The sequence below is a fragment of the Leptidea sinapis genome, chromosome 2, assembly GCF_905404315.1.
Source record: "Leptidea sinapis chromosome 2, ilLepSina1.1, whole genome shotgun sequence".
Lineage (NCBI taxonomy): Eukaryota > Metazoa > Arthropoda > Insecta > Lepidoptera > Pieridae > Leptidea > Leptidea sinapis.
In genome coordinates this window covers 24,348,551-24,418,788 of record NC_066266.1, presented here as the reverse complement: position 1 = coordinate 24,418,788, position 70,238 = coordinate 24,348,551, and the positions used below count along the sequence as shown (strand labels likewise).

Sequence of the window (70,238 nt, the reverse complement as noted above, 5' to 3'; positions counted from 1 at the left end):
AAAAAAAAAGCCCGCTGAGTTTGTTGCGCCCATTCTTCTCAGGTCTGAGGCAATAATTTTGGAATGGGTGGTAGTTTTTGACTTTCAATAAGTGATGTCACATCCTATTTTGAATATTTGAATTTGAATAATGCAATGCCAATGTAATAACTAATTCAAACTGATGATACATCTCAGTTTTTTTTTGACAATAAGGGACTCGACGAGCAGGACGTTTAGCTGATGGTACTTAATACGGGCTTGCCCATAACAATGAAATGCCACTCAGGATTCAGGATTCTTGAAAAACCCAAAAATTCTGAGCGGCTTGCACTTGCACTTGTACTTGTACTTGCACTTGCACTTGCACTTGAACTTACACTTGTACTTGCACTTGTACTTGTACTTGTACTTGCACTTGCACTTGCACTTGTCCTCGCACTTGCACTTGTACTTGCACTTGCACTTGCACTTACACTTGCACTTGCACTTGCACTTGCACTTGCACTTGAACTTGTCCTTGCACTTGCACTTGTACTTGCACTTGCACTTGCACTTACACTTGCACTTGCACTTGCACTTACACTTGTACTTACATATTACCTAGACTGATTAATAAACTGCCACGTGACTTGAACGACTCGTTGACTGAGACAAATTTAAAACAGAATTTAAAAAAATACTTTTTATGACTTGACTGACCACCGATCAACTTATCATGCTTAACTATTAATTGTATCAAGTACTTTTACTTGTATTTGTAAAATTATAATGTGTAGCTAAGTTTCTAACGATTGTGAACTATTTTTTCTTTTATTAATTGTACAAACCTCAGTGGTTTTTATTGCTTTGAAACCGCAATGTAAAATTTGTTTTTTATTAATAAACATATATAAAAAAACTTGCACTTGCACTTGCACTTGCACTTGCACTTGTACTTGTACTTTTTTTTTAATGAAAAGTACTCGGCAAAGTACTTGGCGAAGTACTGGGCAAAAAAACTCGGCATGGCATTGGCATAATAATCATACATTCTGCAAGTTTCCAATATAAATATTAAATTACCGAGATATAAATCACTGTAACGTGTTTATAAATAGATTATTTGTTGATAAATCAAGTGTTTTGAGTGAAATGTGAATATCAAAATAGTAAAATTTTGTATATTAATATAAAAGTACCACGAGTATTGTCAACGTGATAAAAATAATTAAATTTGATTAATAATTGGTGCACTACTTTTTGAGTTTATCGTGAATAGACAGACAGACAGACGCGACGGAGGAATTTGTTTTATAATATGTAGTAACATACACGTCTTATCCTTTATTATATATATATAAATAAAAAGGCGTTTCTTTAATATAAATATTTACTATTTTTGTTCTAGGCAGAAGAATTTATTATTTTATATTATATATTTCAGATGCTTAGACATGCTAAACTTAATTTACTATGAATTACACAAATTAAATTCAACAACAAAATTTATGAACGACGCGGGACTCGAACCCGCAACCTCTCGCGTTCCGTGCGAGTGCTCTTCCACTGATTGGTTGTGTTCAAACTAAAAAATAATGTACACACGTCGGAAGTGAAACTTCTTTTGAAAACTAATTTTTAATCTCGTTTATATTAATTATCCTAATCTGTTCTCTAAACCAAATGGTTTTTGTCAATATTAGTAATTATCAGATGTTCTACTTACTCGCGGTAACGCGCTAAACCTGCAGGATACAACGCTAGTAGACAAGATGTTCTACTTTTTCGCGGCCGCGTGCTGAGAACCTCGGATACAATTTCCATATTGTTGAAATCATAATTATGCGCGGCGGCCATCTTGGATTTAAAAAAATAATCCCGGATTCGTTCTATGCACCCTCGAGAATCTAGGATTCGATATCCATATTGTTAAAATCATAATTTTGCGCTGGGCCGCAGCTTGGATTTAAGAAATGATCCCAAATTCGTTCACCGCACCCTCGAGAACTTCGGATACGATATTCATATTGTTGAAATCATGAATTTGCCCGGCGGCCATCTTGGATTTCGAAAGTGATCCCAAATTAGTTCTCTGCACCCTCGAGAACCTCGCATACGATATCTATATTGTTGAATTTATAAACTTGCGCGGCGGCTCTCATGGATTTCAAAAATGATTCCAACTTCATTCCCTGCACCCTCAATAATCTCGGATTCGATATCAATATTGTTGAAATCAAAAATTTGCGCGGCGGATATCATGGATTTAGAAAATGATGTCAAATTCGTTCTCTGCACCCTCTATAACCTCGGATTCGATATCAATATTGTTGAAATCATAATTTTGAGCGGCGGCCATCTTGGATTTCAAAAATGATCCCAAACTCGTTCTCTGCAACCTCGAGAACCTCGAATACTATATCCATAATGTTGAAATAATAATTATGCGCGGCGGCCATCTTGGATTAAAATAAAACAAAATGGCGCTTAACCGAAAATCGTGACGATTTGCTATAAAACTTCTCACATACGTCCATAAAGAAGTTTCACTTCAAAAAACTCTTACGGATGGAAATATTTTGTAAATTAAAATATTTGTAAATTTTGTTTTCTTGTCACACGTAATTATTCCGCGTGCGGTTCAGCCGCATCCTATTATTTTATACATGACGTGTTTCCTGTCACATGTGTTGCACGCGCGCTTAACATGGATTGGTTGCAGGTGGGTCTTGCGTGTTGCCAGGCGCGTGCGGTGTCAACGCATGCGGCCTAGCTCCTTAGATGACCTCTACTCGGCGTAAGGAATATTCCAAGAAGAAAATCTTTTATTAAACGCAGACATCGAACGCTTATTACAGTATTGAAGATTACGCAAATGATATTCAAATATGGAATTGTATAGTGTTATAGTTCTTTTTATGGATTTTATGGTTTAGCTATTATGTTTTAATGGATTGCATTATTTTAAAAATATGGATATGTTTAAGCTTTTGTGTAATTAACATGTACCTGAATTGTATTTTAAGTGATTGAAGTTGACGAGCAATCTTTTGATTTTATGTCAATAGAATATTTTTGACTTTGAAGTTATTACCTTAATATTTTTACGTGTCATGAATAAATACTCTCTGGACCTCGCTGGAAAGTGAAGCGTCAGTACGGTTTACGTCAGGTACATGACTAGTAAAAAAATAAGGACTCCGTGTCACCTTACATAACAGTGTAGCACTAAAACAAGCAGATTAACGTGTAAATACTATATATATATATACTATGTATAGCCCCGAGCACACACTTACACTACTACAGGCCGATAGGCGGCCATTATGAGAATTATCATCGTCTGTGACAGATCAGCTTGCGTCTCAAAAAAATATTTTAAAAATGCTGTCGTGCGTTGTGTAAAAGTGTAAAAATGATACTTTATAAGTATTTTTGGCCATATATGATTATTTATGGGAGAAAAATTGTGTAACTAGTGTCCCCCGTAACCGCACACACACTAGCATAACAATGCTTCACTTGCTAATATCACGGCGCGGGGTCCTTCTTTTTTTAATCGTCCGTGGGTACATGTAGTGATAATTTCGTGCTAACACTGCTTTGTTTTGAAGGTTACGTTTTGATGTTAATACTTCTGTAGTTTCTGTTGTTGCGTGTCGCTATAGTTGTACCAGAAAATATTTTTTTTTTTTTACTTAAACCAAGTTCTTTTCTTAATTTTACATAATAATAATGAGCATAAGAACACAACACCAAAAGCGCGTACACCTTCCTAAAAGGCCGGCAACGCTCTTGTGATTCCTCTGGTGTTGCAAGAGATTTTTTTTTATATGAGAGGGGCAAACGGGCAAGAGGCTCACGGGATGGGGAGAGGTGAGGCAACCGCCCATGGACATCCGCAACAACAGTTGTGTCAGTGGGCGGCGGTGATCACTTAACAACAGGTGACCCGTACGCTCGTTTGTCCTCCTATTCCATAAAAAAAAACATCTTTACATCAATATATAATAGTCAAAAATAAATCGTAGCTTATTTGTTAATAATAATATCCTTGTGATGCTTGTTTTACGCACCGTAACAAAGCGACGATGTGACGTAATCGACGTCTGGCCCAGTTTTAATGTAACCAGGTAGTTCTTAATTTTTTTTTCTATTTCTAACCTAGGTCCTAACCATAATGTTAACACTAGGAACAGACATAAACTTATATTCAAAATTCAAATTCGAATATTTTTATTCAAAATAGGATTTAAAATCACTTATTGAACGCCAAAATCTACCACCCATTCAAAAGAGACTGCCTCAGACCTGAGAAGAATGGGCGCGAGAAACTCAGCGGGCTTTTTTTTTAAATATAATTAAAGAGCCTGAGGGTGTTCGCTTTATTCCCAGTCCGTGGTGTCATTAAGAAAATCGTTTATGCTATAATAAGCTTTCCCACACGTTTTTTAACAATTCTTTTAAATTTCGTAACACATTTGTTTTGTACATTTTCTGGGATCATATTGTAGAAGCATATACATCGCCCAACAAAAGACTTACTAACTCGACCCAACCGAGTAGTAGGCATAACAAGTTTATGTTTGTTCCTCGTGTTAACATTATGAATGTCACAGTTTCTAGAAAATTCCTCATTGTGCTTATGAACATACAAAACATTATCAAAAATGTATTGAGAAGCAACAGTCAAAATGTTTATTTCTTTAAATTTTTCTCTTAATGATTCTTTAGGACCTAGGTTATAAATCGCGCGAATAGCCCTCTTCTGCAACACAAAGATAGTATTAATATCGGCCGCACTGCCCCATAACAATATACCGTAGGACATAATACTATGAAAATAACTAAAGTATACTAATCTCGCCGTATCTTTGTCAGTTAACCGTCTTATTTTCTTAACCGCATATGCTGCAGAACTAAGCCTATTCGCCAATCCCTCAATATGGGGGCCCCACTGCAATTTGGAATCAAGAGTAATGCCAAGAAATATAGCAGAATCCACTGGTTTTACCACCTCATCATTTAATAAAATATTCGCATCTACATTTTTGACATTTGGCGCGATGAATTTAATATATTTGGTTTTATGATTATTTAAGAATAAGTTTTTGGCGCTAAACCAGTACACGATGTCAAATAGAGCATTGTTTACTTCGTCATACAAAACTTGGCTTCGTTTCACTTTGAATATAAGTGAAGTGTCATCCGCAAACAATACCACCTTGTGTTTTTTTCTACAAGGTTAGGTAGATCATTTATATAAATTAGGAAGAGGAAGGGTCCAAGAATAGACCCGTGTGGTACCCCCATACCGAGAGGAGTCCCAAGAGATCTCCTGCCATTCACCTCGACCCTCTGAGTCCTGTTATTTAAATATGAGATCAGAAGATCGAGTGCAGATCCTCTTATACCATAGTGGCATAGCTTCCTGACCAGCGTTGAATGTTGAACACAATCAAAAGCCTTAGATAAATCACAGAAGATACCAAGTGCATTCTGTGATTCCTCCCAGGCCTCAAAAATATTCCTGATGAGTTCAACACCTGCATCTCTAGTTGAACATCTGACTGTCTTTGAAGTAATTATAGAAGCAAACTCTGTTTTAATTATTTTAAATAACTTACCATACATCTCATTTGGAGTACTGTTATAATTCAAATACAAGTTTGAGAGTTTTTCTGAAACATTGCCTCTATATTTCTCCATTCGCCTATTGTTTACCGGAACAAACATAAACTTTTTAGTTGAAGTACATTTGTTTCCTTCAATATTAAAAGAGGCTAATTGACCAAAGTGGTCTGAGCTCAGTTTACTAATTATTGATTGAGAAATAGGTTTATAATTAGTAAAAATATTATCAATACAGCTTTTAGAGGTGCTGGTTACTCTAGTAGGTTCTGAGAAAATATTTGATAAATTATATGATTTAAATAAAGATTTGAATCGAATACTTGTGGTGGATTTTTCTAATAAGTTAATATTAAAGTCACCACAAATCATAATATATTTCTTAGATTCTGATAATTTTGATAGAACCTCCTCCAATACACTCTCAAATAACTCATATAATGCATCGGGGGGTCTGTATATGCTTACAACAATGGCACACTCAAGCTCTGCACAGGTTATTTCAATGGTACGTTCAACAGAGAGGCCCACAATATCTTTACGGTCTTTGAATTTAAATGATTTACTTATAAGTATAAGAGAGCCGCCACGTGTTACCTTTTCTCTGCTAAACACACTTGCCACCTGATGACCACTGGAGTTAAAAATGAGCTCATATTTTCTAAGCCAGTGTTCAGTAAGACATAAGATATCAATATTTTCATGGCTCATTAGTAATTCCAGTTCCAGTTCTTTACCTAACAATCCTTGCATATTTTGGTGCATCAGGTTTATAACTTTACAATTACTATGTTTCTTAGTACTTGTACATTGTGTATTTATATTGCTAGAGGAGTCCCCTATTGTCTTATTGAATAATTTAAATAATTTGGAACATATTCCAAGCCAGAAACTAAACTATAAGACTGCTCAATAGAAGCAGTGTTTATCAAATAATTACTTTGTTCAATAGGAGCAGAGTCCAACAAGCTATTACACTGCTCAATAGAAGCAGTGCTAATCGACTTACTAACCTGCTCAATAGAAGCAAGGGACCGGGTTGCCAAATAATTGGCCGAGTTATAAAATAAATAAAAAGATAGCGATTTAGCTATCTGTCTTTTATAAAAATTTGATAGGTGTAACCTTTCAAATGTCAACATTTTACATTTATGATTAATTATATTATTAATGTCAATTATGTGTATGTTACTACATAATAAATTACCATTATATGTCACATAATCTGCAAGTAATACCTACGACTCGGCTAAGTCGAGTTAGTAAGTCTATTATGAGACGATGGATATACTTTTACAACAACATCCCAGAAAATGTACAAAACAAAATTCAAATGAATTGTTAAAAAAATGTGTGTTTAGAAAGGTTACTTTAACATAAATGACTTTCTTAATAACCACAGATTGGGAAAGGAGCGACCTCAGACTATTAAATAATAAGTTTAATTGTACGATATTACTCATGAACAAATAAGAAGACCGTTAAGTTTCTTGCGACCGCTCTTCGCTGGTAGTTTTTGACTTTCAATAAGTGATATCATATCCCATTTTGAATTAAAATATTTGAATTTGTATTTGAATTTGTAGTTTATGATTTCAATGCTGTATTTCTTAGTCGTTATTAATTCATAAACGTGACACTTGATGTATTGCAACTGACGCATATTTGAAACAGTAGGTACGTTGTGGTAGGTCGGGGACTCATGTATAATTCAACCCAAAAATTATAATCAAGACAACTGGCCGGAAACATGTGCACAGCTATTTGAATAATGACTGATATTTGTGGAGTCAAGGTGGTTTTTTATGCATTACAAGCGCAAATTTGCCTGCTGCCAAGGGCGTTGCGCGTGACGTCTAAATTAAAAAAAAACGAGAGTTAAGACCATAATATTATGACAGAAATTATACCTATATCAAGGCAAGGTTATACGAAATACAACTTGATCAACTGCGGATATGTTTACTCTATGTGATCATAGATGGCGCTATACACTATTGTGGATTCATTGAAACACGCTGTTAACGATTATTGTTAAGTTATTTGGATTATTTTTAACAATTAGTTATCGGCCTCGTTATCGTGTTATCAAAACCCGGGAAGGACACGCTTCGAGCCGAAAGCTATCGGCCCATCGTGTTGCTTCCCACAGTCTCCAAGGTGTTTGATTAACTCTTGCTGTCTCTCCTCTCGCCTCACGTTCAACTGCGAGAAGAGCAGTATGGGTTCCGCGCTGAACATAGTACAACACTACAGCTATCCAGATTACTGCACTACCTCACGGCAGCCCGCAATAAGTGGGAGAGTGCCGTCGCAGTATTTCTAGATATGGAGAAGGCGTTCGAGCGTGTTTCGCACTACGGACTGACCTATAAACTCTCCCAGACTTCAGCCCCGAGACGGTTTGTCAAGACAGTCGCCTTTTTTTTTTTTTTGAGAGGAGGAAATTGTATTTACGCCCCGTTCCGGGGCGTAAATACGTCCCATACCGACTAAAACCTCCTCTGTGCTGTTAGCAGCCCTGGCTTTCACAGCGAAGTAGGACGTGGGCCGTGGAGTCCGCAAAGACTACGCAATAACAGTCGCGGGGCGGAGAGAATGAAAATGAAAATGAAAAGATGAGTGTGGTGATGTTTAGTGTAATGTATGTGAGTGTGTGTGTATGTGTTTATGATTGTATGTATGTATGTTTGTATGTGTGTAAGTAGTGTAAATGTTAGTGTGCATGTATGTTTGTGTTTGTGTCTGTTTGTGAAGTGTGTTTGCGGTTGTGTAAGTGGTGTATGTCAGTCCGTCAGTCAGTCCGTGTGTGAGTGTAGTGTAGTGAAGCGATTACAGGACGAGGACTAACGTCTCGTCGGGTATCAAAACAATGTGTGGTGTATCTAGGGTGCGGGCCGCTGGCCATCGTCAGAGCGACGAGTGCCAGTGGTTTGCGGTGGTTGACCGCGCCTACGCCTGCGAAGGCGGTGTGTGCGTGTCTGTGTCGGTGTTTGTGTGGGTGTCGCGTTCGCGATGGTGATGTCATCATCCGGGTCTACCGTGACGTGTCTGGGACGTCTTATTGGGTTGAGACTATGGTGAAGGGGGGTGTACCCGCATGCCTTCCTAACCAAGATGTTGGGATGGTTGTTAAAGAAGCGTCGCGAGATCTCTTTAAAGTGTTGAGCTATCGTCGGAAACTCTAGGTCGCGGTGAAGGTCTACGTTTCGGATGAACCACGGGGCTCCGGTTGCCATGCGCGTGAATTTATTTTGAATTTATTTGTAAGTAGCTCGGTCGGGTGTGCGCGAAAACGACGCTTGCGTATGACAGTATGGGCCGTCCGATGGTTTTGTACAGCGTCACTTTGTGTTTGAGCGGAAGTTTGCTTCGCCCACACACAAGTGGATAAAGGCGACTGAGGACAAATCGGGCTCTATTGCATACCGTATCAATATGTTTCTTGAAGTTCATATTGCTGTTGAACGTGACTCCTAAGTATTTGTAATCCTTCACCCACGGTATGGGTGTTTCATACAATTTAATGACGTCGGTCGTTTTTTAGCGCGGATGCTATTCGCGTTACCGAAGAGTACCGCTGCACTCTTGGTGGGGTTCACTTCAATCCGCCATTTTCTGAACCAGTTGCCTAGTTCATCGACGGCGGCTTGAAGTACTTTAATGTTCCTGCTCAAGGTTGAGCGGTTCAACAGAGCGGAGCCAAAGTAGAGTGCCGTATCGTCAGCGTACTGAGCGAGCTGGACACTCGAAAACTTGAGAATGTCGCTCGTGAAGAGCGAGAAAAGAGTGGGAGAGAGGACTGAACCCTGTGGCACGCCAGACCTGATGGGTCTGGGTGAGGATAGGGTGCCCTCTACTCGATATCGGAAGGAGCGATCAGTAAGGTAGGCTCGTATGATGCGCACGAGCCTGTCTGGCACTCCCAATTGATACAGCTTGAATACTAAGCCGTTGTGCCATACCTTGTCGAATGCCTTCGCGACATCGAAAAACACGGCTGCCGTGGTAGCGTGAAGTTGACGCCGTACGAGAATGTACTCGGTGAGTCGGTGAGCCTGCTGGGGACACGAGTGAGCGGTTCTGAATCCGAACTGTATGTCGGGTATCAGGTTGAGCTCCGCGATGTAATGATTAAGACGCGCGAGAATTAATCTTTCGTAAAGTTTCCCGATCGAGTTAATTAAGCTAATAGGCCTATAGCTACTCGGATTAGCTTTAGGTTTATTGGGTTTTTGGGATACCGATAACAATGGAATCTTTCCATTGTTCAGGAAACGCGCTATTAGACAATAGAATATTAAAAATGGTAACCAATAAAGTAATAAGAGTCGAGGGTAGGATTTTAAGAACCCTATTGTTTATAGTGTCGGGCCCCGGGGCCTTGTTGGAGTGAAGCTCCTTAATGATTAGCTTCACCTCTTCGTAAGAGGTGGGTTTTATTACATCGCCTGAAGGGCTCAGAGCGGAGCGACGTTCAACTTCACGATCAACTTCGTCAACGTGTGTCGGGTCGGCTGCTGCATTTGGAGAGCACTGACTCTCGAGACTATCGGCGAGGCATTCAGCCTTCTCATCGTCATCGAGCGCCGGCTGCAGTCCCGGTCTGTCCAAAGGAGGCATGACAGTGGGCGGCTCCTGTTTGAACGCGCGAGGCAGCTTCCAGAAAGCCACATGTGATGGCTTAAGGTTGCCGAGCAAGCGGTCCCAACGTTCGCCGCGGAGTTCCGCGATACGTTCCCGTACCACCCGCTGTAGGTAGCGGAGATGGCGCCTATTCTCGACCGACGGATACCTGTCGTATAGTCTAGTGGCTCTGTGCTTCTGTGTGAGTAAGTTCCTGACCTCTGGAGGCAGGTTTAGGCGATGCGGTTGCATCGTCGGAACCTGCCTGGAGCAGGCCTTGATCCTATTCTGTATATGTGACGTCACATGGGAGATAGCACTGTGAGCCGTGTCGACCGAGTCGATGACGTCCGGTATAAGGTCAAGGTCGTCGGACTTGATAGACTCGAGATCCTTTTCCAGCCGTTGCCAGTCGATCACTGTTTTCGTCGGTGGTTGAAAGTTAACCGGTGGGCCTAGATTTAGGACGACGGGCCGGTGGTCTGACTCTAATTCGTGAAAAACCTCGATTGAATTTACATTGAGCGTTACGTTCTTAAGTAACGCAACGTCTAGAATGTCGGGTAGGTGCGCGACGTTATCCGGATAATGTGTTGGTTCGTCGGGTGCTATTACTGAAAATTTCAGCGTGTCTGTCAGCGAATCTAATAAGATTCCGTTTCTATTTGTGGCTCTACTGTTCCAGCTGGAGTGTTTGGCATTAAGATCGCCACCCACTATGACTACAGTCAAATTGAAGTCAGTTTTTTTAAACGTAGCTTTTTTTATTTTTTACTTTTAAGTGTCACTAATAATTATAATATATAGTCAACCTGAATAAAAACTCCTAAAAAGCCGTGCACATAAAACTATTATATCATCGGGGTAAACAAAAATTTTCATCGAACTAAAGAATAATTACGTAAATATTTTTTATTTGGTGAAATATATACCTACAACAATCATAATTAACACACTTCCATCGTCTAGATTAACATGTGAAGCACACATATCGCCAAGGGATTGTCGAGAGATATGAAATTCGGTAGCATTTTGAACTTATAGATCCATGTTGAATTATCGCTATCAGACATATTTTTATTTTATTTTTATTTGATTGTTAAAAAATATTTTTTTACTTAAAACTCAGGTTAGTATAACATTGTTAAAATAATTATATAAGTTCTGTTTTACCACAATAAACAGAACTTTTGAATTCGAAGTTACCACAAGAGAAAGTACTACGTAATACGTATAGATGGCGGTAACAACAATGTGTAATTTACATTTCTACTTTCTACAAAAACAACTCATGTGAGTTAATTTTGTAGAAAGTACAAAATATGTACTAAGATAAAATAATGAATGTTTGTATTTATACATGGTTATAAGAGCAATAACGTGATTTTTATATTTTTTGCAAGTCCCCTCCATTATTACGAAATGGTTCCAAAAGCAGTATAACCGGGTACACCCGGTCCTTTCAAACAATGTCTTGAAAAGGTTCCAAAAGCAGTATTACTGGGTACACCCGGTCCTTTCAAACAATGTCTTGAAAAGGTTCTAAAAGTAGTAAAACTGGATACACTCGGTCCTTTCAAATAATGTGTAGAAATCGTTCCAAAGTTATAGAAAACAGGTACAACCGGTTCTTTCAAACAATGTGTAGAAATGGTTCCAAAAGTTGTAAAACCGGGTACAACCGGTTCTTTCAAACAATGTGTAGAAATGGTTCCAAAAGTACTAAAACCGGGTACAATCGGTCCTTTCAAACAATGTGTAGAAATGGTTCCAAAAGTAGTAAAACCGGGTACAATCGGTCCTTTCAAACAATGTGTAGAAATGGTTCCAAAAGTAGTAAAAAACAGGTACAACCGGTTCTTTCAAACAATGTGTAGGAATGGTTCCAAAAATAGTAAAAAACAGGTACAATCGGTTCTTTTAAACAATGTGTTGAAATGGTTCCAAATGCAGTAAAACCGGATACACTCGGTCCTTTCAAACAATGTGTAGGAATAGTTCTAAATGCAGTCAAAAGCTATATAGATAGCCTGAAAGAACCTGTAGAGGGACGGTCTCGACATCGAATGGGACAAAATCATATTCGGAGCCTAGACCTAGTATTTGCATGCTTATTATTATATATATAAATCCAGTGTCCTGATGTTTGTAACCAGTGAACGCCTAAACTAATGAACGGATTTTAATGGGGATTACTTCATGGAGTGTAGTTTAGTCCAACTTGAGAGATAGGATAGTTTATATTTCGATTTGGGACCCATAATTATTTTTATTTCTAATATTTGTTTTGTATGGTAATACTTTCTACGAGATAATTTAATGACGCACGCACGGGTTCTGCTGTGATACAGTTTCATTATAACAAAAGGGAGCATAGTTTACGAAATAATTCTTGATTTATTGACAAATCCATAAAGTAACCGTATTTTATTTATTATGTACGTCTGTCGGATCAGCGAATATGGTTATATTATAGGCTTTATAAGCGATACCACCCTTTTTGGATATGAAGTTCACCACTAGGTACTATTCACGGTATTTCATCAAATAAAATTACTTTACGTAATGAAATAACATCCGCTCAGTTTCTGACTCTGACGTATATCATTTCGTATAAGTATTCTAAATTTAAATAAGTGATTCAAATATTAAACATTGAAAAATAAGTGGATTTAAATTTAAATTTGAATGGCAAAACAACTTGAGACGTAACTTGGGTTCCGCGATACGAATATTAGCAGCTACCTAAATTTTAGTACTTTTTTCTCGTAATGTTTTATTTAATCTCTTTGATTCCGAGTCAGGGATGTTTATTTTTATTGAAGTAAGACTTCTTTAGGCGCGACTTGGAAGTGACTCAGAAATTTTCTGTCGGAAGTAACAGTCAGTTAAAAAAGTCAATTGAAACAATTGTTTAAACAGTTACAATTTTATGGTTTTAAAAAAAAACCTTTCAATATGCTCAATAAAACTTTTATTAAGTCTCCAAGTGTATAATTGGTTTATTTATTACTACTTTTGTAATATATAAGTTTTCAGTCTGACATTTGCGACATTGCTTTTGGTTTCTTCGCCCATTATTGGGACAGGCAAAGGGTTCGAGCCCATACAGCCACATTTATTAATATTTAATAACAACATCATATTGATATGTGCCAATAATAATATAACCTTTAATTTCTTAATATAAATTCTTTTATTTAATGAGTGAAATTTAAAAATGTGTGAATAGTATTAATTAATTATAAATAGAATATAAAATGAAAATGATAATCAGTCAAATAAAATGGCGGAATCCCAGGAACATTTTACTTTTCATCAATAAATAAGAATATAAGAGAAAATCTAGAACCTGATAGTGACCTCACCTGTAAAAAGTGTATGTGTTTATTTTCTGATGAATAATAATATCAAAATATAACATTTTATCATTCTTTGTAAAATATATAAAATCACACGAATAAAGGCATTTTTTTATCTTAGGTAGAGAAAATTCTATGAAAAGCATTGCTCAAAAGATAAAGTTATGTCGTCAGCGTTTCCGAGAATAAAAAAAGCAAAATATCTAACAATGCTCCTCAATTTTAATATCCACGTTAGTGCTTAGTTGGTAAAACGGCTTTATTTAATGTAAATTTAATGTAATATATATTATGTATCTGTTAATTATTCCTAAAGTTAATTATTACTAAGATTTACTTCAAAACTTTTTATTTTTGTTTGTTTAAGTATATATATGGGATCTAATTTATTATTCAAACAAAACAAATCTTATAACTATATTTACAATACTACGACTACATAAAATTAAAACTATCATTACGTGGAAGCGTACCAAGAGTACTGGCAGCATTACCGCGTTGGATAGCAAGGCTGACCGTTGACCGAAATAGCTGCCAGCGCTTGGGTTTCCAGTAGCCTTATTGAGGCGCGAAGATAGTATGTATATTGTATTAAATATATAACTTGCAACTCATAGTATTGATAACTAACGGTATGATAGACAGCCCTTTTTTTCTGCCCAGTTTCATCTCCCCGCGCCTCATACACCCAAAACCGTTGCTATAAACCCAGCTCACATCTCCTCTCCGCTCTGGTGGAAATTACCTGACAGCCTCGCGGCTTATCTCCTCTCCTCTCCGCTTTTGTGGATACCGGGCCTTAGACACTGGATTTTTTGTAACTTTTGATTGCTAATGCATGGCTTGATTCAGTCTAAAATTCTGAGCAATTTCGTTCGTTACTTTGAGACATAAGTCGATATTAAGTCTTATTACATGACATAATATCATTGCTTTTATATTAAGAGATAAACGGAAATAGCTCGTGTGTCTTTTTGGTATTCAAAGATTTGCCAATTAAAAAAAAATCTTTATTGCCATACAAAACATAATTAGGCTACCCGATGAAACAATAGGTATAAGGGAAAAGCTCAGCTTCTTCTGACACACGGACGAGTAAAAATATAAGGAGTCCGTGTCACAAACATAAGAGTGAAGCATCAAAGCATACCAGTTAACGTGTAAGTACATAGTCCACTTCCCCACGCACACACTTACACTATTACAAGCCGATCAGCCGTCATTTTGACATCTGCCATCGTCTGTGACGGACAGTGACATCCAGTGTGGCCGGTAAATAAACAGGGACATTACCCGAAAAATTGGGTAATCCATGTAATGGTGTTCTAAGTAGATAAATCATTATCTGTTTCAAGATGCAGTGATTTATGATAATAGATATGTCCTAACCAATATTTTTTTAAAGTAGTGTTGAACGCTGCTTCAATACGAGTGTCGTTCTCATCATTGATCTGGTGCATCTCAGTATCAGTATTGAATCGCGTGCAACGCAGAGCTTCTCGAATTGTTTGGGATTCAGTACTCTGTCAAAATAAAAATTCCATTACTTGTGTATTTACCTAGCAACCTAATCACTATAAAGCACATAGTTAATTGTTCTCTAAAAATGTACTTATTTGATACCACGTCAGTGGCAAACAAATGAATTTAAGAATGAATTTTGTGTAGGTATTCTTTAAAATAAGAAATGTATGTACGTCATTTTTATATCAGTTAGAACAAAGACGTAGAAATAAAACCCGCAATCCTTACTCTCAAGGTGTACCTGACTTTTTATGTAATTTTTTTATTTACTCACACTATGCCTGCGATATTTATTTTTATTTTAGGAAACAATTTGAGTATTAGAAATTAGAAAATCGGAGTTAAAAGTAATGTGGCTATCTATGACTAATAACGGGACATAATTTGTGTTATCTGGTATCCCCCGTAACTGCACACACTGAGAGTGAAATTTTAAGATGCACGCATCACTGTAACACAAAAGTAACAGGTTGAATTGGGTTGAAGTTGGTTCCTAAAAGTTTCTGACGTTTGCGTCATTCGTTATTTTTTTTTTGGTTTCTTCGTCTATTATTATGTTCATTAGGACAGGCAAAGGGTTCAAGCCCATACAGCCGTATTCATTATTTAATAACTAGCTGACCCGGCAGACTTCGTACTGCCTCAATAGATAAATAAACGACCTATACTTTTGTATAAAATAAACTTAAAACAAACAAACAGAATTATTTTTGAGAAATCCTCCTTAGAAAGTTAGAAAGATATAAAATTTCTAATTAGTTATTTATTTTAAACTATTATTTTTATTTGATTTCTGAACGACGGGGGACACGTCAAAGGAAAATCAAAATTGTTAATTTTATTTAAATCCGATGATTTTCATATTTATTCAAACCTTTTAAACCTTCCCTGGACTTCCACAAATAATTTAAGACTTTAAAATTAGCCAAATCGGTCCAGCCGTTCTCGAGTTTTAGCGAGACTAACGAACAGCAATTCATTTATTTTTTATATTTAGATTAATTGTCAAAGCCATCGTTGGAAGATTTTTACAAAATTAGTCTTTCTGAAAACGTTGAATAGCACGAGGAATAAATCACTTTAATGATTTTTGCTTCGTTAGGCCAAAGAAGTATAACTTCTTGCGTGCATACATAAGTACACTCACACTTTTTTTATAAAATGTAAAATTAATAAAAAGTGTTCTTATTATATTATTAATATCGGTTACAGTTACAATAAATTGTTTTTCTATCACCGTTATCATGGTATTAACGGCACACTTATTGTTCATTAATTAATCCCAGAAGTGAACACCATCTACGTTATCAAACCTATTCTATTAAGTAAGTGTAGTAAGTAAGATCTAGTAAGTAAGTGTTTAGGTTATTTTCGTTACGGAATTTCTGGATTCGGTCTCCACGCTCAAGGCCCGCGATAGAAGCTACAATAGCTTAATAATTATTATGCATATTTACGTTCGATCTCGCTCATCGATGCTTTTCATAGTACGCCCAAACATTGCACTCAAATTTAAATTCTGCCCAGTAACCTCAGTAGACGTAGAACGTTCTTTTCCGCTTACAAAAATTTATGAAGCGAATGTACACCCAATTTGTCTACAGAACATTTAGAACAGTACTAATTAGTAGTAAGTACATATTTTTAAAGGTAAATCTTAAATTTCATTGTTACCTAAGTAGGTTAATCTTGTAATAGTTTTTTTCACAAATACGATTGTCAGTACAAAATAAAATAAATATATTTAAAAATATGACTTTTTATTTTTTCCTGTTTAATTGTATGCATATTTTGGCCCTTTTTATGGATTTTCGTGCATATTTTAGTTAATTTACTTGCATATTTCCATGCATATTTTGGGCATTGCTGGTAGCATATAAATCTCTAGTTACCACTTTAAAAAATAACAAATTGCTAATATTAATTGTTATTGCTAAAGTTAGTTGATGCAACCCACTAACTTTAGCAATTTGCCTAAAGCTTGACGGCTCATGTGAACTTTGCTCCTAGATTCTAAACAGGCGTTGAATTCAATTCGGCGAGATTTTTGGTAATTTATTCTATTACATTGTCATTACAGTAACACGTAAGAAAGAAATATGCCATCAAAACATAACTTGTAAAAAAAGCCAAGTCTCGCAACTCGAAACAGCATTTGAGTCACCGCCGTTGAACTTATCTAACATTTGGCGACACCAGTCCATGCGAAGGTGTTTCTGGTCGTTGGTTAAAGTATGGGGTATCCATTTGGTACAAAGCTTTCTGACGCCTAAATGTTCGTGTAGTACTATTTTTTGAACTTGACTCATACCAATGCATAGGCTTGCCCGTATCTGCTGATAGGTCACTCTTATCTTCCTCTATCATGCGTCGCACAGCACTGATGTTATCTTCAGTAGCCGCTGTTAAAGGACGTCCCTCACGCGGATCATCATTTAGATTGCTACGTCCACGCTTAAACTCGTCAAACCAATTGTAAATAGTGACACGAGATGGGGCTTCATTAAGAAATGCTAATCGCAGCTTATCATAGCTTTCTTGTTGAGTTAGCCAACAACGAAAGTTATAATAAATCATTGACAGAAAATTTTCTCGCGTTAGGTTCATTTTCACGTGTAACAACAGTTTTAGATTTGCCGCCAATTCACAAAAACAGTTGACAAATGAAAGCAATATACTACATTAGGTTACCAAAGAGTTCTAAAATTGAAATTACGTCATGAAACGTACGTGCGTTTTCGCGCGTAATTTAAATACAGAATTAAAATATCGTATGCGTCATCTGCACCTGCAATTTTTGTGTATGGTTACGAAAACAATTTTATTTAAATTATTTAATATGATTATTTTGGTTCAGTGTTTACATATTAATTAATAAAAGCCGTTAATAAATATATTCAAATTAACTATAACACACTAGCTTAAAGGCACGGACGAGTAAAAAAATAAGGACTCCGTGTCACTTTTCATAACAGTGAGGCACCAAAACAAGCCGGTAAACGTGTAAATACGTAGCCCACACTTACACTAATACAAAACGATCGGCCGCCATTATGAGATTTGCGATCGTCTGTGACAGATCAGTTTACGTCGCAATATTTAATACATTGCCTGGACAACCCAGGTATTAATTATAAACATTGCCTAGGTATACCTACATGACTTTAGGTTTGATGTTTGAAAGTACGCTCACCATAGACTAAAATATAGACGTTTCCTAAAGATATTGGAGAATGAGCGATTGACGCAGTCGTGTCAACTAACGGCCATTCCCAATATTCAGTTTATCTCTTTCTTGAGATAAAAATCGTAACTATCATTGACTTTTCGGTCCCAAACTTATCGACGGTAACCCACATTATCCGTATACGCTGTCTGTCAATGGGACGACGTATAGCTTACCAGCGATAGAAGTTTGTATAGAAATTGCAATTCACGCGTCCCAATATAAGGCGATAAGAATGCCTTATCGGGTATATTGGGACAGCTTCAGATTATTGACAGCTAATTACTGACAGTAGCGGGAAGTAATTTATCTCTATCCGTAGATAGTATATTGGGAACCACCGTTAGTTAGTTTGCTACCAAGTTAGCGTTTTCTACAATCGCTTACGCCGAATCGTTGACGTTTGTAAAAAGTCAATCGATACAAAGCATTTGACACTTGGCTAGGCCTGCAGATAGTATTAAAATAAAATATGAGGTGCCTTTTATTTCCTCATGGTGGTTGATGAAGAGTAGAGTGTATCACTCGGGGGCAAAATATAATTTTGGTTCGGGCGACGAAGTTACATTGAATCCTTTGCTGCCCTCAGGATTCTACTTAAGAATCCATCACTTTGGTCTGGATTCAAAAAAGCGCCCTTGCCGTTAAAATTTCATTTTGCTCCCTTATGATACAATCTTATATTGTTCCTGTATACTAGTAGCAGTTGCCCGCGACTTCGCCCGCGCAAAATTTCTGATTTCCTATGAGATTATTTTCCTGCTGGAAGGGCAATCTTCTTACTACCTACTCCCTAAAAAGACCTACCAAACTTCAATTAAACAATAATTAAATTATTTAACCACCCTTAAGGGGAGATTTTCCAAAATTACGTATAGGTACAAATTTTCATTATTTATAGCGGGTAACCTAAATTATGATTTTTACGTCTCTAACTTCAAAAACATAGAACTTTAATTCAACCTTCCATCCTCCATTTCTCCCCGTTTGGGGTGGGGGATTTTCATAGCATACTTAGTTCTTCCACTTGCCATCTATAAAGAACCTACACTTCAAATATCAAGTTGAAAAAACTGTAGTTAGAACTTTTCTATACCAACTTTACCCCCCTATTTTACCACCCTTAAAAGGAGATTTCCGAAAAAAACTTACTCTGATCTTTATTATTTAAAGCTTGTTACTTAAGTGTTGATTTTCACGTGTTTAACTTCAAAAACATAGGACTTTCATACAAAGTTCAAAGCCTCCTTTCACCCCCTACGGGAGGAGTTTCTCAAATCCCTTTCTTAACACCTACGTTGTAGAAAGAACCTACCTTCCTAATTCCAAGTATGTAAGGTTTGTAGTTTCTGTGATTTTGTCATGAGTCAATTACCGGTGGAAATCTCTCATAAATAATTATATAGACTAGCTGACCCAGCAAACGTTGTATTGCCATATAAAGTAATAAAAAAATTCAATAAATAAAATTTTTTAGGGTATAAAAATAGATGACGACCGATTCTCAGACCTATCAAATATATCGTTCATAAAATTTATCGTACTACAATAATCATTATATTCGATTGCCATATTGCAACTCTATTCCGTGTCTGTGGATGGATTAGAATAACATTAAAATCGGGATACAAAAATAAGTGTTGATCGTAGATGGGTGAAAATTTGAAGTTGTATGTATTTTTTATTGCTGAATCATAATTATTATAAATTTAAAAAAATAATGTAAAAAAAAAAAGATTTTTGGAGTGAAAAATAGATGTTGTCCGATTCCACCCTAGCACATATTCACGCTAAGATTCACGAAAAGCGGTCGAGCCGTTTCGGATGAGTTCAATTACGTACACCGTGACACGAGAATTTTATATATTAGACTAGTTGACCCGACAGACGTTGTTCTGTATATAATAAATAAAAAATGTTTTTTATTGATTTGTCAATATTATTTCATAACATCAAGAATTATTTCGTAAAATATGCAGCTCCCTGTCGTTACAATAAAATTGTTTCACAGCAGAACTGTCATACCGTGCGTCAATAAATTCTCTCATAGAAAATATGTCCATACAAATATCGGACGACGGGGGACAAATCAAAGGAAAAACAAAATTGTTGTTTTTATTTAATTCCGAATACTTTGATATTGATTCACCTTTTAAACCTTCCCTGGACTTACACAAATAATTCAAGACCAAAATTAGCCAAATCGGTCCAGCCGTTTTCGAGTTTTAGCGAGACTAACGAACAGCAATTCATTTTTATATATATAGATTTTTAAGTCACTGACAGCTGAAACACAGTTCATACTAGTTTAGCTGTCTTTGCTGCTTGTATTGAATGAAAACAATTAATAATATAATTTAGAAACATATTTTTAATTTGTAATACTTTAATATTTGGGAAATAAAGTTATTATTATTAAAGTTTCAAAATTACTGAGTTTCAACAAAATAAGAAATGGCGAGAAAATATTTTCTAAAAAGCGTTGAAAATGATAAGGTCTTAGATAATTTAAACGTCTAGATAATCTGTGACTGCTGTGAACACTTCGAAAAGATTAGCGGCGAACTGTTAGCCTCAATTTTCAGCAGGCACACTAATGCAGAGTGACTGACGTATCGCGAGTGTAAAGCTGCACAGTAAAGTAATAAAGCTGGCCTGTTGTTATGCGTTGCCTAACAACCAGAGGCGCTATCTAGATCTAGACCAGAGGAATCACAGGAGCGTGGCCGCCCTTCAAGGAATGTGTATGCGCTGTTTTTTAAAGGAACCTCATTCCACAGCTCACCAGTGGGAGGCTTCTTTGCACCGGATGCCGGCTAGATTATGGGTACCACAACGGCGCCTATTTATGCCGTGAAGCAGTAATGTGTAAGCATTACTGTGTTTCGGTCTGAGGGGCGCCGTAGCTAGTGAAATTACTGGGCAAATGAGACTTAACATCTGATGTCTCAAGGTGACGAGCGCAATTGTAGTGCCGCTCAGAATTTTTGGGTTATTCAATAATCTTGAGCGGCACTGCATTGTAATGGGCAGGGCGTATCAATTACCATCATCTGAACGTCCTGCTCGTCTCGTCCCTTATTGTCATTAAAAAAAACAGCTTTGTAGTACTTGGAAGAAAGTTCCTTGAAAACCGTATTCTATAAGACCGCCATACATCCAGATGGTGGGGGTGATATTCTAACTTGTGGCGTGTCGTGTGAAGGTGGATCCGGCGGCAGGAATCAGGTGAAACAGCCCATCGGAACACTCCCCGTGATAAATGCGGTAGAAGACACGCAATGAAGCGACGTCTCTACGCAACGCCAAACGATCTAACCCATAGTTTCTCAACCTTATTTTGCTCACCGCCCACTTTGAGAATATGTTTTTTTCTAGAATATGTTCGTGTATTTTTTGGCTTTTTAGACTATATTCTTTAATCTATGCCCCATCTGTGCCATCTCAATGCCAACAAATTTTCTCTGGGTCTTCTACTGCCCCCCCGAAAGTCTCAAACGTCCACAAGGGGGCGTTATCGCCCACGTTGAGAACCTATGATCTAACCGTTCCCAGAGCACTGGGTCCTCGACAATTCGAGCTACATCTAAGGATTATGTAATAAAAGAAGTATTCAATTGCATTATTATTTAATTAACTACTACAAATCACATGATGTTTACTACGCACATATAATTTAGTACTAATATTATATAAACAAAATGGCAGATAATTAAGAATAGTTTTTTTTCACAAATTAGAATGGTACCGGAGGTATAATTTTAGCAAATACATTTTACGGCCGTTCCCAATATTCAGTCTAACTCCGGTTGTGGCCTACTTGAGATAAAATCGTATCAATCGTTGACTTTTCTATCTCAATTAACTTATCGACGGTAACTCACCTTATTCGTACACGCCTCAATCGGAGGACGTATAGCATACCAGCGATAGAAGTTTGTATGGCAATTGCAATTCACGTGTCGCAATATAAGGCGATAAGAATGACTTATCGGTTATATTGGGACAGCTTCTGATTATTGACAGGTAATTACTGGCAGAAGACGATAGTAATTTATCTCTATCTGTAGTTAGTATATTGGGAACGGCCGTAAGACTATTGGTTTTAACATTATAACGATACACTGGAATAAAGACAAAGTGTGTGAGAAATAAGAACATCTGTAACGGACTAACAGCAAGATAGTAACTCTAGATAGTAAGTCTCAGCAAAGTCTATGCTCTACTATAGATCCTCAGTCCGCTGAAAGCTGTTTGAATTATAACATTAATAACATAGTTTGTACCATAAACTTAGTATACTATCATAACAGACGAACCCTGTGTGACAGTGAGATAACTATCATTACACAAAAAGACCATAAAACCGTTTTGAAACAATTTAGTCTCCATTAGTCTCCTGTCAAATTGGACCGCGCTTAAATTTTAGTGTTTTTATTTTGTTCTGTCTTTCACCGGATGTTGATTAAAATATATAATGGTGTCGTGTTCTGTGTTAGATTGTGTTGTTGTTGTAACAATCCAACTAAAGAAACTGAATCTTCAATACTACTTTCGTTATGTTAATTTTCGTAGAAAATATGCACTAAGCTACTAAATATTACTTTATATATACGCAGTAAACACTCTGTTTTGTAAAGATATATTAAATACAAAAAGTGTGTGTGCACGCAAATAGTTATACTTCTTTGGCCTAACGAAGCAAAAATCATTAAAATTGTTCATTCCTCGTGCTATAGAATTGCACAGCGTTTTTAGAAAAAACAATTTTGTAAAAATCTTGCAAAAATGGCTTTGACAATTAATTATTAAATAAGGAATATGGCTTTATGGGCTTGAACCCTTTGCCTGTCGTAATAATGGCCGAAGATACCAAAAAAAAAAAAATGACGCAAACGTCAGAAAATTTTAGCAACCAACTTCAACCTGTTACTATTGTGTTACAGTTATGCGCGTGCATCTTAAAATTTCACTCTAATAATTTTTTCATAACGCGTCTAAAGTAGTATAACTTCAATAAAAAAATATGTGTTAGATAATACAATATTGACTACGTGAATATGACGCCGTGTATATTTGTCAAAATACTACATACTTCACTAAATCACTAACACATCTTATTAAAATTTAATCTCGAGTAGCCGTAATGAGGAGAGTGTTTGTCTACTAGGTAAGTATACTAGGTTTATGGTTTGTATACAAATACTATTGTCACCAGGCGAGAGCCGTTTATGAAATAACAAAATATGAATTACTTATTAAAAAATGGATTTTATACAACTTTAGTCCCCGTGTAACGCTATATTGTTGTACGTAATAATTTAACCAGTTTAAAATACGAAATAATTTTCAGAATACAGTTTAATAGAACATTACGATAGAAGTGCGCAAAGTAGGGCGTTACCGTACGAGCGAAGCGAGTCCAGGATGACCTAGGTGCGCACGAGTATCGTATACAATTTTTCCTATTAAGTTGCGCAAAGTTCGACCACTATGATTATTTTCAAACATTCCCACACGCTCAGCTACATTCCCGCACGCTCGTGTCAACGTGTGGGTAAGTGGTACTTTGCGAACGCAAATGCTTGCGCAAAATCGAACTTTGCGCACGATAATAGGAAAAATATATTGTCTATCAATTACACATTTCAATTACATACTTATATCTTAAAACATAATATATAAATTTAAAAGTATACAGAGTTTTGCTACGTAAGCCATTAAATTGAAACCTTTACATAATTTTTACGTCTAGATAGACAGTGACAGCTGTGAACACGCTGAAGAAAATAGGGGTGAGCAGTTAGCCTCTATTTTCATCAACGCACGCACACTTAAACAAAGTGACTGACGTATGGCGAGTGTAAGACGTGGCTGTCATGCACACTAAAGTAATGAAACTGACCTATTGTCTTGCGTTGCCTGACAAAGAGGCTCTATCTAGGCGTATAAAATGTAAGGTTTTCAAGGAAAAAAAATGTAGGTTAGTTTTCCATATTTTCTTTAACATTTTTTAAAGTGACGAAAGTTAAGCCTGTATCAATTAATTACAACAGAATATATTTTACAGTATTTTTTTTAAATATTTATCATAGCGAAAAGACGGTTACTCACGAATCATATTTAAATCTTAATCTCTACATCTATACATATAAATAAAATTGGAGTGTCTGTTTGTAATATCGAAATAACCGTTTTTTACTACATGTATATGATGAATATATACGGTTCATACACCAAAATATTTTTTTTTTATAATTTTTGTCTGTCTGTCTGTTCCGGCTAATCTCTGAAATGGCTGGACCGATTTTGTCGGGACTTTTATTGGTAGGTAGCTGATGTAATAAGGAGTAACTTAGGTTACGTTTATTTTAGAAAAAATCTTTTATTTTTAAAAAATAAAGTAATGTTGCAATGTCCAAGAAACGGTCTAACACTAAAAATAATTTAGCCAGTATATTATGTAAATCCAGTGTCCTGATGTTTGTTTCCACTGAATTCCTAAACTAATGAACGGATTTTAATGGGGATTACCTCATGGAGTGCAGTTTAATCCAATTTGAGAGATCGTTTTTATATCGATTTGGGACCTATAATTATTTCCAATATTTGCTTAGAACAACGTCTGTCTGGTCAGCTAGTAGGATTATATTCAACAATATTGGACAAAAATATTCAAATAACCCTTCTATCAAATTAACCTAAACTAAATCTAATTAATCCAAAGTCCATGCAGTCGTGTTGTATTAAAATAACATAAATATCGTTTTAACTCGAAATTTGAACAATAGTTTGTTCTGTGCTTATTATAAGATCATCAAATAAATAAAAACTTGAGCGACTCCTGGTTTTCTGTGTCCCCGAATAAAATTTATCAATACGACAAAACTGTTTTGTATTTCAGTCCAGAAGATACTTTAATTCTGCACTATTTTGTAGACATTAATGCAATATTTAACACAGGCTAATTACTACAATTTATTGATTCTTATTAGAACAGTTGATACCTCGAGGTATCAAAGAAATTCATCCCAGTGGTGACTAATAAAACTATAGGGCTGTCACTTCACGGTCAGATATTCCCATAGAAAAATCTTACACTTATACTATCATTCAACTCATTCTCACTACAAATAATTTATGGCACGCAGATTTCGCTAAGGAAATTTATGAATTATGCCAAGGACACAGATCAACCAAAAGATTTATTCTAAATCATCATTCAGTTCAGTGCTTCCTAGGCAAAACGTATAAGTGGTAAGTGTCTTTGGGTAGGGCTGCGCATGCGGGCTTTTGCCTTAAGTCTTCCTTATTTACTGCTCCAATATCGAACTCTTGTAGAATATTCGCAAACATGACAAAACTCATAGTTGTCACCATGGTCTGGCCAATGCAAGTCCTCTTACCAATGCTGAAAGGCAAAAAGTGTGGGATGTTCCTTCTAAGAGTCAATACTTCCTTCTCTGCCTCTTTTATTGCAGCATCAATTCGTTCTGCATCTGATTCCATTCCGGAATCGCATAGAGACTTCCTGCGTGTTCGGATTTTAGTTTTCTCCAAGAATCTGGAAGGATCAAACTTTTCGGGTTCGTTCCAGTATTTTGATGATGTATTGAGTTCGTAATTGTTTATAAAAACTATTGTGCCCTTTTCGACTCCATAACCAGCAACTTCAGCGTTTTCTGTTGCGACGTGAGGAACAATTGGCGAAGAAGCGTATCTTAAGCATTCCAAGATTGTTGCTTCAGTGTACGGCATATACGGCCGATCAACTAAAGTCACTGGGCGCTTGTTTTTTGTAACAGCATCAATTTCTGCCCGAATTCTCCTACCAACCTCTGCATCTCTGGCAACAGCAGTCAAGCATAACATAACAAGATTTCCAACAGACGAATGACCTCCCAAAAAGTCTTCTAACATGAATATAATTGTGTTTCTGTCAACGGATGGGTCGTCACGTAAGACCCGCAGAAGTCCGTCAACAAAATCCTTCTCAGGTCCATCTGTGTCGAGGCTTACCTCCCTGTGCTCAATTATCCTGGACAAGATAAAAGTCCTGATTTCATGGGACCAGTTGGTCAGATTCTGCATATGCTTTTTGTAGAACGGAGCGAGGAACGGCAGAAAATCAACTGCGTAACCCTGGTTGATCTCCCAGAATATTTCGTCGAAGTAATCAACGACTTTGATGAACTCTTTGTCATTTTCGGCATCAAACCTGATGTTGCACATGTAGTTCGAAAACATGTTCATTGCTGTGGACATTAGGAGAGGTTTCAAATTGATGCTTTCTTCAGACGCGGCGGTGAGGTGTTTGAGTGTCTGGACTAGCTCGACTGCTTCGAAGGTGGCGACTGTTCCGATTCTGGCAAAGTTATCTGTCTGCTGTTTGGGACCGCAGTGACGACGTGCCAGGTTGCGTCGTTGCTGCTGCAGATTTGACCAATCGCAGAGTGCAAGAGCTGTGGACAAAAAATCATTGCTTAGTTTCTTATTGGACAGATTTTTATGGGACAGTTACGGAACGCTCCATCTTTTGACAGTGTAACCAATATATATATGAAAATTTAGTATATGTTCAAAAACATGGTAATAAATTTCAAAAGGTATATGAAAAACATAATATTAATACTAGAAACAAAAATAAACTGTTAATGCCCACTTGTAGGCTAAGTAAACTCGACAAGTCATTTATCGGTAATTGCGTTAGATTTTATAATAAGCTTCCTGAGAACATAATGGAAATGTCCCTCAACAAGTTCAAAGCCTATATTAAACATAAACTTATGGAAAAATCGTATTACAATTTATAGGATTATTTAGATGATAAGAAAGCTTGGGTATGAATTGCTCTAAAAGATTTGAGCTTTAATTAACCCTAATTAAATATATCGTTGTCTTGCACTCATAGTACAGGCTATGCCTAGTTTGGGGCAAGATAATTTGTGTAAAAAATTTCAATTTTATTTTATTTTTATAACTAATTCCAAATTCAAATTGTTGTTTGTTTGTTTGTTCCAATTTCATGTTTTAAATCAGCGACCCTATAACCCAAACTCGTACACGGACGAGTAAAAAAAGAAGGACTTCGTGTCACCTTACATAACAGTGACACACAATAAATACACAGCCCGACGCACACACTTACACTTCTACAAGCCGATCGGTCGCCATTATGAGATTTGCCATCGTCTGACAGATAAGTTTGCGTCGCAATAAAATATTTTAAAAAAGCCCTCGTGCGTGGTGAAAAAGTGTAAAAACGATACTATTAAAGTATTTGTAGCCATATATGATTAATTATTTAAGGGAGAAAATATTGTGTAACTAGTATCCCCCGTAACCGCACACACACTAGCATAAAGGTGCTTCACTTGCTAATATCACGGCGCGGAGTCCTTCTTTTTTTACTCCTCCGTGTATTCGTAATACAATTCACTCAAGCAAATTGAGCGCTCAATTTTCATTGGTCAGGAAACAACACGACGAATTGTGATTGGTCAGATAATATATCGTAAGCAATTGCTACTGGCTACTGTTGATTTATATAATATTGGCCCGGCAAACGTTATTTTGCCATAAAAATTATATTTAGAGTTAGACCGTTTCTTGGACAGTGAAAGTCCCGTCAAAACCGGTCTAGCCATTTCAGAGATTAGCTGGAACCAACATATATATTTATGTTATTTTAATACAACACGACTGCATGGACTTTGGATTAATTAGATTTAGTTAAGGTTTATTTGATAGAAGGGTTATTTGAATATTTTTGTCCAATATTGTTGAAATACTAGCTGACCCGGCAGACGTTGTTCTAAACAAATATTGGAAATAATTATGGGTCCCAAATCGATATAATAACTATCCTATCTCTCAAGTTGCATTAAACTGCACTCCATGAAGTAATCCCCATTAAAATCCGTTCATTAGTTTAGGTATTCAGTGGAAACAAACACCAGGACACTGGATTTATATTATATACTAGCTAAATTATTTTTAGTGTTAGACCGTTTCTTGGACATTGCAACAATACTTTATTTTTTAAAAATAAAAGATTTTTTCTAAAATAAACGTAGCCTAAGTTACTACTTATTAAATCAGCTACCTACGAATAAAAGTGCCGTCAAAATCGGTCCAGCCATTTCAGAGATTAGCCGGAACAAACAGACAGACAAACAGACATAAATTGTAAGAAATGTTATTTTGGTGTATGTACCGTATATATATTCATATACATGTAGTAAAAAATTGTTATTTCAATATTACACACAGACAGTCCAATTTGATAGATGTTTTAACTCTCAGATAATTTATATAGAACCTTTTGTTGTGGGGCAACGCATGACCAGTGGGAGGCTACGTTGCACAGGATGCCGGCTAGATTATGGGTACCACAACGGCGCCTATTTCTCATGAAGCAGTAATGTCATTATTGTGTATTCTGAAGGGCGCCATAGGTAGTTAAATGACTGGGCAAATGAGACTTAATATCTAATGTCTCAAGGTGACGAGCGCAGTTGTAGTGCCGCTCAGAATTTTATTGGCGTATCAATTACCATTAGCTGAACCTCCTGCTCGTCTCGTCCCTTATATTCATACAAAAAGTGTGTGAGTGTGTGTACATACATAATGCACGCAACAAGTTATACTTCTTTGGGCTAACAAAGCAAAAATCCTTAAAATTATTTATTCCTGCATTAGTAGAAAGAATAATTTTCTAAAAATCTTGCAACGATGGCTTTGACAATTTATTAAATGACATGTATAAAATAACGAATACGGCTGTACAGGCGTGAACCCTTTGCCTATCCTAATAATGGATGAAAAAACCAAAAAAAAAAAAACGAATGACGCAAACGTCAGAAAATTTTAGAAACCAACTTCAACCTGTTCTGTGTTACAGTGATGCGCGCGCATCTTTAAATTTCACTATCATAATTTTTTCATAACATGCCTAAAGAAGTATAACAAGAGTGTTTGGTTCTCTTTGTACTGAAACCTCAGCTCATACAGATTCGGGTTATTTATAACGCTGACACCTTCCGGGTGATTTTAAACATTATTCCGTCTCCACAAAATACATTAAAATTAGATCTGCGGGTGTGAATCCGATTTTGGAAACATGTATTCTTTTGACGTCAGACGTTCTTAAGATGTGCATAATAAGTGTTATTGGTTTAACGCTGGGGTTATAGAGTGTATATTTGAGACTAGCTGGAAACTACGCTTCCTTCACCTACGGCCTTAACACATGTTAAAACACAAAATAATATAATATTTTTTATTTGGTAATTAAGAAAGGTGTATTTTCATACACGGACTATGGTTGTGTCAATATATCATATATAGTTACGTCAGTTTGGTGCTGGGGCTGTCGTTTCGACTGCCGAAGACGGTAAGCGTCGCAAATATGTTGGTCTCAGTGAGTCATACATCTTTGTGCCCTTTGGTGTCGACACTTGGCCCGTGGGGCCCAGAGGCGCGCAGAATGTTCAAAATACTATCTTCGCGCCCCAATAAGGCTACTGGAAACCCAAGCGCTGGCAGGTATATCGGTCAACGGATCAGCCTAGCTATCCAACGCGGAAATGCTGCCAGTATTCTTGGTACGCTTCCACGTAATGATAGTTTTAATTTTATGTAGTCAAAGTATTGTAAATATAGTTATAAAATTTGTTTTGTTTGAATACATATAAATAAAATTGAAGTGTTTGTTTGTAATATTGAAATAACCGTTTTTTACTACATATATATGAATATATATACGGTACATACACCAAAACAACATTTTTTACAATTTTTTTCAGTCTGTCTGTCCCAGCTAATCTCTGAAATGGCTGGACCGATTTTGACGGGCCTTATATTGGTAGGTAGGCTAATTTAAGAAAAATTGTTTTATTTTAGAAAAATAAAGTAATGTTGCAATGTCCAAGAAACTGTTTAACTCTACAAATAATTTATATGGCAAAACGTTGTTTTAATTATTTTTGGCGGTGATTTATTACGTCAAATTACGCCCCAGGGTTTATATACTTGCAGTCCATAACAGAAAGAATTTTTCTACAGTGATAGCACTGTGCAGTGCTCGCAGTGCATATTGGAACATACCCTTGGTGACACTGTACTTATATCAACTCACATAAATATAGGAAGGCCTCATTCAAACGCATTTAATTTCGTTTCGACCAAAGTGAATTTGCGTATTTGTCGAGGTTTTTCTAAAACAGCAACACCTTGTAATGTGATACCAGAGTAAACATGGCACGGTTATTTCGCTGACAGTGTGTTTGGCCGAATTTTATTAATAAGGTAATACGTGTTAAACGAAATACAATTTTTTTAGAATACGTATACGGTCTTGACACTTTTTTATAGAAACGGAGAGAGAGAGAGCGGAGAGGATAATAATGATTTTTTTTACACCAGACAGACACTCGGCTGGTTTATGATTACTGCAACCTACAGCCTCTTGTATAGTGAGTAATTTCTCACTAATTGATTTATTCAAACAAAAAAATCTTATAATAATATTTACAATACTATGACTGCATAAAATTAAAAGTATCATTACGTGGAAGCGTACCAAGAATACTGGCAGCATTTCCGCGCTGGATAGCTAAGCTGATCCGTTGACCGAAATAGCTGCCAGCGCTTGGGTTTCCAGTAGCCTTATTCAGGCGCGAAGATAGTATTTTGAATAATCTCCGCGCCTCTGGGCCCCGCGGGCCAAGTGTCTCGACACCAAACGGTACAAAGATGTATGACTCACTGAGACCAAAATATGCGCGACGCTTTCTGTCTTCGGCAGTCGAAGCAAAAGCCACGGCACCAACTGACGTAACTTGGACATGAGAAGGAGCCAGAGTGTCGACGCAATTCGCTTCCCACACCAGTGCCTTTCCCCGTGCCCAAGCCACCAGCGCCATCAGGATGCTTGACATCGCGGCGGGTAATACCATTTGGCACTAAAACAGCTGGTATATTAAGAGCGACAATCTAAACGCATCTAAACTGATGTGTTCATTCAGTTTTATACCTAATATACTTCTCACTTTTATCATAAATCATTACATATTATGCAACAAAGTACTTCTGTCTATCTGTCTGTTCGTGATAAACTCAAAAACTACTGCACTGATTTTCATTCCGTTTTGATAGCGTGGATCTCGAGGAAAGTTTCAATATATAATTTGTTAAGTTTTTATCAATTACTGTTATACGGCTCAATTACTGTTTATACTCGTATGCATTTAGGTATGTATATATGTATATTTATATATATATTGATGTATGTTAAGTCATACCACTGTAATTTGTGTAAAAAGTGTGTGTGTGTTAATTTATCTCTATTTGTAGATAGTATATTGGAAACGGCCGTAAGAATGATGCGTTTAAACGCCACCTAAATGAGGCACACACTCACTATTAAAATAAGCTTTAATAGTTTCATAACCAGTTAAAGTATGTAATATATCACACGCATTAGGTCGTATTTCGATATGCTGTCATTAACTATGAGCGAGTGATAGTGTGAAATTACTCACTTGTTTGGCCCAAGTTTTAAGATTAGCGGGTTTGATACTACTGTGTATGTCGCAGGTATATTGTCAAAGCTTTGAGATTACATTTTCACTGGTGCATATAATCAAATGTTAAAATACAAAAATACTATCAATAGTGGTTCCAAATACTATCTTCACGCCTACAATAAGGCTAATGGAATCCCAAGCGCTGGCAGCTATCTCGGTCAACGGATCAGCTTAGCTATCCAGCGCGGAAATGCTGCCAGTACTCTTGGTACGCTTCAACATAATGATAGTTTTAATTTTATGTAGTCATAGTATTGTAAATATGGTTATAAGATTTTGTTTTGTTTGAATAAATTATATTACATAATGGCAAAGTGAGACATTTTTCTAGTAGATGTAGTAAGTATTAAAACTGCATTTAAGTCACTTAGTTGATCACGAATTGGTTTATGAAGCATCGTTAAAGTGATTTTAACTTAACCATCGCAATTTATGTTAAGGGATTCGTTTTTTGGTCTTCAGTCCACATTGTTAAGAGCAAGGCCCCAGTTGTTGGTGTATCAGTAAAATATCGGGCAATTTGGACCATCTAAGAACCAATATACTGTATGTTCATAAGCACATTGAGGATTTTTTTAGAAACTGTGACATTCATAATGTTAACACGAGGAACAAACATAAACTTTTTATGCCTACTACTCGGTTGGGTCAAGATAATATATATCTACAATATGATCCCAGAAAATGTACCAAACAAATGTGTTACGAAATTTAAAAGAATTGTTAAATAGCGTTTGTGTGGGAAAGGTTACTATAGCATAAACGATTTTCTTAATGACACCACGGACTGGGAATAAAGCAAACACCCTCAGGCTCTAACTATACATGTTACACATTGTAATCCATATTTTATATTTAAAACAAAGCCCGCTGAATTTCTTGCGCCCATTCTCCTCAGGTCTGAGGCAGTGTCTTTTGAATGGGTGGTAGTTTTTGACGTTCAGTAAGTGCTTTTGAATCTTATTTTGAATAAAAATATTTGAATTTGAATACATATCCAAATACGTAAGTAACAATGCAGTTAGTTGTACGTGGAAGAAAGTTTCGTGTCATAAACACACCCGCATCATCGTATGTCTTGCACCACACGCAAATCGTTAGATAATTAAAATATTCATATTACCAAGGGTAAGTCGGGCGATATTAGGTCAAATCCTTATGGCGTCTTATATAAACTTTGCCTATTAATTAGTATTTATATGACAACTAGGCCGAAACTCTTCCTTTATTTGGTACAAACATACAGGCGGAAAAATTATAAATAGAAATTTATAAAGGCGCGATGGCGCTTTCGGAACAGGTGTATTCCATTGTGTGTAAATAAAATACAATTTATCATTACGGTGCTCTGTTAACAAAATAATTAATATATTACCTTCCCGCTAAATTACATTAGTGATTTCCGCTCGCATAAAGGAAATTCCGCCCAGTTATCTAAACAAAAATTATCGAAACTATCGTTGACTTTTCTGTCCCAATAAACTTATACACGGTAACTCACCTTATCCGTACACGCTGTCTATCAATGGGACGACGTATAGCTTACCTGCTATAGAAGTTTATATGGAAATTGCAATTCACACGTCCCAATATAAGGCGAGAAGAATTACTTATTGGGTATATTGGGACAGCTTCAGAATATTGACAGCTAATTACTGACCGAAGACGGTAGGAATTTATCTCTATCTGTAGATAGTATACTGGGAACGTAAGTGACTTTCCGAGAAGGCTTAGTATTAAAAGCTTTCTAAGGTCAACTGATGCAGCAGTCCTAACACCAAGTAAAGTATTCAAAAGATCTGGGGCACAGGCACCGAAAAGCTGTTCGAATTATCGGTGACCCAGCTATGGGAATAGCTAGATAAGTTTACTTTGCGTAGGGACGTCACTTCATTGTGTGTCTTCTACCGCATTTATCACGGGGAGTGTTCCAAAGTGCTGTTTGATCTGGATATGTTGCGTTTCTCCACAGTGCGGTTATCAAGGAACTTTCTTCCACGTACGACCAAGCTGCGGAACGAGCTTCCTTTTGCGATGTTTCCAGCACGATACGACATAGGATACCTTCAAGAAAAACGCGTAGAACTTCCTTAAAGGCCGGCAACACTCTTGTGATTCATCTGCGTTGATCACTTAACATCAGATGACCAGTACGCTCGTCTGTACCCTATTCCATAAAAAAAAGTATTTTTGGCAGGTGGAGCCAGTGTATCGCTTCTCACACCAACACGCCGTGCCTAAATTACTCGCGCTATAAAATCGGGTCGCGTGTCATTGATTGAAACGAACCACTTGCTTCATTTAGCTGTAAGGAGCTTTTATATTAGGGATTGGTCCCAGTGCCGGCGATATCTAAAAACTAGAAACTACTACTACCACTTCGTTCTAAGCAACTGTTCGCTTTCAAACTTAGGCAGATTATACTTCGTCGCCATATTGTAATTACTATTTCAATTTTTACTTAGTAAGTCTCGCCTCTTATTACGTAGTACTCACATCCTCTTTGGGTCAGCCTAGCACTAAGCGCACTAATTTATCGCCATAGCGTGTCAGCGGATCGACCTACGTCGGACCGATCGATGATTCTCGTCAGCGCGACGTAGCTCTACGCGCGTAGCAATTCATTAGCGCTGGACTGATCGCATTCATATGTTTTCAAGTTATAGCTACGCACGACCGACGTCGGCGCTGATCGTCGGTCGAGCACTAAATGCAGCCTACGAATCAAGACCGAAGAGTGGAAAGGATTATGGGATTATTACCATAGATTCAACGATTTTGAAATTGCGAAAATACCACCTCAGCGCGTGTCACTTACGTCATCAGGGGAACTATTCTCGTCACATTTTCTCGTAAATAAAAGACAATTTTACTGTCAATCCTGAGTTGTCAATAGAAATGAACGAAATTTTAAATAAAATACTTTTCATAGAATTAAAACGCGTTTAATTGAAAATGTTTTTCAACATAAGCTTTTCGCGTTACATTTTTATTATTATTTTATTTAACGACTTTCGTGACCTTCTTACAGCACTTTTTTCTTATGAAAAGGGACAAGACGGGAAGGACGTTCGACTGATGATAATCGATACGCCCTGCCCATTACAATGCAGTGCCACACAGGATTCTTGATAAACCCAAAAGTTCTGAGTTGCATTACAATTGCGATAAGATGTTAGGTCTCATTTGCCCAGTAATTTCACTAGCTACGGCGCCTTTCAGTCCGAGACACAGTAATGCTTACACATTACTGCTTCACGGCAGAAAAAGGCGCCGTTGTTTTACCCATAATCTAGCCGGCATCCTGTGCAAAGGGGCCTCCCACTATTAGCTAAGTAATTAAGTAATAAGTTTAGTGAGTAAGTATTCTTTAGTAAGCTGAGCCATTTTTAGATTCTAAGAAAGGGTAAAGGGCTACTTTCCGTAGCCGGTTGCTTTGGTTATTTATTTATATTAAGTGTGCTAACAGCCATAATACTGAGGTAAATGTAAGATGTTAAGTCTCATTTGCCCAGTAATTTCACTAGCTACGCCGCCCTTCAGACCGAAACACAGTAATGCTTACACGTTACTGCTTCATGGCACAAAAAGGCGCCATTAACAGGCCCTCCCACTAGTTGTAAATTAAAGCATTGCTAATTCGCACTCTTGTCTTCTTCTATTAACCTAAGTCAGAATGAGAAAAAAACACTCCTTAGCGGTTGTTTAAAGTTAGCGGACCATTATGAATAAGGGGGTTAATATTTACTAGCTGACCCGACAGACGTTGTTCTATACCAAATAAATAAAATTCTGCATTTTTATGAATTTGTCAATAATATTTTAATAACATCAAGAATTATTTCGTAACATAATATGCTCCCTGTTGTTATAATGAAATTGTTTCACAGCAGAACTGTCAAACCGCGCGTCAATAAATTCTCTCATAGAGAATATGATATACATATTATATTGTACATGCAAATCAATTAATATCTTTTTATTATATATAAATTACGTGACACGTTGTTTGACCGCGATGGACTCCTAAACTAATGAACAGATTTTAATGGGAATTACTTCATGGAGTGCAGTTTGGTCCAACTTGAGAGATACGATAGTTTTTATTTCCATTTGGGGCACATAATTATTTTTATTTTCAATATTTGTTTTATAGGGAAATATTTTCTATGAGAGAATTTATTGACGCACGGTTTGACAGTTCCGCTGTGAAACAATTTCATTATAACAACAGGGAGCATTTTTTACGAAATAATTCTTGATGTTTTGAAATATTATTGGCAGATTCCTATTAAACAGTATTTTTTTTAGTATCTACAGAACAACGTCTGTCGGGTTAGCTAGTTGGATATTAAAATAACTATGGGTCCCAAATCGAAATAAAAATATATCTCAAGTTGGACTTATGTTTACTCCAATAAGTATAATCCCCATTAAAATCCGCACATTACATTAGAAGATCACTTGAAATAAATATCAGGACACTGGATTTATATATATTAAGCTGTATTTATTGTATTACGCAATAAAAAAAACTTACTAAAATTTCGATGTACTGGTAGCAAAAAGAGATACTAATTTATTTACTGCTCAAATTATTAACCACATTGTTTGCAACTACCTTTAAAGTAATATTAATCGAAATTAAAACATAAAAATAATTCAAAATATACTCACAATTATTTCTATCGCCATCGAAGAGTTTGTGGAACCGAAGGAAGTCTGGTCGGCCGGCGAAAAACTTGCCATTTTCATTCAAAACTTTCCGAATCAAATCTAAATTGTTCACAACTAAACACTTCGAACTGCCTAATTTTATACTATAAATGTCGCCGTATTTCTTGGCCAACTCCGTAAATGATTGAAAAGGGGATTCGTTCTCTCCCAAAAGGTGTAAACTTCCGATAACAGGCATAGGCTTAGGTCCGGGTGGCGGACACAACTCCAATTTTTCATTTAAGCCATATTTATTTAATCTGTGCAAGACAATTGTATTTTTGCGAGTGAAATATCTGTACGCGATTAATACGCAGAAAGCGATTAGTAGGAGCGCACTCATTTTTATTCTTAATAGAATTTTTTGAGTGTGAACCGATTTGAGTTTTGGCGGGAAGCGTCAGCCTGCACTGCGCTTGGGGCCGCCATTACAGTGCTATATATATTGTTTAATTTGCATTTCGCGCGTGTTGGGCTTCAGGTGCTACTGAATCTTGAACTCTATTACCTTTGATTAGAGGCTTTCTTAGTTATTTAGACCAGTCGCTATGCAGGCGCCATGAATAATGTAATTATTATTCTTTCAGATCAAATATTATTGGATGAACTTGTAATTCTGTTCTAATGTCACCTTTTCGAATTTTTATGACGATTTTTTGTTTTTTTTTATAGCCGCTTTTTTACTCTGTGGATTTTTACTCAAAATGGTAATTTTATACCTTACATAATTTATACGTCTAGATTGAGTCAAAACAAGCCAGGAATATTAGTTTAGTGTGCGTGACAAGCTACGTCTTACACTCGCGATTTTTATATGGCACTTTGTGTTAGTGTGCTGTGAATTGCTCAAAATAGAGGTTAGTTCTAAATTCAATTATTTACAGACATAAACTTATAATGCCTACTGCTCGGCTCAGTCGAGTTAGTAAGAGAGAACTCTAAGAATAAGCGATTCACTCGATTGTATGAAACGTGTAGTCATCGATAGATTGACAGATGACGGCTATAATCTTGTAAAAAACGGAGATAGCCGAAATCCACGACGTTTTAAGGAACTGTTGAATTTCAAACATAGCCGGATTATACATCGTCGCAATAATAATTATTGTAATGTATGTTCATAGGCACATAAGTGAATTTGGCAGAAACTGTCATAATTATTACATGTTAACACCAGGAACAGACATAAACTTATGATGCATACTACTCGGCTAAGTCGAGTTAGTAAGTCTTTTGTTAGGCGATGTATATGCTTTTACAACAAGATCTCAGAAAATGTTCAAAACAAAAGTATTGCGTTATTCAAAAGAATTGTTAAAAAACGTTTGTGTGGTTAAGGTTACTATAGCATAAATGACTTTCTTAATGATACCACAGATTGGGAATGGCGTGACCGCCCTCAGTAGCCTGAGCCTAAATAATAACTTAAATTGTACATTACTTTGTAAACATATTTATTCGATGAAAAAAGCCCGCTGAGTTTGTTGCGCACGTTCTTCTCAGGTCTGAGGCATTCATTTTGGAATGGGTGGTAGTTTTTTGACTTTTAATAAGTGATGTCACATCCTATTTTGAATAAAAATATTTGAATTTGAATTTGAATTTGAATTTCAACGTTTTCACAGCTGTCATAGTCTATCTAGATGTATATGATGTAAGTTTAATATTGGATATAGATTATTAAACATTTAATTTGTATTTTTTTAAATATTGATTATTAGTTAAGCGAATAAAAAATAATTTTTTATGAAATTAAGGGACGTGACGTGCAGGACGTTCAGCTGATTGTAATTCATACGCCCTACCCGTTACATTGCAGCGCCGCTCAAGATTAATGGAAAACCTAAAAATTCTGAGCGGCACTACAACTGCATTCGTCACCTTGAGACTTATAATGTTAAGTCTCATTTGCCCAGTAGTTTCACTAACTACGGCGCCCTTCAGACCGAAACACAATAATGCTTACACATTACTGTTTCACGGCAGAAATAGGCGCCGTTGTGGTACCCTTAATCTAGCCGGCATCCGGTGCAAAGGAGCCTCCCACTCGAATTATTCTCATCATCAACGCTATATTACCTTTAACTACCCGTTCCCAATTTGAAATAGTTTTTTTTCTCGAAACGTGTTTCTTGATTTTTTGAAGTCTACAACTTTTTAGAAATTACAAATGTGACATACTAATAATAATTAACCATAAATAAATCTTTTGCATTTTTCTGTCTGTCAGATAATATTCTATACAAGGCTTTTTTGATGAGTTTAACAAATATTCAAACTTTCAAAATTGTAATTTACTTAGGTATTTGTTTTGGGATTCTTTATAGTAACGGACGCATTACCTATAAAATGATTAATAAAAGATTAAGTGCCTTATCAAATTCAAATTCAAATATTTTTATTCAAAATAGGATGTGACATCACTTATTGAAAGTCAAAAACTACCACCCATTCCAAAATGAATGCCTCAGACCTGAGAAGAATGGGCGCAACAAACTCAGCGGGCTTTTTTTTCATCGAATAAATATGTTTACAAAGTAATATTGTACAATTAAACTTATTATTTAATAACTGTGGTATCATTAAGAAAGTCATTTATGTTATAGTAACCTTTACCACACAAACGTTTTTTTAACAATTCTTTTGAATAACGTTTTACTTTTGTTTTGAACATTTTCTGGGATCTTGTTGTAAAAGCATATACATCGCCCCACAAAAGACTTACTAACTCGACTTAGCCGAGTAGTAGGCATCATAAGTTAAAAGTCAAATAAACTTAAAGCTTAAACCATTTCTTAAAATTACTGAATTTCCCATACGGTCGTAAAAAGCTGAGCTCGTGTGAAGAACATACAAGAAACTCAACAGCCACTCTTTTCAATCAAATAGAGTATTTTACAATTACTTTGTCATGTCCTGCATCCAATATATGAGTCGTGTTTAAATAATATAAATTATTTCTTATAAATCCTTTTTGCTCTTAATAGTGACTTTCATTATTACAACACTAGAAACAAGGGATTGCTTGTAACTAATTCTAGTAGGCTTCATAAGATACATAATAGCTTTAAGGGTAAATGTATACACTTCTATAATAATGTCCCAGCCACTGTTCAGGCATTATCTATAAATAAATTTAAATGTTTTATAAAAAAATGGCTCATTCGTAAATCCTATTACTCCACTGCTGAATATCTAAATGATCGGACAGCCTGGGACTGGATTGTGATTATTTTATAGTGATAGAAATGACTGTACAATATTGTATATTTTTATTAAAAAGAGCGCAAAAAAAGAATGCTGGGAGAGTTTCTTGCGCCCCTTCTTCTTCTCAGAGCGCCATTTGTTTCCGAAGCGGTAGTAGTATCTAGTATGACAAATGACAAAAAAAAAGAATTCTAAAGGAATCATTTTGAGAAAATAAATGCCTAATTGCATCCAACAAATACAATTGTGTAAATAAAACCAAGTGTATGTTAATTTCTATTATTACAATAATGAATACCTATCATTGTTTATTAAAGTGAAACTTTTATTACATCGTCTCAAACTTTTTCGTCGGTGTGTTGCATGTCGCGTGACGGTCGGGCGGCGGCAATAGTTCGCAGTAGTTGACCGTGTAGTGTATATTTTTTTTATGGAATATTAGGACAAACGAGCGTACGGGTCACCTGTCATGATGATCAGCGCCGCCCACAATCTCTTGCAACACCAGAGGAATCACAGGAGCGTTGCCGGCCCTTAAGGAGTACGCGTTTTTTTTGAAGGTTGGGTACATTCGTATTCTGTCGTATCGTCCCCGAAAAAACCGCACAAGGAAGTAGATTCCACAGCTTTGTAGTACGAAGAAGAAAGCTCCTTGAAAACCGCACTGTGGAAGACCGCCACACATCCAGATGGTGGGGATGATATCCTAACTTGTGGCGTGTAGACTATTACTCACTTCTGCCAGTGCTCCACGCTATTTTGTTTGTTTTTTAATATGTGTATATAATCTTAATAATTGTTAAGTATTATGTCTGTCGTACTCTCCCTGATTAAAAATATTGATTGAAAAATTGGGAATCAGTCACCCTATGTAAACTGTATATCTATATAACATGAATATCTGTATATCTATATATACATGAAAAAGAATTGAAAGTATTCAAAAGTATTCAAATTTCATCATTTTTAATCCTTTTCAATAAATATTTTTAACCAGGGCTAAGACACAGAGTTCAATAAAAATATTAGTTGGAAACTTAGTCTACTTTTATTATTTCCATTTATCATTCCAATTATCCAAATATAAAATTAAGATTGATAAAGCGATTTTTATACCCTTAATGGAATATTATTCCAAAAATTTTTAGTTAAATGTCTTTAATGTGAAATAGAGTTTCACTTTTATCGTGGTTTCATAAAACCACACAATCTTTTTTTTTAATGCAACCAATATTTGAATACGCGTTTATAAGCTTGGTTTGTGTCTATGTTACGGGATCTTTGAACTTGATTGTGGAGCCTTTTAAAACGACGGAATAATTTGAAACTTGACACACTTAACAAGGGTCGATGACAATATAATAATTCAAAATCCCCAAATTGAATACAAATTATGCCCAAAATTCCGTAACACAGTACGCTGAGTTTGATATATTTATCTACCCATGCTTTAAATCCTCTATTAAAGATTCTGAAACAGTTAGCTTATTGCCAACATTAAAATACCAGTCCTAGTAGTAACCTAATATTAGAGGATTCATAGTCTGGGTTAAGATAAAGTCTTGTATGCAACTGTTGATAATTAGGTATTAAAACACTCATGTGATACTATTATCACAGTCGGCTTCGCCTCGTGAGATAAATCCACATTCGTGTTTTAATACCCCTTATTACACAACAGTTGCATAAATAACTATAACTTATCAAAAATGAGGTTAAATAAAAGGATTGTGTGGTTTTATGAAACCATGGTAAAAGTGAAACTTTTTTTCTACATTGCAGATAATTAAACCTCCATTAAGGGTATAAAAATCACACACACACACTCACACACATACACACACACTCACACACATACACACAAACTCACACACACACCTATATTATATTATTTTTAAGGGCCGTTCCCAATATTCAGTCTATATCCGGCTGTGGCCTACTTGACATAAAAATTCGTAACTATCGTTGACTTTTCTGTCCCAATAAACTTATCGACGGTAACTCACCTTATCCGTACACGCTGTCTGTCAATGGCTTACGTATAGCTTACCAGCGATAAAAGTTTGTATGGAAATTGTAATTTACGCGTCCCAATATAAGGCGATAAGAATGACTTATCGGGTATATTGGGACAGCTTCAGATTATTGACAGCTAATTACTGACAGTAGAAGGTAGTAATTTATCACTATCTGTAGATAGTATATTGGGAACGGCTGTAAGTCTATTCATATATGTCGTCTTTTTATAATTTAAGATTTAGGTAATCTTTTGTAGCTTTATGTAATACCTATACTGTCGATTACTTTAATAAATAAATATATAAAATAAACAAATTCTCTGTATCATTTTTATTAGCCTTTTTTATGGAAAAGGAGGACAAACGATCGTACCGGTCACCACATTCTCTTGCAACACCAGGGGAATCACAGGTACGTTGCTGGCCTTTAAGGAAAGTGTACGCGCTTTCTATTGAAGGTTCCCATATCGTATCGTCCCGGAAACACCGCACAAGGAAGCTCATTCCACAGCTTTGTAGTACGTAGAAGAACGCTCCTTGAAAACCGCACACGTGGAGAACCGCTACACATCCAAATGGTGGGGAGGATATCCTAACTTGTGGCGTGTCGTACGAAAGTGGAATTCGGCGGCAGGAAACAGGTGAAACAGCTCTTCTGAACACTCCCTGTGATAAATGCGGTAGAGGACACACAAAGAAGGGATGTCTTGTAACTTGATTGGTATGTTTGTATGTAAATCTTTGAATGTGTTATTCCATATTTTTAAAACGTCTTATAATTGAAAACTTTTGTACATGAAAACATCAAATTTGAAATTTTTGCACACTTTTGCAATAATTTATATGGTTTGTCCCATTTTTATTAACCGACTTCAAAATGAAGGAATTCTCAATTCGATCGGTATTTTTTTTATGTATGTACACTGATTACGCAGGGAATTATGATCCGATTTTCGTGATTCTTCTATAGTTTGATGCGGAATGTTTGCCCTTTGGTCCCATAAAAATTTGACATAGTTCGGTCCAGTAGTTTTCATTTTATGAAAATAAGGGACGAGACCAGCAGGACGTTCAACAGATGGTAATTGATACGCCGTGCCCATTGCAATGCAGTGCCGCTCAGGATTCTTGAAAAACCCCAAAAATTCTGAGCGGCACTACAGCTGCGCTAGTCACCTTGAGACATAAGATGTTAAGTCTCATTTTCCTTGTAATTTCACTAGCTACGGTGCCCTTCACGAAACTCAATAATTCTTACATATTACTGCTTCACGGTAGAAATAGGCGCCATTGTGGTACCCAAAATCTAGTCGGTAACCTGTCCAACCAAAGGAGCCTCCCACTGGATTATGTGGATGACGTAATTATAGTTTGTGTACGAATTTTTTAGGTGTTTTCATTTAGGTTGATTACATATTATTATAAATATCTGGTCGACCGAGCCTTGCTCGGATTTTTCAAAACGTACAAAACTTGAACAAAAAGAAACTTATAGGACATCAGCTGGATCCGAACCGCGGTCTTCTGCTTTCCGGATGACCCAATGTCACATCTGAGCTATTACAGTCTTGTATATAGTGGCGAAATTTACATTTGTATTCTAATGTTATTGTAGCTTTTTCTCGTAAAAACGCGGAAAAAAAACTACATTTTTTAAAACCGAAACCTAGCTAGATCGATTTCTCACCCCCGAAAATACCTGTACACCAAATTTAATAAAAATCAATTTGTTATGTTTTTAAAGTGATAACCCTCACTTACAGGAAAAAAACACAAATAAAATTTGAAAACAAAATTTTATGAACTATGCATAGATACAAGATTTTATGACGATACGTCACTCGAACGGTTAGCTCAGTTGGGAGAGCACTGGCACGGAACGCCAGAGATCGTGGGTTCGAGGCCCGCATCGTCAATAAAATTTAGTTTTCAAATTTTATTTGTTTATTAAAATCGTTGGAGCCGTTTCCGAGATTCAGTTTATATATAATACACGAGAATTGCTCGTTTAAAGATATAAGATTAACCCGCGTCCCGAAAAATTGGTCTTAAGATACGCATTCATTGCTGACAATCGTTCTTCATTCTTCCCAGGATTTTCAGGATCAGATATTGTATGCCTGACACCCGGTAGTAACCTTGTGTCAGAGGCCAAGACGCGTGCTTATATATGCGCACACCAAGTCCATTATATGTCAGACGCGTTCCAAATTTGAATTCGAAAAAATATTTTTGCAGTTATACTTCTTTAGGCGCGTAATGAAAATGATATTTTAAGATGCATGCGCATCACTGTAACACAAAAGTAACAGGAAGTTGGTTCCTGAAATTTTCTGACGTTTGCGACCAATGACGTTCTATACATATGGACATATCATTGGCAGTCTGATAACAAATGATCATTGGTTTAGGCGTGAAAGAGCTTCAAACAAAGACCATTTTCATTACCACCACTACGACCACCTACTAGCTGACCCGACAGACGTTGTTCTGTGCATGATAAATAAAATACTATTTTTTATGAATTTGTCAATAATATTTCATAACACCAAGAATTATTTAGTAAAATATGCTCCCTGTCAATAACGTTCTTTATTATGTACAGAACGTCAATACTCCCTGTTGTTAACTATAGTGAAATTGTTTCACAGCAGAATTGTCAAACCGTACGTCAATAAATTTTCTCATAGAAAATAATATGTCCATACAAAACAAATATTGGAATTAAAAAGAATTATGGCTCTCAAATTGAAATAAAAACTATCCTATCTCTCAAGTTGGACCAAACTGCACTCGATGAAGTAATTCCCATTAAAATCTGTTCATTAGTTTAGGAGTCCATCGCAGACAAACAACGTGTCTTAGCACCGATCAATACCATTAAAATTAGTAAAAGAATACTCTAAGCTTGGTGGTCTACCTTAACGTGACATTGGCAAACTTGTGGTATACCTTCCACAGGAGCCATAGTAGGAAGAATAGAATAGGATAGAACAACGTGTCACGTAATTTATATATATATAAATATATATTAAGATAATATTAAGATATAACAACAAATCCCGAAAGTGCTTTTTATTATCAGTAAACTAAATATAATATAGGATTACCTACAAACTTTAGGTATGTATTTTGTATTGGTTACGGTCAGTTTGAAATTTGAATTACATCAGGTGCGAACGAATCCATACGCTTACATCCTTTATGAATGATCCCACAGGATATCTTACAAAACAAACGAAAGAAAAACAGCCACGTTCAGGTCGAGGTTATGCACGTCATCCAATAACATGTTGATTTGAAATTCAGGCACATTTAATGACGCAGTGACGTGGGTGAGCCGGTTTACAATATCATATACTAAGGGTATGTTCCGATATGCACTGCGACCACTGAACAGTGTGACGTCAATTTAGTATACTGTGAAGCCGTTCCTTTATAGCCAGTTATACTGGTAACTATTTAAGACGAAACACAATCCCGTATACTGTCAGCCGCATTTTTTGACGCAACATTCAAATGAGTGTATTAAAGTTTTCTAGTTGATTAAAAAAAACTGTTGTTGGAATACTGTCAAATTAAAAATATTTGGGATTAAACTGTAGGTATTGTTTATAAAACGTTAGGCACTCGAGTGGTTTTGACTGATCACGTGATCAAAGTACTGCGAGTACTTACCTCGAAAACGCCAGTGCTCACAGTAGAATATAGCGGCGATTTATGACGTCATATATTTCCCTAGGGTACTGCGGCAGTATACTGCCAGTCCATTACGGAACGAATTTTTCTACAGTGATAGCACTGTGCAGTGCATATCGGAACATACCCTTAGAAAACATTAACAACCTTAAGATACAAAAATACATGTCCCGTTTTTGTATGGAGTGTGGTTTTATTTTGTGGTCACGAATTATCAGCCTAGCGAAACTCTCTAACAAAAAAGCGATTCACTCGATTGTATGAAACGTTCAGTCATTGATAGATTGTCAGATGACGGCTATAATCTCGTGAAAAAATGGAGATTGCCGAAATCAACTAAGTTTTAAGCAACTGTTCGCTTTCAAACTTAGCCGGATTATACTTACTTCCTCACCATTCGCGATACTGTAATTATTACGATTTCAAACTTATGTCAAATGACTGCACGTTTCATACTAAACTAAATTTCATTTTTTACTTAGGCAGCCTCGCCTCTTATTAGGTAATTGACAACCTCTTTGAATAAAATATTATAAGTAACGTCCCACATTTTTGTGTCACTTAATTGGCACATATAAACACTGGATTTTAAAATTATCCCAAATTCGTTCTCTGCACCTCAAGAACCTAGGATTCGATATCCATATTGTTGAAGTCATAAATATGCGCGGCGACCATCTTGGATTTGAAAAATGATCCGAAAATCGTTCTCTGCACCCTCGAGAACCTCGAATTTTGGATATCCATATTGTTGAAATAATAAAATTGCGCGGCGGCCATCTTGAATTTCAAAAATGATCTCAAATTCGTTCTGATTACCCTCTACAACGTCGGATTCGATATCCATATTGTTGAAATCATAATTTTGCGCGGCGGCCATCTTGGACTTAAAGAAAAAACCTGCCTGAAGATGTTCTACTTACTAGCGGCCGCGCGCTGAACCTTCCACAATCGGTGTCAATCGCTCTCTCCTTGACCAAAAACCTACTTCCTCCTCTTCTTGAACAAAAATGTCTCAAATTTCCATGTCGCTGTATTCCGTTTCATTTGTAAAAAAAATACCCTCACGCGCCTCTAGAAGTTTCACAAAAAAAAATGTGTGTACTTATTTATACAAGCAAGAAGTTCTTCTTTCTTCTTCTTCTTTGGCCTAACGAAGCAAAAATCATTAAAATGATTTATTCCTCGTGCTATTTTTACGTTTTTAGAAAGAACAATTTTGTAAAAATCTTGCAAAGATGGCTTTAACAATTAATTATTAAATATCGTATACGGCTGTATGGGCTTGACCCCTTTGCCTGAAAATTTTCATTTGCAAACTTCAGAAAAATTTAGGAACCAACTTCAACCTGTTACTTTTGTGTTACAGTGATGCGAGCGCATCTTAAAATTTCACTCAATAATATTTTTATTCTGTATTAAATTACGCGGGAAAATGTAAGAGTCATGACGTCAGCTCGTTATCCGTATTAGTATTAATAAAGTGTTAAAATGGAGCAAGTTTACTTGATCAACTGCTTGCAGTTTGAACTGTGTGGAGATTATCAACAAAAGTGACAAAAATAGCTTGGATAAAAGTTTAAAAACTTAAACTTATTTGTTGAATGTAACTTGATCAATTTCAATATATTTAATAACGCCTATTTTTAATTAATACGTAAACACTAAACCAAAATAATCATATAAAATAAACAATTTAAATAAAATTGATTTCGTAACCATACCCAAAAATTGCAGCTGCAGATGACGCAACAATATTTTAATTCTGTATTTAAATTACGCGGGAAAACGCACGTACGCTTCATGACGTTGTCAAAGCTAGTTTATTCATAATATTATAATGTGTTTGAATTGTATGCATTTTGAACCGTCTGAAAGCTTTCATCGAAATCAAGTGAGTCTAAAAGTAGATAGATTTTCATGCTGTTAGACAACCGATGAAAACAGGCCAGGAATATTAAAAAACAAAAAAAAAGCGCGTATACCTACCTTACAGGCCGGCAATGCTCTTGTGATTCCTCTGGTGTTGCAAGAGAATGTGGGCGGCGGTGATCACTTAACACCAGGGTACGCTCGTTTGTCCTCCTTTTCCATAAAAATAAAAAAGGCGTATCAATTACCGTTAGTCTCGTCCTTTAATGTCTTAAAAAAAGAGGCAGTAACTTATCGTGAAGCAATATGTAAAGAGGAAGTGTGTTTTCATTTCATGCTTCTTAAAAAATCGCTAATTTTCTACCTTATTAGTAAAAAAACCATCTTTTTATAGCACTAGAAAAAAGGGATTGCTTGTAACTAATTCTAGCAGGCTTCATAAGATACATAATAGCTTTAAGGGTATACATATCCAGGTTTATAGTAAGTCCCAGCCGCTGTACAGTCATTTTATTTAATGTTCGATTTAAAACTTTTGTTAAGAAATGGCTCTATCGTAAATCCTTTTGTAAAAATGTTGCAAAGATGGTTTTGAAAATGAATTATTAAATAATGAATACGGCTGTAATATAAATGATGCTGTAGGGCTTGAACCCTTTGCCTGTTCTAATAATGGACGAAGAAACCAAAAAAAAAAAACGAATGACGAAAATTTTAGGAACCATCTTCACCCTGTTACTTTTGTGTTACAGTGATGCGCGCGCATCTTAAAATTTCACTCTCATCATTTTTTCATAACGCGCCTAAAGAAGTATAACTTCATAAACCGGGGTTGATCGTTAACGTGTGATAACTTGAAGTTGTATGTACTTTTTAATTTTAATCATAATGAAATAAAAATTTAAAAAAATTAAAAAAAATATTTAGTGTTGGGTGACACTTATCAATTAGGGGTATAAAAAATAGATGTTGGCCGATTCTCAGACCTACCTGATATACACACAAAATTTCAAACAACATTTTGGTTTGGTAACTAACAAAGATGTACGAAATTTAACTATGTATATTGTATGGGTTACGGTCAGTTTGAAATTTGAATTGCATCAGGCGCGAACGAATCCATACGCTTACATCCTTTATGAATGATCCCACAGGATATCTTACAAAACAAACGAAAGAAAAACAGCCACGTGCAGGTCGAGGTTATGCACGTCATCCAATAACATGTTGATTTGAAATTCAGGCACATTTAATGACACAGTGACGTGGGTGAGCCGGTTGACAATAGCATATACTTAGAAATCATTAACAACCTTAATAAACCACGAAAATACATATCCCGTTTTTGTAGGGAGTGTGGTTTTATTTTGTGGTCACTAACGTTCCCAATATACTATCTACAGATAGAATTAAATTACTACCTCCTACTGTCAGTAATTAGCTGTCGATAATCTTAAGCCATTGGGACGCGTGAATTGCAAATTCCATACAAACTTCTATCGCTGGTAAGCTATACGTTGTCCCATTGACAGACAGCGTGTACGGATAAGGTGAGTTAACGTCGATAAGTTTATTAGGGACAGAAAAGTCAACGATAGTTATGATTGTTATCTCAAGTAAGAAATTACTTTTAACTAAATATTGGGAACGGCCGTAAGCAAAAACCTGCATTTTACCATGTCTAACATAAAAGTTTGCCAAACATAAAAGTTTTTAATCTGCCATAACGGAATCGTAAGTTGTGTTATTGGAATTAAAAGAAGAGATACAATAAAACTAACAAAAATTAAGAGTTCAACTAAATTCAATTTTATATGGAAAACAAGAAATAGTTTTTTTTAACCTAACAAGTCATTATATTGACACGCCAAACGTACACTTTGTGAAAAAAATGTAGTAAAAGATTTATGCGAAAGAAAAATACTGAAATTCAATGCCGTTTAGAAGTAGTTACAAAAATTCAAACAAAAGAGGCTTCACTTTGAGATTTTTTTTCATCTATTTGTAACATTGTAAGAATTATTTCAAATGTTCACACTAAAATTTAATATCCAATAAATAACATATATTTTTTTTGTTACACGGAAAAAACTTCTTGTTGGCATATACAAAAGCCTTAAAGTGAAAATTTGGTCTATTTTGAATGGGTGGTAGTTTTTGACGCTCATTAAGAGATTTTGAACTAGGATGCCGCAATCACTCCTCGTACGGCTCGCTGCAGCGTATATTTAAGCGAAGCGAGGTAAACTAAGTCTGTGTATAAAACAAAAACAATTTTAATCCAACATCATGACAACGCTCAACGTAGTGTTCTCTTCATCTTGTGAGAGAGACCTACTCTCAATTTGACATTTCTGACTGACACTTGAAAGGTAAAAGCTTTGTAAATAAATAATAAAAATCTGTGAATGTATTTCCAAAGAGTATGAAATGATATAGCATGTATAATGCAATACAGTTTACAAAAAGGATGTTTTTTGATGATTTATTTTAAAATGAGAAAAAAAGAATTCTAAATGAAAAAAATCGAGTGAATGTTATTACATAGTCAAACAATAAATTCATCGAATATTTACTAAAATAATCAAACAAAATGAGAGTTTTTAGATATTAGTGAACGCATGTGTTTAAAAGTATTTTAATCATCAAATAAACCTAGATTGGTAGGCCTTGATGTAAACAACTTTCAATTTAAAAAATAAATATATTAAATTACCACTTACGCACAAGTCATAATATATAATAAAATAATTATTATATAATATTCTTTAGTAATTCTAGCTGGCTGTTTAACATTATTCCATAGTATTTTAAGAAAAAAATTGCTGACGTAATGATAGACAAAATGGCCGCTGCAGTTGACTCAAAAAATATTTTTATCCTGTATTAAATTACGCGGGAAAACGTAAGTGTAATGACGAAAGTCTAAAAATGGAGCAATTTTACTTACACATGGTTCAAATTGATTCCAGTTTGAACCGTGTGTGAAGACTATCAACTCAAGTGACAAAAATCGCTTTGATAAATGTGTAAAAACTTAAACTTAATTGTAGAATGTTATAGTTATAACAATTTCAATACATTTATTCCCGCCTTTTATTATAATATCTAAACACTATCCCCCTTATTCATAATGGTCCGCTACTTAAAACAGCCGCTACAGAGTGTTATTTCTCATTCTGACTTAGGTCAATAGAAGAAGACAGACTGAGAATTAGCTATGCTTTAAGTTAGCAGACTGTTATGAATAAGGGGGTAAGCCAAACTAATTTAAATGCCATACACAAAAATTGCACATGCAGATGACGCATACGATATTTTAATTCTGGATTTAAAAAACCGCGGGAAAATGCACGTACGCTTCATGACGTTATCAAATTCAGGCCACACAAAAAGTTTTGCGTAACTTAAAAAACAACATGTTATAACCAAAATATGTTTATTGCATTTAGAGGACCACAGATTCTACGTGCTGATGAAAGCAATCACTGCCTCTTCTGGTTAATGTGAAACCTCTCATCAAATCTGTGATTTAGGGGAAAATACAGAAATCACAGGGTGCTAGGTCGGGGCTATGTGCAGAATAGATGACGAGTTGTACTTTTTCGGAAGCTAAAAATTACTTAGTTTTGTTGGCTGTGTTTGAAAAAGCGTTGTCATGATGTAGGAGAATGCGGCTTTTTGTCGTCTTTCGCAAATTACGCGGGAAAATGTAAGTGGCATGACGTCATAGCTCGTTATCCATAATAGTATTAATAAAGTGTTAAAATATAGCAATTTTTTTTGATCAAGTGCTTGCAGTTTTAACCATGTGGAGACTTTCAACACAAGCGACAAAAATAGCTTTGATAAATGATTAAAAACATTAACTTAATTGTTGAATGTAACTATACCAATTTCAATATATTTATTAATGGCTTTTATTAATTAATATGTAAACACTGAACCAAAATAATCACATAAAATAATTTTAATAAAATTGTTTTCGTAACCATACACAAAAGTTGCACCTGCAGATGACGCAACAATATTTTAATTCTGTATTTAAATTACGCGGGAAAACGCAGTAAAATTCATGACGTTATCAAAGATAGTTTAATTCATGGACGAGTAAATTATGAATAACTCCGCGCCGTGATATTAACAAGTGAAGCACCTATAAGCTAGTGTGTGTGCAGTTACGGGGGATACCAGATAACACAAATTATGTCCGGTTATTAGTCATAGTAATAGCCACATTACTTTTCAATCCGATTTTCTGATAGTCAGATTGTTTCCTAAAATAAAAATAAATATCGTAGGCATAGTGTGAGTAAATAAATAAATTACATAAACAAAAAACAGTAAGACCTTGATAGTAAGGATCTTTGTTTTAACTGATATAAAAATGACGTCCAAAATTTGTTATTTTTACGAATACCCACACAAAATTCATTCTTAAATTCGTTTGTTTGCCAATGACGTGGTATCAAATAAGTACATTTTTAGAGAACAAATAACTTATGTTGTATGTTCTTTATAGTGATTTGGTTGTTAAGTAAATACACAAGTGATGGAAATTTTGACAGCGTCCTGAATCCCCGACAATTCAAGTAGCTCTGCGTAGCACGTGATTTTATGTTTAGAACTGATATTGGGATGCACCAGATCAAAGATAAGGACGATAATCGTATTGAAGTAGTGTTCCACACAACTTAAAAAAATGATAGTAAAGATAGACTTGTTATTATAAATCATCATCTTGAAACTAAAAATGATTTATCTACTTGGAACACCATTAAATGGATTACCCAATTTTTCGGGTAAAGTCCCCGTTAATTTTCCGGTCACACTTGATGTTACTATCACGCGTACAATACAAGGAAAAAAGATGGTGATGAATATGAAATGAAATTATGATGCAATGGTAAAAACAACACACTCGCCGGCGGTGTGCGGTGATGTATTGTGTAATTTATGTAAGTGTGGATGTATGTATATTTGTTTAAATGTATGTAAGTAGTGTAAATGTTTGTGTGCATGTATGTCAGAAAAAAATATCTGAGGTTATAATTTACCACATGGCCGCTGCAGTTAACGTGCAGCAAGTAATATTTTTATTCTGTATTAAATTACGCGGGAAAACTTCAGTGTCATGACGTTATAGCTAGATATGCATAATAGTATTCATAAACTGTTAAAATGGAGCAATTTTACTTAATCAACTGCTTGCTTTTTGTGGGACTTTCAACAAAAGCGACAAGAATCGATTTAAAACCTTAAACTTATTTATTAAATGTAACTATATCAATTTCAATACAAAATTTTCACGCCTTTTATTATAATATCGAAACACTAAACCAAGCTAAACGTATAAAATAATTTAAATAAAATTGCTGTCGTAACCATCGACAAAATGTGCACCTGCAGATGACGCAACAATATTATAATTCTGTATTTAAATTACGCGGGAAAACGCACGTACGCTTCATGACGTTATCAAAGCTAGTTTATTCATTATATTATAATGTTTTCGAACGCAGCAATTTCACGTGATCGACTTCTAAATCTTATGCATTTTGAATCGTGTGAAAACTTCCAACGAAAACGATAGAGTCTCGTGCTGTTAGACAACCGATGAAAACAGGCCAGGAATAAGTATTAGTTTAGTGTGCGGGAGAAGCTACGTCTTACACTCGCGATGGGTATGACAATAGCCGACTATTATTGACAACAATTAATTTAACAAATGATGTACAAAATATAGGTAAAATTTTCAAGTATAGACGCAAGTTACAGCTATTACAATTTTGTATAATATTGTGTAATATCAATCTTAGGCCGGGTATCCACCAAAGCGGAGAGGATTTTTATTCGTTTGGAGACGAGGAAAATACATTTATGTATTTAAGACCCCTATGTCGGAATCAGGTGTACACCTCCTACCGACTAAAAACCTCCTTTATGCTGTCTGCTCTGAAGGCTATTATAGGGCCGTGGAGGCCGCAGACTACGCAACAACAGTCGTGGGGCGCCTCCTAAGGAGACTCGAACCTCGGACCGGCTGTGTGCTTGTGGGAAGGAAAATAAGTTGATGATGAAGATGAAATGAAATTAAGATGCAATGGTAAGAAGAAAACATTCGCCGGCGAGTGCGGTGATGTATTGTTTAAGGTATGTTTGTTTGTATGTATGTATATTTGTTTGTATGTATGTAAGCAGTGTAAATATTTGTGTGCATGTAAGCACGTGTTTGTGTATGTTTGTGGTTGTGTATGTGGTGTATGTCAGAGAAGTGAGCTGAGTTTAAAACAACGCTTTCGGGTGTGCGAGGAGCGGGGAAAAGAGAGCCCGGCCGCCTGTGTACAAGCATCTCCGCTCCGCTTCATCGATCGACATGGCACAAAATTCTATAGACAAATGAGACGCCTCCTCTTTTCTCCGCTCGGTTCATTTCCACTGTAGCTAAGCGGTCAGGAGATATGGAAATAAGGAAATGCTATCGGTTATCAAAATACATCTCCTCTCCTCTCCGTTTTAGTGGATTTGGGGCCTTACAATCATGTGTAGGAGAGTCTTTTTTTTTTAAGAAAATAAGGGACGAGACGAGCAAGACGGTGAGCCTATGGTAATTGCTGTGTTCTGCTCATTACAATGCAGTGCCGCTCAGGATTCTTGAAAAACCCCAAAACTTCAGAGCATCACTACAACTGCGCTCGTCACCTTGAGACTTAAGATGTTAAGTCTCATTTGTCCAGTAATTTCACTAGTTACGGCGCCCTTCAGACCGAAACACAGTAATGCTTACACATTACTGCTTCACGGCTGAAATAGGCGCCATTGTGGTACCCATAATCTAGCCGGCATCCTGTACAAAGGAGCCTCCCACTGGTAATGTCATGTTATATGACTTATGTATACACTTTTATAATAATGTCCCAGCTATTGTTCAGGTATTATAAATTAATAAATTTAAATGTTTTATTAAAAAATGGCTCTGTCGTAAGCACTCTCCACAGCTGAATATCTAAGTTATAGGACAGCGTGGGACTAGATTATGATTATTTTATTGCAATAGCATTGACAATACAACATTGTATATTTGACTAAACAGACCTCAAAAAAATCCGAGAGTTTGTAGCGCCGCTTCTTCTCTCTCAGAGCGCCATTTGTTTCTGAAGCGGTAGTAGTGTCTAGTATATTAGAAATGACATGAAAAAGAATTCTAAAGGAATCAATTTTGAGAAAATAAATGCCTTTTATGCCTTTTCATGTCAGCAATTTCACGCCTGCGTTCAATACTATGAATTTCAAAATAAACTAATCCCGTACGAGTATATTACCTCACAATCCCGTTAACACACAAATAACATTTGAAATGCTAAATTTTATGAACGATGCGAGACTCGAACCCAAAACCCCTGGCTAACCGTGCCAGTGCTCTAACCAACTGAGCTAACCGTTCGAGTGAAGTATCGTCATAAAATCTTGTATGCTTTGTTCAACTCTCAGGTTGTGGCTTCATCTACAGGATCTACTTTACAGTTGATAACCTGCTCAACCCCAATATTGACTTGAGATGTCGGTCTTGTAAATCTAAACATTTTGTTATGTCTTTAAAGTGATAACCCTCACTTCTAGGATTAATACACAAATAAAATTTGAATCCCGTATTCCCGAATCCCGTTAACATGATAAGGTTCAGTACCCTTATAAGAAAAGTCCATTTCCTTTGCCAAATAGAATTAAAAAGTAGGACAAAGAATGAATTTAGTTTCAATATTTATGAGGCGAATTTCCAGAAGTTTCTAGGTACGGGAACTGGTACGGGAAATATGAAGTTGTTATGTAATCTAAACGATATGGCATTTTTTATGACTGTAGTATAAAAATGCGCATTGCTTATTTCAATATACCAGTTGGAGGTACCTTTGCACAGGATGCCGGCTAGATTATGGGTACCACAACGGCGGGTGCTACTGCCTTGAACAATAATGTGTAAGCATTACTGTGTTTCGGTCTGAAAGGCGCCGTAGCTAGTGAAATTACTGGGCAAATGAGACTTAACATCTTATGTCTCTAGGTGAGGAGCACAATTGTAGTGCCGCTCAGAATTTTTCAGGTTTTTCAAGAATCCGCTCAGGCACTGTATTGTGGGCAGGGCGTATCAATTACCATCAGCTGACCGTCTGGCTCGTATCGTCCCTTTTTTTCATAAAAAAAACCTTCTTTAGTCGTGCCCTTTATTTTGTGGGTATTGTACATACATTTGAATGATTCATATTTAATTGTAATAGTTAAGACGTCTTTTGCTGTTGGCAACGCATGAAATCAGGCCAGGTTTATTACTTTAGTGTGCATGAGAAGCTACGTTATCGCGATTTTGTTTATTTTGTTCATTAGTTTAGTTTTGTTTGTTTATATATATATTTGTTTTAGTGTGCGTTGCTGAAAATATAGGTAGCTGTCACAGTCGACCTACATATTGTACAAATTATCTAAGTTATTATATAATCTTGATTTGTGAAAAAAGTGTGTCAATATTATTATTATATTATTACTTCATATTACTTAACATAGCATCTGTATTACATCGTTTCATTTCGATCACATTGACCGTAATTTAAGTAAATTGAAACCGTTTCACGTACACCTCATGAGAAATATTTTCCATTCAAAACATCTAGAACAAGCGAATCATGTGGTGTTTTGTGTTTTGAACACACCGTTTTGTCACCTGTCAAATTTACAATACATAGATAATATCATGCGAAACGTGAGCCCATTTTCGATTGAACGAACCAAAGAGAACATAAATACTACGTAATAAAAGGCGGGATTGCCTGAGTTAAAATCGATTTAAACAATTTTCGTTCATAAAATTTTGTTTTTCAAATTTTATTTGTGTATTAATCCTAGAAGTGAGAGTTATCACTTTAAAACATAACATATTGTTTACATTTACAAGAGCGACATCTCAAGTCAATTTACTAATATGCAAATATTCGGATTGAGCAGGTTATCAACTGTAAAGTAGATCCTGTAGATGAAGCCACAACCTGAGAGTTGAACAAAGCAAACAAGATTTTATAACGATACGACACTCGAACTGTTAGCTCAGTTGGTTAGAGCATCGGCACGGAACGCCGGAGGTCGTGGGTTCGAGTCCCGCATCGTTCATAAAATTTTGTTTTTCAAATTTTATTTGTGTAAAATCGATTTGATTGATTTGATTTTATAAATTCTTTATTCATAATTAACATACATCAAACATAGGTAAAACATTTATGTGCATTATCTTAAATGCTTAACTAACTTACAGCCTAACCCCCTTATTCATAATGGTCCGCTAACTTTAAACAGCCGCTAAGGAGTGTTTTTTCTCATTCTGACTTAGGTCAATAGGAGAAGACAGAGTGAGAATTAGCAATGCTTTAAGTTAGCAGACTATTATGAATAAGGGGGATTAAGTATTTACAGGCGCCTATTAAAACTTAGATTCAGAACAGTACTTTTACATTTAAACATAAATACTTTATTTAATGTAATCGTAATATTATAATACGACATACTAGGTTTGTGTTTTCGTTTATCGGAGGGTAGTTGTGAAAAAATATAACTAACTGCCAGTGCACGCGCGTCGTAGGTATTGGTTACGCTTGTAGTTACGTCATCGGCACGCGGAAACAATACGAAGTGTTGGGGTAATTTGTACGTTGCTTATTTATCGATATATGGTAAATCAATGATTTTTGTTTTACAAATATATGCTATCAAGGGATTTTTATGATTTTTGTTTGACATATAGAATTTATGTGTAAGTTTATATAATACAAGACGAAATTTAATTTCGTAATGTAATTGAATTAGATTAAGCAATTTTTAATGATTTATTTTGTATCGTTTGGAAAAATTTGTTATTTATCAAACAAGTATTACTCAAAACCAGGGGCGTACATTGGTTTTCTAGCAAAGTAGGTACTGTAGATCTAATTAGTTGTAGTTGAGCTTTGCGATAAGGAAGGATTGCTCACCGTAGGTGTCTGGTATCTAGACTAAAGAAATTTTTATGAATGGTGTTCAATAGGAGTTTGGTTATAAAATAACGAAACCAAATAAAACTAAATTAACTTTAACACTAGTGCTATATTTACTTAGTTTCATAACAAGGTAGGCACTGCCTAATTGCCTATATGATATGCACGCCCCTGCTCCAAACAGGACACGCATATGATAAGTTCGGTCTTACGAGTGTACTATAAATGTTCAGTTTGGTCTTACTGCTAATTTTACTCTTATGATTCAAGATTGGGCTAAGAGTACCAAGAGCTTGAGTGCCCTTGACACGAAGATAAGCAACTTGCTTAGACTAATTTAATTTAGTATCCATAGTCACATCAAGATAGCGAACGGAGCGCCTCCATTCCACACTGTGTCCTGCGATCTCAAGTGTTCTTTGTGAAGGTTGGCCGTATGAAGTAATTGGAATGTGAAGTAATTAGAGTATGGCGATTGGCGACGAAGTATAATCCGACTAAGTTTGAAAGCAAGCAGTTGCTTAAGGCTGGGCGCAAACGTTCGGAAACCGGTTAGGTTTCCTGATCAGGGATTCAGATTCGGAATTGGTGAGTGACCAAAGGTCACAAAAGGTGAGTTACCGTCGATAAGTTTATTGGGACAGAAAAGTCGACGATAGTTACGATTTTTATCTCAAGTAAGAGACTGAATATTGGGAACGGCCGTTAGAGTACTGATGACATAATGAAGTAAATATTTACTGCCTTATTCATAAATAAAACGCTTTTCGAAGGTATAGAGCTATATTAGGTAAAACGTGTTTTAAGCCTATCGAAGGTTCGATAAAATTCCTTAGTCATATTCGTTAAATAAATCTCCCATAACTAATACGTCTCTATAGTACGCAATGTTGCAATTTCGTACAAAAAAAACATGATTTTAACTAATTTAATCAGGAACTGTCAATTTAAACAAAGATCTTTTGAATGTCAATGGTTTGTCAGTTGTCAAAAGTCGATATCAAAATTTCAAACTTCAAAAATCAAAGTTTTGAAGTCTATCAGTTGTCAATCTATGACGGATATCCAACAACTTTGAGCGGGAAGTTATGTATCACATTATTTAACGAACAGCTATTCGATGTCGGTCATGTTTTTTTGCGTTAGGTCTAAAGAAGGGTCCTAGCTAGCTAGTCACGTCAGCTTTATCGAAGAGATAATGAGCGTTTTAGCTCTAATTTGCGGTTATGAATACCATTTTTTAACAAGCGTATATTAGCGATGTTTTAAATCTCCGCTAAGTCAGTATGAATAAGACAGTAAAACTTTTCTACTATTTCTAGTTTCGATCCCTTCAAACAAATAGGTGGGGTTATCCGGTCTCTTCCCCTTTCCTTTCTTCTCCCTATAGCACTTCGTTCGGACGCGTTTACTATAGGAGCTCTCTTGATTAACAGACTGTATCATAATTGTGTGTGTCTATGTATCTAAGGAATATCGTGTGTAATGAATCGAATATAATAATTAAATTTTATTCTTACCGAGCATTTTTTTATTTGTTTGTATTTTATTTAAAAAAAGGCTTCCTTTTGTTTGTTTTAAGTTTATTTTATACAAAAGTTTAGGCATTTTATTTATCGATTGAGGCAGTACGAAGTCTGCCGGGTCAGCTAGTTAATAAATAAAATGATTTATTATAAATATTACTAAAGATAGGAATACCACTACTGTTAGAAAGGAATAAAGTAAGATAAAGTTCTACCTTTATCCTTTCTAACAGTTGTACTAATGCAGTTCATGCCCTTCGACCTGCCTGTAGAGCTTGAGGTGAAGACGCAGCTGATTAAGCGGGAACCCGCCTGCTTCTTTCACATTGGAGTTCATCCTCTGTCAAGTCAGGAATACTAATACCAACCTTGATACTTAACTTAGGTTTAGAAATTCGAAATGTCAAACAATGACGTTCGGGACTACTTCGAAACTTCAACCGTAACTTCGTTTTTTGTTTAATAAGAGTAGACCTCGAAGTCAGTATCGAGATGTATTCAAATTCGTTTTCAAACAGAAATTTTCCACTTTAGACTTTTAAATTTACTACACAAATAAAATTTGTGTAAAAAATTTAGTCCCAGAAGTGAGGGTTATCACTTATTATACATTTCCACCTTTGCACGACACGCCAAATGTTAGGATATCATCCCCACCATCTGGATGTGTGGCGGTCTTCCACAGTGCGATTTTCAAGGAGCTTTCTTTCACGTATTACTAAGATGTGGAATTTGCTTCCTTGTACGGTGTTTCCGGGAAGAGACGACATGGGTACCTTCAAAAAAGCGCGTACACCTTCCTTAAAGGCCGGCAACGCTCTTGTGATTCCTCTGGTGTTGCAAGAGAATGTGGGCGGCGGTGATCACTTAACACCAGGTGACCCGTACGCTCGTTTGTCCTCCTATTCCATAAAAAAAAATACATATGTTACTTATTTTGGATTATACCTTTTGTAAATAAGTAGGATAACTTTTGAATATGGTCAGCACAGCATCTCTACAAATAACATTTCTTTTTTTGCGTTCCATATAACAATTTGTAATAAAACATTTTGAGCTAAGCCGAGATTATTTTGAAGGCGGAAAGAAGGAGAAATTTCATTCACCGGGAACCACAAAAGTTGAAATAATATAATCGAAAGAAAAAAATTGGTTTTCTTACATAATATATCAGAACTTTTATCATTTGCAAGCATTTTGAGCTATATAGCAGTGTCCACTGAAAAGAGGTACCACTTGTACCACATATTAAACATAAAAATGCTTCTAACATATCAGTTGGCTAGGAATTAGATTGGCTCCTAGCCAGAACAGACTTACGTAGTAGGCTATGGAGTTACGGTCACTAGAGGTGTGTCATTGAAGGTTTTTAAATTAATTTATATTAACTGTTTATTGTCAATCGTCAACAGGTTGAAAAAACTGTTAATCCGTCAGTCGGACACTCCAACAACATCATTACTTAAAATTACATTGTAATGATATTAAGAAGGGTTTCTTTATGAGTTGTGTCACTGAAGGTTTTTAAATTAATTTAATTCAACTGTTTTTTGCCAATGGTCAACAGGTTGACAAAACTGTTAAATATTCAACGGGATTTGAAAATTCGGTTAATGGATTTAGGTTTCTATTAGGTTCATATTGTATTAATAACATTGCTAAATTTAATTTATATGTAGTAGCTATTTCTTCAATGTAATATCAAGTCAACATTTTTGTTCGCAGCTTCGTCAATGGTTTTGAATTACGCTGTTTTAGTGAGAAAGGCATAGGTCGAAACGGTCGGAATTATGCTTCATTTATTGCGAGTTACGGGCGAAGAATTGAATTTATTAGCTTATTATTTTCAACAGGTTTTTTCGTTGAAGAAAAACAGTTAATACATTAACCAATATAAAATACGCTAATAATAAAGCTCACAGAATACCTTTCTTTATTTATTTACGGTGTGAGTGGATGATGCAGCTACTGTACTCAATAACTTTTGTATTAATTTACATTTACTTTTTTGACTTACTCGTGTAAGACATTGACTATTTGACGTTTGAGTGTGTCTGTCGCATCATTTTACATTTTACATATTATATTGTAATTTGAAATGATTTGTAAATCGATGTGCTTAAATGTAAATCTTGATATAAAAGAGAGGCAATGAGTTTCTTGCTACTTCTTCTAATTAGCTCAACCCTTTACGAAGTTGCGGTAGATTCAATAAGAAATTTTTTTTTTTTGACATTCATAAATGTCATTTCCGTGACCTACGTGAATAAATGATTTTGAGATTTTGATATAGGGGCATTTGTGAAACGAGAATGTGTGATAAGTTGTGTTTGTGTACTGTTTATGTTATTATGCTCCTGCAAAGTTGTAACTATGTCTGTCTTGAAATGCAAAACTTAAAGTTAAAGCCATTTTAATTCATTTTGGTCATCAGACTGGCAATGTTTTAAATCATGCATTTTCGTTTCCGAAAACGCCTTTAATCAAAAATTTATTATTTACTTATCTTTTCGTTGTACAGTATATTATTATCTTAATATATATAAATTACGTGACACGTTGTTTGTCCGCGATGGACTCCTAAACTAATGAACGGATTTCAATGGGGATTACTTCATGGAGTACAGTTTGATCCAACTTGAGAGATAGATAGATAGTTTTTATTTCGATTTGGGACCCATAATTACTTTTATTTTCAATATTTGTTTTGTATGGACATTTTTTCTATTAGAGAATTTAGTGACGCATGGTTTGACAGTTCCACAGTGAAACAATTTTATTATAACAACAGGAGCATCTTTTACGAAATATTTCTTGATGTTTTGAAATATTATTGGCAAATTCCTATAAAACAGTATTTTTTTTTTATTATTTACAGAACAACGTCTTCAAGTCAGCTAGTTATTTATAAATTTAATGGGTACCATATTAGTAGTTACATAATTGTTACATATCTGTTAAAAAGTATACACTGGTATAAAGTAGATAACTTTAATTATACAAGTATTATGGCCTCGTTCTAGTAATAAAAAATACTTGATGATTTGATATTATGGGTATGTTCCGATATGCACTGCGACCACTGTACAGTGTGACGTCAATTTAGCATACTGTGAAGCCGTTCCTTTATAGCCAGTTATACTGGTTACTATTTAAAACGAAACGCAATCCCGTATACTGTCAGCCGCATTTTTTGACGCAGCATTCAAATGAGTATATTAAAGTTTTCTAGTTCATTAAAAAAAAACTGTTGTCAGTAGTCAAATTAAAAATATTTGGGATTAAACTGTAGGTATTGCTTATAAAACGTTAGGCACTCGAGTGGTTTTGACTGATCACGTGATCAAAGTACTGTGAGTACCTTACCTCTAAAACGCCAGTGCTCACAGTAGAATATGGCGGCGATTTATGACGTCATATATTTCCCTAGGGAACTGCGGCAGTATACTGGCAGTCCATAACGGAACGAATTTTTCTACAGTGATAGCACTGTGCAGTACTCGCAGTGCATATCGGAACATACCCTATGGTTAAAGTTATCGATTTTTAGTTTAGTAATGCAAATATTGGGGTTGAGCAGGCTATCAACTGAACAAAACATACAAGATTTAAGAACTATACGTCACTCGAACGGTTGTTTTTTTTTATTGGAAAATAAAGGACGAAACGAGTAGGACGTTCAGCTGATGGTAATTGATATGCCCTACCCATTACAATGCAGTGCCGCTCAGGATTCTTGAAACACCCAAAAATGCGGCACTACAATTGCGCTCGTCATCTAGAGACATAAGATGTTAAGTCTTATTTGATTTTTGATTGAAGAGATTTGAAACACAACAATTATGTTTCGACATTACTGCTTCACTGGTAAGAACGTCTCGAGACCCGACACGTCGCGTGTTCGAGTCGCGCATCGTTCATAAATTTTGGTCACAAATTTAATTTGCATATGAAACTTGACTTATTAAAATATCCCAACGCGATCTCGCTTCACTGTGGATTTTTTTGGTAGTATAATCAGAATATATGATTTTGAATGTGACAATGCCAAGTCCTTATTGTCTCGCGCAAATCTGAATTTACGACGGCAAAGGCGTGAGGTAAATAAAACCTCTTTAATAAAAACAAAGCAAACAACTACAACTTACATTGTGGGTACATAAAGAAATAACATTTAAGTCACGGACGAGTAAAACTATAAGGACTCCGTGTCACCTTACATAACAGTGAGGCATCAAAACGAGCCGGTAAACGTGTAAATGCATAGCCCCACGCATACACTTACACTACTACAAGCCGATCGGCCGCCATTATGAGATTTGCCATCGTCTCTGACAGATCAGTCTGCGTCGCAATAAAATCTTTTAAAAATGCCGTTTTGGGTTGTGAAAAAGTGTAAAATTAATAATATAAAGTGTTTGTGGATATATGATTATTTAAGGGTGAAAAAATTGTGTAACTTGTATACCCCGTAACCGCACACACACTAGCATAAAGGTGTCTCACTTGCTAATATCACGGCGTGGAGTACTTCTTTTTTTACTAGTCCGTGATTTAAGTCTAATAAAATTGTAGTATTTAATGCTAGGTATGAATATATATAGAATAGTACCTTTTTACCCCTACTTTGGGGCAAAAAGAGACAGTAAAAAGATATATTCTTATAATGATGAATCAACCAAGAATTGAACCAATTATAGTTTGATAATTGTCTGTTTCATATGCATAGTTAGTTTTGGTGACGTTGGTTTGGTTTTCGCAATATAATTGCTAAAAATTGATCCTTTTTGCCCCACCCTACCCTACATAGAAAAAGTGTTTATACAATACTAATGGAAATAAAAGAGAATTTGAAAGAGCGACATCTCAAGTCATATTCCTCAAAAGTGGATCCTGTAGAATGTAGATGAAGTCACAACCTGAGAGTTGAACAAGACTTACCAAGATTTATGTTCGATTCGTCACTCGGTTGGCTCAGTTGGTAAGAGCTTTATCGCTCGGATGAAACCTGAGATGCGAGGGTTCGAGTCCCTCATCGTCCATAAATTGTGGTTACGAGTACAAATTGAATTTCTTTCATTAGTTCCAAAATTGAGGGATCACTTAAAAATAACAAATTGTTTGAAATACATACATATTTTATTGCTTTTTTAAATCTTTTAGAAGTGAAAACTTCTTTAGCATCATTATGATTTGAAAGTCGATAAAACGAAAAAGCAAGACAGTAAAAAGAGACACATAAATTCATGAGAACGAGATAGGAAGCATTATACAATGATTGTTACCAGGCGATCATAGTCGAAGAAGAGATTGTCTTATGTATGACGCGACAATACCTAAATATAATCTGAGGTCATGCTCACGACGTATTATTAAATAGCCACCAGGAGAACATAAATAGGTTGGCGGTGATAGTAATGTTTTTCATAGCGGTTGTCATGTGTCATCCTAGCAACATGTACCAGGACTTCATATACAGTTTAGAGGTTCGTGCATAACGCAGGTCTCATTTCTGACATGTGTACGAACGCATTTTTTTTTGTGTTAAACCCTACTATTGACTAATACCTAATCAAATAATAATTCCTATTAGGTTAACTTTAATTTTACAATTTATATTAATGCAACGAAGCCAAGGAAAAGTGTACCTTGTTTTATATTTAAAAATCAAAATCACTTTATTCATGTCGGTCACGGAAATGACACTTATGAATGTTAAAAGTTATAAATATATATATTGTAATTAAAATGCAATTAAAATAAAGGCAATGAGTTTCTTGCTACTTCTTCTCATTAAAGGTCAATGTTTTACGAAGTGGTATATGTAAATATATATATATATTGTAATTAAAATGAATAAAAAATGTTTGCGAAACTGTAGTGGCAGTGGGCAGGGCACATAGTTCGACGGACTGATGGCAGTTGGGGCAGTAAAGTCCTCGAATGGCGACCACGTACCGAAAGAAGCCACGTAACGATCCGGTCAAGATCGCCGGAATACGTTGGATGACGGCAGCGGAGGTCGTCGTGGAGATCTTTAGGAGAGGCCTTTATCAAGCTGTGGTCGTCTTCCGGCTGATGATGATGATATGTTAAGTGATGCATCAAAATACTCAAACGTCAAATAGTCAACGCCTTACACGAGTAGTCAAAAAAGTAAATGTTAATTAATACAAAACAAAAGCTATTGAGTACAGTACATGAATCAAACCACTCACAACGTAAATAAATAAAGGTAATTTGCGAGCATTTCATTAGCGATTGTAAAAAAAAAATAGTAACTTTAATTTTAGGAGTATGAAGCAGAGTTTCTGATATTCAAGGACACCGTAGCTAGTGAAATTACTGGGCAAATGAGACTTAACATCTTATGTCTCAAAGTGACGAGTGCAGAGCGGCACTACGCTCAGAATTTTTGGGTTTCTCAAGAATCCTGAGCGGCACTGCATTGTAATTGGCAGAGCGTAGCAATTACCATCAGCTGAACGACTTGCTCGTCGCGACCATTACTGTTACAAAACAAAAATCAAGAATTAGTTAAAATATTAATAATCATTAGTATTTTAAATTGATTTTATCATCGAAAAAAAAGTGTGTACGTGTAATCTTTACGCGCGATTGAATTAAAACTTAATTATAATTAACTTTAGGAATAATTAACAGATATATATATATATATAATATAAATTTTTTTTGTTTATCTGAAAGCTTATAGACAAAATATGTTATTTTCGTTTGCCCTTGTTTGTCCCACCTATTCTAGGACATCCACTATATAACAAATATTCTTAAAAAGTTGAAAGACAAGAAGATTTAATTTATACCATTAAATATATACCTACATTAATTAAAGCCGTATTATTAATAAATAATTGAATAATAACAATATCACACATATCAATATAACGTTGTTATTATTAACGAATATGGCTCTATGGGCCTTTTGCCTGTCCTCTGGGCGAAAAAAAAATTAACGAATGTCGCAAACGTCAGATTGAGGTCCTGTATTTATTATTTATTACAAAGTAGTCATAAATGAACAAATACACTTGGAGATTTATAGAAAATATTACTGAGCAATTTGAAACAATTTTTAAAAACCATTAAATAATAATGATAAAAAATTGTTCAATTGACTTTTTTCTGCCGGAAGTACTAACATTACTTCCGTCAGAAAAATATTCTGAGTCACGCCTAAAGAAGTTTTACTTCAATAAACGATCGGCAAAGATAAATCATCGAAAAATAAAATCATTGATTGCTTCTAACAACTCATAATAGAATATTAATACCTCGAAAGGTGGCCGTGAATTTTGAATACTAATCTGTGATTGACAAACCGCTGTTTTCAAAAACACGGTGATATTAATAGAGTGGGACAATTGATTCAGTGAATTGAAGTAACCTCCTTTAAGTAGAACAAGACATTATAAACATTAGAATACGTTTTTCTGTCTTTTTGTTTTGTCTGTCTTATCGTATTGGAAATATTTTAGTTACTAGGTATTAGGGGCTATGAAAATAAGGGACAAGACGAGCAGGACGTTCAGCTGATGGTAATTGGTACGCCTTGCCCATTACAATGCAGTGCCGCTCAGGATTCTTGAAAAACCCCAAAAATTCTGAGCGGCACTACAATTCCGCTCGACATCTTGAGACATAAGATATTAAGTCTCATTTGCCCAGTAATTTCACTAGCTACGGCACCCTTCAGATCGAAACACAGTAATGCTTACACATTACTGCTTCATGAAATAGGCGACGTTGTGGTACCCATAGTCTTGACGGCATCCTGTGCAAAGGAGTCTCTTGGACAGTTTAAAAAAAATATTAGGGGTTTTTAACCCCTTAAAGTATGATATTGCCGATTTGTAATGAAAAATTGAAAATATTTTTTTTTTAATTTAACATATTTATTTAATAAATTTATGACTATTTTTATCTATACATTGCTGCCATCTAATGGAACAGACATAAGCTTATAATGCCTACTGATTCCAGATAATTTTCAAAACAAAAGTATTACGTTATTCAAGAGAATTGTTAAAAAACGTTTGTGTGGTTAAGGTTTATTATTTTATTTATTTAGCTGTATTTCCTTACATTTAGTAAATATTTACTTATAAATTGTATTTGTTTGTATGTGTTAGTATTTCACTATTTTAAATAAGAAATACCAATTTTGTTAGTATAATTTGTTATTATTTTCGACATAAGGACCGCCTTTAACGGTATAAGCCTCCTCCATTGATTTCCACTTGTTCCTGTCTCTTGCAATTCTTGTCCACATCTTTCCTGCTGTTTCTACTATGTCATCGCTCCATCACTTATTAGGCCTGCCTCGATTTCGTTTCCTATTTATTTTTTACAATCTTTCGTCTTTTGTTCTTGGTATATGTCCAGCCCATTTCCATTTTAAACGTAGAACAGTGGTAAAGGTTACTATAACATAAATGACTTTCTTAATGATACCACAGATTGGGAATGGAGCGACCACACTCAGGCTATTAAATAATAAGTTTAGTTGTACAAGTTTACTTTGTTAACATGTTTTTTTGATGAAAAAAAGGGCCGCTGAGTTTGTTGCGCCCATTGTTCTCAGGCCTGAGGCATTCATTTTGGAATGGGTGGTAGTTTTTTAGTAGTGACTCTCAATAAGAGATTTCAAAGCCTATTTTGAATAAAAATATTAAGATTTTAATAAGATGGTCATTTATGCCATTGCCATAGAACTGTGGTCGACAAATAGTGTGAAAGTATTTTGTATTGCCTCCTGAGAAGAAAACTTTTTATCACGTGGAAAATTGTCCAAATCACGATGAAAATGGTAGCCCGTAGGAGAAAGGTCTGGCGAATACGGAGATTGACTAATGGTTTCTAATCGCAGTTCCTGTAGAGTTAAAACGGTTTCTCGTGTTGAGGTATCGCGTTATCATAGAGCAAAAATGGTGAAGATCGATGCATGAGTCAGGGCTGTTTCACTGCTAGTTTTGCGATCATTGTTCGGAGTTCGACACAGGAGACCGTACAGTATAGTAAGTACCATTACCTTTTCATTGGGAAAGCTTAAACCCGTATTCAAAAATCACTAGATTTTTTAAAGTGAAAACAACTAAAAGTCGATAGTCGAATGTTGCACATTTTTTAACGGCCGTTCCCAATATTCAGTCTATCTCCTTCTTGAGATAAAAATCGTAACTATCGTTGACTTTTCTGGCCCAATAAACATATCGACGATGACTCATCTTATCATCTTATCCGTACACGCTGTCTGTCAATGGGATGGAAGTTTGTATGGAAATTGCAATTCACGCGTCCCAATATAAGGCGATAAGAATGACTTATCGGGTATATTGGGACAGCTTCGGATTATTGACAGCAAATTATTGACAGTAGAAGGTAGTAATTTATCTCTATCTGTAGATAATATATTGGGAACGGCCGTAAATGAAGAACTAAATAGGTACCATGTGGAAAACTTTACCACAAAAATGTCAAACCATGAAGGTTCTATGTCAATTCGAAGAATCACAATAAAACTACAATTTCATGCATGTTATGTTTTATTCTTTAAAATGTGGCTGTTGTGTAGAGGTCACCATAATTTTGCCAATGTCAGGTTGAGGTTCCAGTTGAAGAGCATTCCAATATGCTATTCTTGAAATTGTTAAAATATATTCAAAAATTAGAAAGAATTTAATGTTTGAATACTTGATATATTTTAATATAATTATCACTACTATACTATATATATATATATCCACATTTGGTGTTGGGGCTGCTGCTTCGACGGCAACAGTCGCACATATTATTTTGGTCTCAGTGAGTCATACGTCTTTGTGCCCTTTGGTGTCGCAGAATGTTCAAAATACTATCTTCGCGCCTCAATAAGGCTACTGGAAACCCAAGCACTGGCAGCTATTTCGGTCAACGGATCAGCCTTGCTATCCAACACGGAAATGCTGCCAGTATTCTTGGTACGCTTCCACGTAATGATAGTTAATTATATGTAGTCATAGTATTGTAAATATAGTTATAATATTTGTTTTGTTTGAATAAATGTAAAAGTAGTTAGATTTTATTTATGCCTATTTTAGTTTAAAATATTACAATAAATATTTAATCTTATAAGTAGTTAGTTATAGATATAAAAAAATGTAATTTCTTCCGGTTTCACGAGATGGTGCCTGATCGGCGCTAAAGTTGATGACTCTATTACCCCCCTTATTAGTTTCCAGAGCGCTCAGTTCGAGCCTCGGGGCCCCTCTCCCTCCTTTCCTTATCCGAGATCCCCCCTCACCCCACACCACTCTATTATTATATATTATACAAGTATACAGGATGTCCCAAAGTTATGGGACATGAAGGGAAAGTACCTTAAATATCGTAGTAAATATCGTATTCACAATAAAATGATAAGAAAATCAAAAGGCAGCGGACTCATTAAAAGATTGGTGATTTGCGTAAGACAGGAGGGATCACACTTTGAGCATTTAATTAATTAATTTACAAAAAAATACCCACTTAATTGACTCCTTTCTCATATCTACATATCATAAAAGTAGGGGTGTTTTTTTTTACATTTCAGTCGGTTCAAGTCCCAGACGAGGCAAGTAATTTTTAGAAAATCTTTGAATGCAGAATTACATATTATGTATATGATATTTAAGGTACTTTCCCTTCATGTCCCATAACTTTGGGACAACCTGAATACGTATCTATGTATATATTTACCTTAGCTTTAAGTTCTAGTCATTAGTCTTAAGTTAGGTTAAGTGATAGCAAATAGGCAGGTTTTACCAATTTCCTGGATTTTCCCCCACAAACCATATATATTAGTTTTAAGCATAATAAAGTTTTATCACGTAGATAGGGTTGTAGAAATAAGTTTTCTGAGACCTACATATATAAGGCTTAATTGTTAATTGCTATAATAAGTAGATTATAAGTAATTATTTATATATTATATTTAGAAATTTGAAATTTGAATTTTTTTTTTCGAGCCTCGAGGGAACATTACTGAATGTGATTTCTAAGGGCTAACGCTGCCCTTATCGACTTTTAATTGTTAATAATAAGTGTATATCGTAATTTTAAGTGTGGAAACTTTAAAACACAGATGTTATAGTTTTATTATTTGTGTTAAAATTATCACACCTACACATTTCAGTTATGATTATAATATGGACGTTCCAAGCCACAGACATCACATTTTAAGGAATTCGTGTTTAAAGTTTAATTAATATTATTGTATTCCATACAAGT

General features: G+C 35.6%; 1 protein-coding gene across 1 annotated transcript; it reads right to left on the bottom strand.

The window, feature by feature from the left end:
* Positions 1–21,942: 21,942 nt before the first annotated feature.
* On the bottom strand, positions 21,943–37,035 carry LOC126978031 (cytochrome P450 307a1-like). The gene is made up of 2 exons (XM_050826766.1): positions 36,597–37,035; positions 21,943–26,792 (listed from the first exon to the last, which is right to left on the bottom strand). The coding sequence occupies exons 1-2, from the start codon at positions 36,976–36,978 to the stop codon at positions 25,558–25,560; spliced, it is 1,617 nt and encodes a 538-aa protein (XP_050682723.1). The 5' UTR covers positions 36,979–37,035; the 3' UTR covers positions 21,943–25,557.
* Positions 37,036–70,238: the final 33,203 nt, after the last annotated feature.

Excerpts from the sequence above, each read along its gene's own strand:
- LOC126978031 (XM_050826766.1), bottom strand. The coding sequence starts at position 36,978 with ATGAGTGCGCTCCTACTAATCGCTTTCTGCGTATTAATCGCGTACAGA. Across the intron at positions 26,793-36,596 it reads CGATGGCGATAGAAATAATT|CTCTTGCACTCTGCGATTGG; the intron begins GTGAGTATATTT and ends TTTTGTCCACAG.